This window comes from Trichosurus vulpecula, chromosome 6 (assembly GCF_011100635.1).
Source record: "Trichosurus vulpecula isolate mTriVul1 chromosome 6, mTriVul1.pri, whole genome shotgun sequence".
Taxonomy (NCBI): Eukaryota; Metazoa; Chordata; class Mammalia; order Diprotodontia; family Phalangeridae; genus Trichosurus; species Trichosurus vulpecula.
The window spans coordinates 261,448,289-261,520,377 of NC_050578.1; the positions used below are offsets into that span (position 1 = coordinate 261,448,289).

Below are 72,089 nucleotides of genomic sequence, written 5' to 3' on the forward strand. Positions count from 1 at the left end.
TAAATGTTTAGTATGAGAAGAGAAGACTTGAGGAGGGTATTATAGCTGACCATTGGCTGATAATGGCTGAAGGGCTGTCATATGGAAGAAATATATTTTTGTTTCCTTGTTTTACATCTGCTTTGTCCCAGTATGTAACTGTGAGGAATGGGTGTAGGTTACCAAGATTCAGGCTCAAAAGAAATGAAAACTTTTGGACATTGGAGCCATCTTTTTCATTGATATTTTTCACTTGTGAGCAGGATGAGACATTTGATTAGAGACATTGTAAAAGAGCTTCCTTTTTGATTATGGATGACTGTCTATGACAGTAGTGGGGAACCTGCAGGCCACATGTGGGTGCAGCTTTTTGACTGAGTCCAAATTTTACAGAACAAATCCTTTTATTAAGGGGATTTGTTCTGTGAAGTTTGGATTCAGTCAAAGGGCCCAATTTGAGGACCTAGAGGGCCATATGTGGCCTCAAGGCCGCATCTATGGCTATGAATTTCATTTAAGGTCTGAGATTCTCTAAAATGCATTTTAAGAATAATGTGATTCCTCATGCTCTATTTCCATATACAGGACACCAAAAGACAGATTGGATCTTTGGTAATTTATTCAATGATGTAAGCTTCACAGATTTTGGGAGAGAAATACTGAATTTGGACTAACAGAGCAACAAGAGTCTTAATCACAAAGCACAAGGAACACAGCTGATCTATTGCACTAGACTCTAAGAATAATGGTCTGTCGGGGTTTTGTCAATGAAATATTAAAGAGTTCAAGTATTGCAGGTGTAATCAAAAGTTGAGGCCAGAGAAATGGTCTTTCCTGCCAGATTACACATAATGTGTCTTCATCATGTTTCTCTTTATTCTTTGTACTTTATGTAAATCTCACCAGTTTCCAACCCACTTTCACTACATCATAGAAATGAAAAATAATGTGACTGAATTTCTTCTTGTTGGACTGACCCATTACCCAACAAAGGAAAAATAATATTTGTCATTATCTTGATTTTTTTTACATTGCCACTATTTTGGGGAACCTGCTTATCATTGTCACCATTAAGAACAGTCCCACACGAGTCCCCTATGTATTTCTTCCTGACCTATTTGTCTTTTTCTGATGTTTGTTTGTTCACCACCACAGCCACAAGACTCATAGTAGATGGTCTGCGTACACAGAAGCATATCTCCTTGGATGAGTGCATGATCCAGTTATTTACAGGGCATTTCTTTGGCTGCATGGAGATCTTGATTCTCATCTTGATAGCTTATGACCGCTATGTGGCCATCTGCAAACCTCTGCACTACTTGACTATCATGAGTAGGAAGGTATGTAGGATCTTGGTGGAATTAGCCTGGGTGGGGTCATTGGTGCATTCCATTGCCCAGCTCTTCATTGCCTTGAGTTTACCCTTATGTGGTCCCAACATAGTCAACCATTACTTATGTGATTTACAGCTCTTGATGAAATTGGCCTGTTCAGACACATATGTGTTAAACTTCTTGGTTGTTTTTAATAGAGGAGCCATCTGCATGGTGAGCTTTATATTACTGATGATCTCTTATGTTGTTATCTTGTATTCTGTGAGAAATCAGAGTAGAGAGGGAAGGTACAAATCTCTTTCCACCTGCAACTCTCACATCATTGTTGTCCTCATATCCTTCGGCCCCTGTGTATTCATATACAGTAGGCCACTGACCACTTTTCCTGTGGATAAATTGGTGGCTGTGTTTTATGCCATTGGAACTCCCTTCCTTAACCCTTGGATCTATGCACTGAGGAATAAAGAAGCTAAAACTGCTATGAGGAAACTGTGGAACAGCAGGAAATCTTTAAATAAAAAACAGTGTGCATAGAGACCAACACTTTTCAAAATGATTTGGTCTTACCAGGATGGATGCATTAGAAATGATTTTTTTATATTGGTGTATGCAAGGCATAACCTTATCTTACTGGGTGTTTGTCAGGACTTGTTCAGATACAGACAGAATAGATATGGGACAATTGAAATTTTGTCAAAGGTTGTGTATAAAAGGAGATATATAATCACAGGTATTTAAGTCCCTAAGCCAGATTCTCTTTGATGATGATCTGTCTTCAAGGTCCTGCCCTCTCTGAATCTGCATCCCAAGTCCTTGATTTTAGATGTCTCCACTGTCCTTTCTGCAAAAGGAAAAAATAATCATATCCCACTCTGTTTGTGGTCCAATTCATTTCACCTTATATTTATGTTTCAGTATTTAATTTCAACAACCTTTACCAAGGGCCACTTGCTTATTTTGACTGAACTCAGCCTAGAAGATTCTTGAAAGGGAAATCATCCTTCCTTTAACTCTGGTACATGAGTTTCTTTTCTCTGAAATCATTAACTAGATGCTGCCAATTGATCAACAACCACACATAGACTGGAGTAGTGGAGTCTTATTCACCCAAAATGAGACATTCTCTACCAGCAAGTGGTTGAAAATGTGTGTCTATTACAAGATGGATGGCCACATCACTTGTGGCAAAATAGTTGTCTACGTAAAATAAAAAGAGACATGTTTGTGATAGTGTATGGTATAAAGAGCATATATAGCACTAAATATATGAGATAAAGAGGAAGCCCAGAAAGTCATTCAATTGGTTATAGATGAAGGAATAAAAAGGCACAGGAAGCTAGCTGGATTAATCCTGTCCTGAGTTGTTTTTATTTTCCTTAGAGCAGTTAATATGTTCTGGGGTAAATAATAAATGGTGAACCAAAGCAAAAGAAAGTTGGTTATGCCAACTTTTAAAGTTAATTTCTAAGAAGACCTAGGAATTGTAGTGACATAGTCTTATTGGTTAAATAGAGAAGTGGATGGAGCCTGCAGAAGAAAAAAAAAGTAGCCTAAAAGACTATGTTTGTCCCTTGAAACCAAAGGAAATGTACCAACTCATGCATATGTTTAATGTTGCCTAACTTGCTCATGATTAACATATTCAAATATAGTTTGTTGTCTTTCTACTTTGGACTGGCGTATCTGTACTTAGAGGAAATCAAAACTAGCAACAGGTATAAATTTAGAAAAAAAACAGCTAGGAATTTAGAACAAAAGTGTGGCCTGTCTCCGCTAGTGTTAAAACATGCCTACCCATGGCTTATGGAAGCCTTAGTGTAATTGACACATCCTTGGCACTAGTTTTAAAGGATCACTGTGGAGTGAAAGCAGTTATCTCAGTCAGTTCCTGGTCCTGGAGCCATGCTTTCACTGGTGTGGTCCAATAAAAGGGAAACAATGGTGACTTTGAGGTAAAGGTACCCTTCCATTATTGATTGATTTCTCTCTAATTATTGATCCAATCAATAAGCAATAGGAAGAAGCTGTGCTCTGGGTATCAACAAAGATATATTCAGAAAAATATAAAATCTTCAGTAGGAACAAATCAAAATGAATCTTTTCTTAAATGTCTTAAGAATTATAGGTTATTTATCATTCTTTTAAAAACAACGCCAGTGTCCTTCATAGGCATACAATCTACAAAATACAACTGAAAGATATTTTTCAGTGCCCTTTCATTATTCGCTAAAAGGAACAGACTCCTTTCCAAAACAGAAAAAAAAAACAACTTTGAAAATATTTCTTCATAGGAGAGAGATAGTGATAATCCTTTAGTTATTTTTTTTCAGAAGGTATTAAATTCTGTTCCAGAATCTCTGATCTTGTTTTTGTTTTTTGTTTTTTTTTCTCTCCTGAAAAATCTAATGGTATGGTTTGCTTTTTTGCTTCTCTTGTTCTATCTTTCAAAAGAAATGGGAGGTTCATCTCATCCCCTGCAAAGTTTTTCACCCCTTGAAAAGTTTAAGCGTTTGGATCGTAGTTCCATACAACACCCCACAAACCCTCTCATACCCAAAGTTTGAATTCCTCACAAGTACTTTCTGCTCCTTTCGCTGTGTTAACTGGTTTTATTCAGAGCTTCCAAATCCTTTAAATGCTGTTTGTAGTGGTCTCTCAGATAGTATAGAGTCCAGTAAATGGGACCTTTCTAAAGTCTAAAAATGACTCCTGTCTGTTCTATTTCCATACTCCATCCACTCCTGAAATACCCAGAGATTATTGTAGCCTCTTAATTATGACTCTGAAGCTGAGATGGCCTGCTTCCTAAACCCTAATATCTTGTGGACTATATTAAGCATGCAGATTACATGGAGATCATATATATGTGTATATTTACTAAATGCATACTAAATAATACATGCTATATTGGGGCATGTATGTATGTATATAATTAACTTCAATGCAAAAAAAACAGCAAAGTGATTACTGCAACACAAAGTTGGATTTATATTAGGATTTCAAGGTTGATTCAATGTTAGGAAAAAATTATAAATATTCTTTACTGTATCAATAGCAAGAATGACAACAAATGAGGGAAAATACACTTACATTAATGGATGCAGAAAAATATTGACAAATTGCAACACTAATTTTAATTTTAAAATTCCAAAATTAAAATAAATGGTCCCTTCTTTAATATGATAGATAGGTAGCAGTTTCTAAAACCAAGACTCAGCATTATACACAACGGAGACAAATTGGAAGCTTTTCCAAGAGATCAATGGTAAATGATAACTGTCCATAATCTCTAATATTATTATTGATGTAGTAATAGAAAGGTAAGTATAGCAATAAAAGAAAAAAATGAAGGAATCATCATAGGTAAGGAAGAAAGAAACTATTCACTTTATTCAGATGATATAATGCTTTTTTGGAGAACTCTAGAGAGTCAACAGAAAATAAAAGAGCTAACAACTTGAAAAAATTTACAGGATATGAAATAAGTCCATGTCAATGATCAGCATTTTTGCATATTTCCAGATAAATAAAGAAGGAGAAAAAAGATGAATTCCATTTAAAATGACTTCATAAGATATAAAATACTTGTGAGTCTACATTTTCAAGACACACCAAAGAAATATAGGAAAACAACTACAAAATACCATTTACAGAAACAAATAGTTTGATAATTAGAGAAATACTAATTGCTTATTGGAAGGCCAAGCCAATATAATAAAAATTAAAATATGACCTAAATTAACTTACTGATTTTATGGAAGCAATTATGAAAATCATCTAGAGGAAAAGGTCAAGGATCTTAAGGAAAAAATGTCTAAGGAAGTATTGAATCTCCATTTATATTCCAAAGCAGTAACATTTCATAAAAGCAATTAGATGCTTAAGAAAGAGACAGGTTGATCAATGAAATAGACACATTAAAGAAGAAAATTAACATGGTAGCCCAATCTTTGTAAATGCAAAAATCCAGGCTATTGTGATAAAAATTCAATATCTGACAAAAGCTTCTAGGGAAACTGAAAAGTTGTCTGGCAGAAACTAAGTAGAGAACAGCATCTCACACCACATACCAAGACTAGCTTCCAATGGATTCATGACTTTGACGTAAAGGTTGCCAAAATAAAGAAATTAGAGAAACAAGGAGAAAACATTTCAGATCTTTACATGGAAGCATTTATGGCCAAACAAGGAAAAAAAATAATTTCACTGAGGGCAAAATGAACAATTTACTTTACACAATTTTAAAAAGTTTTACATAATGAAAACAAGTCCAGAACGCAAAATTAGGAAATATCCCCCCCCCATAACTATACAAATGTAGCCACTAGGTGCTTTAAATTTGGCCCCCGATACTTCCTAACTTAACCTCTATTTTCCTCAGTTTCCTTAGCAGAAAAAAGGGGATAATAATAGCTCTGATCTCCCAGGATTATTGTGAGGATCAAATGAGATAATAGTTGTAGAAAACATTTTATGCAATATATTAGTTACTCTATAAATGTTATCGTTATCATCATCAGTAGTAGTAGTAGTAGTAGTAGTATAGATATCTAAGGAACTTACTCAAATTTATATGAATGAGAATTATACCCTAATTAATAAATAATGAAAAGATTTAATGGCAGTTTTTGCAGGGAACTATCCAAACTATCAGTACTGATAAGAAAAAAAATGCCCCAAATCAGCAACACTTAATGACGCAAATTAAACAACTCTGTGGCTTCACCTCACCCCCTTCAAAATGACAAAATTTGAAAAAAAGATAGAAAATAACAAATTCAGGAAGGACAAGGGAAGAAAAGTTACATTAATTCTTTCTTGGTTGAAATGTGTACAGGTCTAGTCACTTTGGATATAAATTTGGAATTGTACCCCCAAAATTATTAAAATATGTCTACTTTTTGACCTAGAAAGAGCATTTCTCAATTTATACTCTAAATTGATAAAATAAATGAAAAAGGGGGCAGCTAGGTGGTGCAGTGAGTAGAGCACCGACCCTGGAATCAGGAGGACCTGAGTTCAAATCCAGCCTCAGACACTTAACACATGTACTAGCTGTGTGACCTTGAGCAAGTCACTTAATCCCAATTGTCCTGCCAGAAAGCAAAACAAAAATAAAAATAAATGAAAAAGGATGTACATATATATGTGTGTTTTTGTATACACAAAAGTATACGTAAGTGTACATGTGTATATATATATATATATGTATATGTATATATATATATATATATATATATATATATATATATATATAGTACATGATAGCTCTTTTATGGTGGCAAGGGACTGTAAATTATAAGGGTTTATATCCAACAATTGGGGAATGGATAAAAAATGTCATAGGATATAATTGAGATGCATTTGTATAGTGCATAGGAAATGAAGAGGACAGTTTCAGAGAAATCTGTGAAGGCTACTATGAACTGATACAGAGTGAAGTGATCAGAACCAAGAGGACAATTTATACAATTAGAACAACATTGTTATGAAAAATGACATTGCAATGACAAAGTGACTTAAAATCAAAATCTCTGATCAGCACAATGACAAACACCTTGAATCCAGAGGAGTAATGATGAAACATACTACCAACCTTTGGGCAAAAATGTGATAGACTCAGTGTGCAGAATGAGAAATACTTTTTTTTTTGGTAGATCAATGTAGTAATCTGTTTTGTTTGACCATCTATATTTTTTAAGGTTTTTCCAATAGTGTAAGGAAGGAAATAAAATAGATTCTTGTTAAATGAAACAAATAAAATTAATTTTAAAGACTAATGTCATGCTCAGATGTATGCATCTGTGAAAGTTTCTTGATTCCCTCATATTAAAGTGCTACAGAATGAAGGCATGAATCAACTAATTTATATTGAATGCCTAACATATTCCCACCCCTAGATATTCTTAAATCTTTTGAACACTACCTTATCCAATTTTTCATTGTCCTCATCAGTGGTAGTCAAATCTCTTCCACTTTTTCATAGCTTTGTTACCTTAGAATTATACTGAAGTCCCAAGTACCTCTAAAACAAGTTGAGGTGTTTCTCTATACCATCAGGGCCCTGAGTAACTAAAAGAGTGAAATACTGCAGAAAATCAAACCCGATTTACTATTCAAATCAGGTGTTGTATTTTCTTCTACACTTTAGCCAAGGTCAACAGCTGTGAAGACTTTAGAGAACACATTTAAAATTCAATTTTCCTATGGAATAAAAAAGTTATTAAAATGAAAGAACAAATGCTAATAAAAAAGCTTACCTAAGAGCAGCTTGTTAGAGAGGTGTGATTAAGAAGACCGAATTTTGCCTTATTAATTCATCGTACTACATAAATGATTCTGCATAATCTTGGTTTCTCCCAGCTATTGCCAATAAACCACATGCTCTGTCAGGTCCTACAAATTCAGATACGTTTTAATTACAGATCCAGGAGCAGACAATTTTATAACTACCCTGTTCTATGCCTGCCCTTGTCCTGTTCCTTCTGTGGCCACTCTTCCACTATGCCCAGGGGAATACTTTTCTTCTGTTAACAACCTCCATTTTATCCTTGATGCATTTTTCTCACATTCCTTCCGTCCTTTTGCTCACACTGAAGGATAAAAAACTTATTGGTATTTTATGAAAAAATGGACATTTCTTTTCTCATTTCTCTTAAAACACAATGCCTTGAACAAGAATTGACATATTTCTTTACTGACACTTTCAGACTTTCTGCCAACATCACTTTGAATTTTCTCCTTTAAGGTACATTCCATCATGTTTCCTTTTTATCAAACTTTTTTTTTCATTTTTTCCCTTTAAGATGCTTGACATTTTTATGCCTCCAGCCCCTCAATCATTTTTTTTTTAATTTTTACCAGATTTCACCAATCATTTGGTTTTGCAGTGGAGCCTAAGAGGTATTTTGTTTTGCTTTTAAATTATCATATCTCTTATTGTTGGTGACTTGTGCTTTTTTAATATGGCTATTTTTGGATTAAATTTCTTCCCTGAAAACATCCTGTTCAGGTAATAGAAAAATAATGGCAGAGTTTTTTTAGATAAATATCATAAAAATATATAATGAAATGACTCAAATGTGTATGAGTTAAGAGGTATGCCCCAATTGATAAGTGGCCAAAAAGACCCAAACAGAATGTTTCAGAGAAAGACATTCAATCTAAAATTAGCTACATTAAAAAGGCACAAAATACCAATAATAAGAGATGTGTAAATTCAAAAACAACTTTTAGGCTCCACTGCAAAACCAACAAATGAAAAATACTTGAGAGGCTTCGTGAAAACAAGTGTATTAATTGACCTGTTAGTGGAATAGGGAGTAAGTCTAGCAATTATGGAAACCAATTTGGAATTATTCCCTAAAAGTTCTTAAAACATGCTTATGTTTTTTTTTTACAAAGAATATTATAGTTGTAACCACAGAGCAATAACAAGAAAAATGGCACTGAAGAGGATAATGGGAATTTTTTTCACATTCATGCTAGGAGAGGCAGTGGTCTAGTCATTACCTCCACATGTATGAAGGGGTTAACCAGGGCCTAGAATCGTCTTTCCTAAAGTTTTTGTATTCCAGTTATGGTCTGGTGAAACCTACTGATGATATTGCCGAATAACACATAAATAAAGCACATAGAATTAAAGGGACACCAATTATATTGGAATAGTTTTAAGCTGAGAAATCAATGGCCTCAAGATCCAGAAGTCCTATCAAAAGTACTCTGGGTGCTATGGTGGCAAGTTCTTGGCATTGACAACTTTCCACCACGACCCACTTTATTTTCCTTTGATGTATGTAGCAATGATATGAAATGACTTTTCACTGTCAAGAAAGGAAGGGAAAAATGAATAAAAAGATTCCATTCTCCTATTTCCCAAATGAGTTATAGCCTTGTGCTGGGGCAGACTCACACTAATTGGCTAGAGATATTTGCTCTTATCCTGACCAACATCAGATGAACTTGTGATATCAACCCTTCCATAAAGGAGTTCTCTTATTTCTCTAGAGGCTCAGATGCAGTCATCTGGTGTCAAAAACTCTGACACCCTTGATATAAAGACAGTTTAGGGAGCAATATTGGTCATTTTTAGCAGAAAGCAGAGTTTATAATGGAGGATTGGAACCACTGAAAAAGTAGACGCTTCAACCCAAGTTTCTCCTTTGTCTTTGTAAAATTTTGAGAACTAGAAGGGAAGAAGTTCCTGATTCTCTTACTGTCAAAGGTAGGAAACTATTAAAATATTCCTATTGAGGATTCTAGAAAAAAAAGATTTTTCATAGTCAGCCTCATAATATACTATTTGCTGAAAGCAGGATACTTAAGCAACACAGAGTAAGGGAGAAGGAAATACTGGGCAAAAACATCTAAATTCTCTGAAGGGATTGTTCTCAGCTTAATGGAGAACATGAATTTTGCGTATGAACTCACATATTTTATTACCCCCATCTTTGTAGACCCTATCACTTGGTTAAGATTCTTCTATGAGTCAGTTTTTATTAACCTGGCATTTTAAAACTTTTTTCAATGTTTTAGTAACCAATATAATTGGTTTCCTTTCTAGTTTTCAGAATTCTATTTTATACAGTTAAAATCATGATACTGAAAAAAAAGATGCGAGTCCTTGAAAAGACTCTCATCTCTCTGTTTCTCTTTCTCACTACATCTGTCTCACTCTGTTTCTCTCTCCTAGCAAATTGAATAATAGAAACTAGACTCATAATCTAGGGGAATACAAAACTAATTATTAACTTATTTTATTTTCCATGGAGAAAGAGAAAATCCTAGTCCACATGTTTTAAAATGAATATCAAAATATATAACAATTAAGGACACATCACAACTAAGAATATTTTTAAAAAGCTTCATATTCTGATCATTGAAGCACAACACAGAGAAAGAGGAAATGAAGGGAGGAAGAAAAGGACTAAGGCACAGTGAGAAGAAAAATAGGTTGTCATTGCAACCAAGTATCCCATTCTCAACCCCTCTGTTCAATAATTCTCCTCCTCATTCTTCTTGTTGGTCTCCTTCTCCTCTCCTCCTTCTCCTTCTTCTCCTCTTTCCCTTCTCCTCCTCCTCCTCCTCCTCCTTCTTCTTCTCCTTCTTCTCCTCTTTCCCTTCTCCTCCTCCTCCTCCTCCTCCTCCTCCTCCTCCTCCTCCTCCTCCTCCTCCTCCTCCTCCTTCTTCTTCTTCTTCTTCTTCTTCTTCTTCTTCTTCTTCTTCTTCTTCTCCTTCTCCTTCTCCTCCTCTTCCTCCTCCTCCTTCTTTCTCTTTATTTTTATGATTACTGTTATTATCGACATTATTGTTGTTTTTGTTTTTGTTGTTTTGTCAAGATAGTGGTGTGTAATTCTCCCACAACACAACGTAATGTGATATGGTTCCATGCCAGTAAATCCTCAGTTGGCCTGAGTGAAATATAATCTGCATCATATCACAAAGCCTTAGGAAACAAGGGCACAAGTAAAGCAAAGAAACAGCCCAATTTTCTCCTGGTAGGAAGGTATAGGAAAGTGAAGTCAGGATTATGTAAGTATGAGAAAACCACTGCTCCCGTGCACTGGAACAGATGTCATGAGATTGAAGCCTGGTGATGAGATGCTAATCTCTGCAGATTAGTGGCAGTCCTGCAGTGCAAGGCATTGGTTACATGGGGAATTTGCACATTGCTACATTCACTTATCCTTTGAAAATCATAGTCTGATGCTCCTTTGTAAAGATAAGTGCCCATCGAAACCTTGGGATTTTTTCCTTGGATGTTATTCAAGGTCCTTCTATGCTAAATTGTTGGTATTCCTTGGGAAATATTTTACAAGAGATTTTTATATATCTCAAATATCTCCTGGCTGGGTCACTTTCAGTTTACCCTCAACCTGTATTTTAATGGTGGTCACCACAATTTTCCCCCTTTCTATTTAAACTTCCCTGGCTTTTTCATCCCACAGTAATTTACTGTTCTCTTCAATTGTATAACATTTATAGTTTGGAACTTATACAAAATCAAAGGAATGAAGAAAGGAAGGGGAAAAGGAAGTAAGGAAGGAAGAGAGTGAGAGATGGACAGAGAAAAAGGGAGGGAAGGGAGAAAAGAGGGAAGCAGAAGAAAGAGAGAAGGGAAGGAAAAGAGCAGATAACTACAAAAAAGGATTCCTAACAATCACAGATATTCCATGCTGGAATAGAAAAGAAAGTCTGCCTTTGCCCCAACCATCAACCCCATTCCAGACAATCTTAAAAAAATACAAAAAAAAAACCAAAATAAAAACAAAACTCGGGCAAACAGTTGTTGGATATTTGTTGAAGGGAATATTGGAAGGTTAAAGCTGGTGGATTAAAGTTCCTTTTAAATTTGAAATTTTGTAATTTTAATCCTTTGTCTTATTTGTTAATCAGTATCACAAACTAATTTGGAAAAGAGAGGAAAGGTTTTGCGTTTATTATTTGGTTTTATTGTTATTTTTTCCAGTCTGCTACTTCTTAGTGACCCTATTTAGCGTTTTCTTGGTAAAGATACTGAACTGGTTTGTCATTCTTTCTCCAGCTCATTTTACAGATGAGGATCTGAGGCAAACATTGTTTAGTGACTTGCCCACGGTCACACAATTAGTAAGTTTCTGAGGCCAGATTTGATCTCAGGAAGAGGAGTCTTTCTGACTTCAGGACTGGCACTTTATCAGTTGTATCACCTGGCTGCCCCTGTGATTTGTGTCAGAGGTTATTTGTATCTTCCCTTGTATCAGTCCCGTTAACATTCCTTTTACCCAGCATCTACAGTCTCAGTGATATCCAATATGTCTAATCAGTGTGAGTATAATCACGTGGACAGCTGATAGGCATTATGATCATTCTCAATGTTTTACATGGCATATTTTTAGAAATCTTTTATTTTTTTGATTTGCAGAATAAAACAAGCATTTTCATAACATAGTATAATATAATAGTGCAATTTTATTATGTGCAACTTATTATTCCCTTGAAATATATAATAAAGTTTTCATGTAAATTTCATTCTTTTTCTTATTTTCTTTCCCTCCCCCTGAAGTAGAGATAACTACAATTAGACAACACAGATACCGAAATATACACACATACACAAATGCGTTTATATAAATATGTATTGTGTATATGTATGCATATGTGGGTGTATATATGTATGCACACATACATGCGTATACACATATACATGCATACATGTACATTCATACATAGTATATGTATACATATATATGTATGTATATTTCTGGTTCTTTCTCTGGAGGCAGATACAACTTTCTTCATATGTCCTTCATAGTTAATTTTTGCATTTATAATAGTCAAAATTACTTATTTGCTCAAAAATATTCATAAACCACGTTGCTGTTACTGCATACAATGTTCTTTTGGTTCTGCTCATTTTACTCTTCATTATTTCATGCAGGTCTTTCCATGTTTTTTTTCCTAAGATCATCAAGCTCATCATTTCTTCTAGCACAGCAGTATTCCATCAAAATCACATACCACAAGTTGTTCAGCCACTCCCCAACTGACAGGCATTCCCCAATTTTCCACGTGTTTTTTTGTCACCACAAAGAGAACTTCTATAAGCATTTTAGAATGTATAGGTCCTTTTTTTTTCTTTTTCCTTGGTAATCTTTGGGAATAGACTTAGTAGGGGAATTACTGGGTCACAGGGCACAAACAATTTAATAATTCTTTGGGCTTAATTCCAGATTGCTCTCGAAGATGTTTGGATTAGTTCACAATTCCACCCACAATGAATTAATGTCCCAATTTTTATACATCCCCTCTCATATCCATCACTTTCCCACAATTACCTCAGCTAATCAAGTAGGTGTAAAATGATATCTTGAGGATGTTCTAATTTGCACTTCTCTATTCAATAATTATTTAGAGCAATTTTTCATAAAACTAAAATTTGTTTTCTTTTCTTCTTTGGAAAACTGCCTGTTTATATCCTTTGACCACTTATCAATTGTATTCACGAATGTTTTTACTTGTAAGATGATATAGTAAATTTGTAAGATAGCTCAATTTACAGTCAGAGGTCATAAATTTGAATCTTATTTTTTTCACTTAATTCATATGTGACCTTGGTAAAATCACTTAAAATTTTTTATACTCAGTCTCCTCACCTGTAAAATGAGGAATTTTAACCAGAAATTTATATGGTCAGTTCCAGATCTAGTCCTATGAGTTGTTGGTGTTTCCCCCCCTAATGAAAAGGAAACTCCTTTTAAACAGAAACTATTAATATTTTTCTCTTACTTTTTGGATGAAATAAAGAATGATTTTTCTGAAAAAGGAACTGATAGTAGTTTCTTGAAATGCAACCAATAAGGTTGACTTGAATTCTTGTAGAATATAAAAAATGTATTGTTAAAGGATGATTTGTGATCATTCTCAAAGCAAGTAATAATCCACAGGAGCCAATGAATTTGAGTACGAGTAATTCACATGTGACTAATCTTATTTCCTTTTTTGATGTTGTCACTACAGTGATAGATGAACACAATGACAATGATGACATATTACAAATTAATATATGTGTGATTAGATGTTATATGTATATATATTTGTGCATACACATGTGTATATGCCTATACACATGTGTATATATGTTCATAGTATTTGCTACACATGCGTATATACATACATACATAAATACACATACATACATACATAAATACATACCTACATTTACTGAAATGTTTGCTAAATTACAGGAGATGTACTTTCCAAAATGAGGATTTTTATAATCACACTGTGCTTTGACCTTGTCAGACCACATCTGGAGTATTCTGCTCAGTTCAATGTGCTACAGTTTAGAAAGGATATTTACAAGCAGTAAAACCTCCATAGAAAATGAGGAAGGTGAGTATATTGGATATCATGTGCCATTTAATGGTTTAAATGCCTGGAAATGCCTTTCATTAAAATAAAAGATTTAAGGAGGACATGATAGTATCTAGAAATATTTGAAGAATTATCATATGTTAAGAGAGACTTTCCTCTCTAATTTACACCAGAGATCAGAAGTAGAAATAACGAAAGGGAAAATTTCTTATCAATTAAACCTATGAGATATTGTAATAACAGAAAAAAATAAGATTGACTCTACCAGGACAATAAGAAACAAGCAAGGAGAATGTCAGTTTTCAGCAAGTATTAACTTCAATAATTTAGTTAGTAAGTCATACTCTGTACTTTCACTGACATAGAAAATTATTCCTTCATATGCAAGCTCAAGAAATGTGGAGGGTGGATAGCAATAGATTTTATTATATTTTCGTAACATTCCATGTAAGATTTTTAAGGGTACAAGTAACACTGAAATACTTGTGAACAATGATTCAGTGAGACAGGGTCCCTCAGTCTGTTTTTCAAATGCTACTTTCTTCTGTTTAGGCATTGATTATTTCTCCTTACAATTTTCATTGCATATTTAGAAATGAAAAACAATGTGACTGAATTCATTCTCCTTGGACTGACACAAGACCCAGTGAAACAGAAGATAGTATTTGCCATCTTCTTGATATTCTACACTGCAACTTTGTTAGGAAACCTGCTCATCATTTTGACCATCAAGACCAGTCTCACACTTGGGGCCCCCATGTATTTCTTTCTGACTCACTTGTCTTTTGCAGACTCCTGTTTCTCTAGTACTACAGCCCCCAAACTGATTGTAGACAACCTCTCCAAAAAGCATACTATCTCCTTTAATGGCTGCATGACCCAACTATTTGGAATGCATTTCTTTGGATGCATGGAAGTCTTGGTCCTTATCCTCATGGCCTATGACCGCTATGTGGCCATCTGTAAGCCACTGCACTATACAGTCATCATGAACCAGAGGATGTGTGGGATTTTAGTAATATTGGCCTGGGTAGGGTCTTTTCTGCATTCTATCACCCAGATCTTCCTTGCCTTGAGTTCACCCTTCTGTGGTCCCAATGTGATTGATCACTATTTGTGTGACTTGCAGCCTTTGCTGAGATTGGCCTGCACTGACACACACATGATAAACCTATTGGTTGTTTCCAATAGTGGGGTCGTATGCATGACAAGCTTTGCAATTCTAATGACCTCCTATGTTTTTATCCTTTACTCCCTAAGAAATCATAGTGCAGAAGGGAAACGTAAAGCCTTGTCCACCTGTACCTCCCACATAATCGTGGTCATTATATTCTTTGTCCCTTGTATTTTTATATATACTCGGCCCCCAATTGTCTTCCCTGTGGATAAATTGGTGTCTGTATTTTATACCATTGGAACTCCTTTGCTCAACCCCTTAATCTATACCCTGAGGAATGCAGAAGTAAAGCATGCTATGGGGAAGCTATGGAGCAACAGAGTAAGCTTACATGGTAAATAGCATACTTAGCATTCCCGCCCCCCACCTCAAGTTACTGGCACGTCACTTTACAGCCGTCTACTTCAGTTTCCTCAAATGTAAAGTGAGAATAATAATAACATCTACCTCACAGGGTTCTTGTGAGGATCAATTCAGGTAATACTGCAAAGTGCTTAGCACGGTGCCTGAAATATGATAGGTATTCAATAAATGATTGTGACATTCTTCTTTATCAAAGAAGATTTGGACCAAAATGCAGAGATATTGTCTGCTTGCACTTGTCCCTGACCCCCGACATTATGAGAATAATATGTAGGCAGTTAAATACAGAATGACTAATGATTGTATTATGTTCAGCCCCAAATACCAAAAGAATGGCAGCACTATGAATGGTTACAATTTTTAATTATAGCTGGTGTCTGTATACCCCATATTGGTGCCACTATTATGTATATGGGTTCTATTGATTGGGAAAGAAATTTAATGAATTCATAGTTTTCAAGTGAGAAAGGAGGTTAGAGGTCATGTAATGTAACCCTTTCACTTGATATGTGGAGAAACTGAGGACCATAAAGGTTAAGCATTTCACCTAGGTTGATATAAATATTAAATGACAGAAATCTTGGATTTTAGTCCAACCTTAGTGCTATTTTCAAGGTACTATGCTTCTGCCTATTCCACTTTTCCCCTTTCTATTCTTGTCTTGAATCTTTTTCACTCTTGAAGTATGTAGGAAAATCTTCATGACATGAAAGAAGAATGTTTTCATTTCTACTAGAGAAATGTTCTTTAGCTATTTCTTAATATGTTAATTTATAATTTGTCTTTCTTTGAAACATCAGTTTCCTTTGGTTGAAACGGATTAAAAGTCAATCATTAAATGATTGATCAAAAAATCACATATTAATAGGATCTCAGGAGCTATAGTTTCTGGAGTAGCCACATGTGAGAGAGGGCACCAAGTCCTATAATTGGGTGCAAGAAGTCTTTGGGAAGGATACATTGTTACAATATTTTAAACATTTATTTTAAAAAAATGCTTTGTGTAAAGAAAACGAAACTATAATCAGGGGCAGATACTAGGTTTTAGAAAGATGCCGTCTTAATTCACGTATGATTTACAGAATAGTAAAAATATTACCCAAAAAAGCCAGAAAAGCATCATACGAAATCTTACCTAGTCCTTGCAATAAATTTCTGGTATCTTATGGGAATACTTGTTAATAAATCACATATTAATTGTCCTTCATGCAAAAATGCAAATGATGTTACTTAAAATGGATTAGAGATGCTTGGGCTAAGCTGAAACACTCAGTTTACTCCTGAATATTTCTACATTAAAAATTATAGTGTTAAGAAAGATGTTCACTAAACTTCTCTGGACCTGAGTCCACCATTTCTACATTGAGTATGTTACACAAAATGATCCTTTTATCTGTAATATTTGATGATTTTAAGAAAATACTTTTTCTGGGGTAAGATGATGCGGTATTCAAAAGGGCACAGTGAACCCTATACAAATGCTTCTTTTGGTTTCAGAGGTAATGACATTTATGAAGAGATAAATACTAGCTAAATACTAGCAGGACAAGAAACTTGCAGGGGAGATCCAGTTCACGGGTTTTCTGCTTTAGCCAAGACTTGACTCCAGATCAGGTTAGACCAAATTGGACTGGGAAATTTCTTTGTTCACTGATGGAGCCAATTTCCCCATAAAGAACACCCATCATTTCCCTGGAGGCTGTCAATTCTCTAAGTTTCTAAAGTTTGATGCAAGCACTATAAATAATTGTTTAAGAAAAACATTAGGCTCTAAGAAAACCAGGCAGAGAGACCTGAACCATGCAGATTTAGGCCAACTTTCTATTGTAATAGACTCGGTGTCTGTCTTTCTTCTGGTCTTTAAAAGGCATGTGGGATAAGGAAATAGAGTTATGAGTTCCCAAAATATTAGGTGGCCAAGACCCAACATCCTCTAAGAAAACCTCATACCTGGAGTGAGTAAAGTGATGGTAAGATGATGAACTCATGAAAAAAATCTTCTTTGTGTAATTACTTTCCCCCTTTTGCTCCCTCCAACCCCAATGCAATCTCTATTCACTCTCCCTTTTACCATTCCTCACTCTGCCCCTACTCTTCCCGTTCCCCAGGCTTTTTATCCAAGACCTTTGACTTTACCTAATGATCAAAATCTCATCACTTTGTGTCTTTATTTTTCTATTCAACACACATTCTATAACTTTTTTTTCCTTTTTTTTAACTTAGTGGAAATGGAAGTCTAGTCAAAGTGGACAAAAGTAGGAAAACAATTGGAAAAAATATTGAGGGCTAAATTCTTTGGGGCTTTTGATGTTTTACCAAGGACTTTGGCTTTTATTGTCTAGGAGATGAAGAACCAGGGAAGCTAATTAATTAGGGCAGAAAATGAAAGATGCATTACTTAAGGCATATTAATCAGGAACAGTAGAAATAACTCATCCCAGCTTTTGGAATGCATACAGTTGGTACTTCTTGGAATTAAATATATGTCTATGTGAATAGTTATTTCTATTCTCATATTTAATTGGTCTCACTGTACATGACACTTGTGATATTGGTGAGATGCCTCATTCCTATTTATGTGCAGATGCAGAAACACAGACATAGAAAAATTAAGCAAGCCTTCACAGGTCATAGAACATCTCAGCAACAGGACCTGACAAATGTACTGATGGTCTGTTCACCATCTCACTGCTGTCTAGAATACTAAGGTCTTGCCTTATACAGGTCTTAGATGACTAACATTGACTACTTATATGGAATGAAGCTTGACAGCTTTTTTTCTGTTTTATTAAAATCTCACCAATAGGTAATACTTTTACTCCCAGGATACATTTAAGGATTGACATATTTATCAAGACAGAGAATATATGTTTTTTTTTAATTTTTTCTAAGAATATTAACATATGGGGAAGGGGAATAAATCAAGGGCTGGACAGAAATAAAATCATTGTATTTATTTTTTTTTCTGGAAGGTGTAAATAGGAAATAATAAAAACAAACTAACAAAACAAAACAAAACAAACCTCAACAAGAAACCAACCTGAAGCATTATATTCTATCTGGTAAATATAGTTAATGGACAAATCAGCTGTGATTTTGCGTTGTGCCATATAAGGTGAGAAGGGAAAAGATGATATATGGAGAAAGCGGGGGAGAGAGGGAGAGAAAGAATGGAGTTGGAAAGAGAGAGAGAAGGAGAGCAATACAAAGGGAGAAGGAAAGAGAGGGTAGAGAGAGAGGCAAAGAGTGGGAGAGAGTGGGAAGTAAGGGGAAGAAAGGGGGGAGAGAAGGGGAGGGAAAGAGAAGGAGGAAAGAGAGAGACAGAGAGAGGCAGAGACAAAGAGACCATCATTTGGCTCCAGGTCTATATCCTCTGTTACTACTCCCATTTATTTTTCTCCTAACATCATTGTCCAAACTTTCTTAAAAACCTGTCTTCGATTGCACTAATACACATACATATACAATTTCTTGATCTTCTTTAGACTTAAACCATGTTATACACATTTCCTTTTAAGAAATTCTTATCAGGCCAAATGCATTTCAAAATGCAACCTTCAGATGTTTTGATTTGCACAGTACTTTCACTGCCCATTTCCCCTTCCTCTTTGGGGGCATGCAGGTGAACTTGATTTCTGGCCAGAACATCAGAAATTCTGGCAGGTCCTAGGTCCTATCAAATTTAAGAAGCTTGGAGCTGAGCTGAGGAGTTTTGATTGCCACAAAATATACACTAATGACTTGGGGGCGCTTCCTCATAAGAAAAATGTTCACAAGTTATAAATTGTTTTCAGTAGCTCAGGAAAACAATGCACACCAGGAGTATGTACATCAATCAACCAATCTATAAAAAAGCGTTAATCAGGTTGCTGCTACATGCCAGCTAGAAGCTGAGAATGCAAGTTCAAAGAATTAAAGGCAAAATCGTTTAACTTGCCTTCAAATCTTGAGCATGTCAGATTTTTCTGTATCAGTCAACTCCTAGGAAGGAATGGTTCGGGGAGAGAAAAATAGAAACTCTTATATAGATACAGTAGTAAAAGTAGAGGAGGAGGAGGAGGGGGAAAAGCAGCAGTAGCAGCAGTAGGAGGAAACAGTAGCAGTAGTAGCAGCAGCAGCAACAGTAGTAGTAGTAGTAACAGCCGCAGCAGTAGCAGTAGAAGGAAATACCAGCAGTAGCAACAGCAGTAGTAATAGTAGCAGCGTCAGTAGCAGTAATAGCAGTAGTAGGGACAGCAGCAGCAGCAGTTCTCGGCCAACCTGGAAACGTCAAGAAAGGGAGTTTGTCCGTAAATGGGCAGATCTGAGAAGAAAGGCCGTGTGGTTTCATGTTCTGGAAGAACCGAAATACTACTTTTGATATATACAATCTGGGAGATCTTTCCAGTGCCTCTGCGCAATTTTAAAACTTCAAAATATTTGTTGATCTTACTGACAGAGAGAGTTTACTGATTAGGTAATTCTTTATATCAACAAGAAATTCATGTGTAGGTGGGGGATGGTTCAGGGCGGATCTGTACGAGATATTTCAGAGGCAATTGGTCTCACTGATGGCATAGATTAGGCTATTTATTGATAAGAAGTTTCACTATGCATGGATGTGTGAAGCAAAAAGTGAGGAGAGGGAATTTTGGAATAGAATAACTTTTATGAGGTGGCAAAAGAAGATGGGGAACAATACATAGGTAGTCATCTCCTGTCCTCATTGCAATCCATGGGATTAAACCTTTTATTTGTTTATTTATCTATCTATTTTTTTTTGTGAGTGGAGGAGAGGAGGTTCTAGTTTCTTATTATTATGAGATAGGTGTTAAATAATTATGTACATCTAACCTCATATTTTTTTGGTAAACCTAGCTGCAATTTGCTCTCTCGGGAGGGGTCCTGTGGGTGTGAAACAGACATAAATCAGAAGACCCAGAAGTCAGTGGCAGAAGTAGGAATAACCCTGGAATTGACAGGCCCCTCTTTACTAGAGGTTTTCAAGAAAATGATATGGGAGATATTGTAGTTAAGAAGTTTCAGGGATTTCTACTTTGAAATTTTTAATAGATAATTGGTTATGTGGGATTGAAACTGATGTTAGCTAAACCCATAGTAACTGAGGGAGGGAGAGAAGGAGAAAGGGAAGAAGACACAGAGAGAGACAGAGACAGAGACAGAGAGGCAGATAGAGAACAGAGAGAGGAGACAGAGACAGAGATAGAGACACAAGGAGAGAGACAGAGAAACAGAGAAAGACAGACAGACAGAGACAGAGAAGGAAGAAGAGGGAGGGAGCAGGGAGGTTATTAATGGTTCAAAATCATCTTCAAAATAAGTTTGCTGTAGAATATCCCAGAATTTTTTGTGCTTTTGTACGTATGATACACATGTATATATGCATATGTATGCATATGCACCTGCGTGTATATTTGTATAAGTGCATCTGTGTATATGTAGATGTCTATTTATATAATCATAAATATATATTTCTTGAAAGAAGGCATAAATGAGATATTTTATTAACTATACAGTGTCAGAAATCCCGGAAGGATTGCTAAACCATTGGATACTAGCTAGTATTCAGGGGGAAAAAATCCTTGTCATCTGGAACATTCATCCAAATTCAATAAAGATAAATGTAAAACCATAAATGAATTTTTTTAAAAAAATCACCTTACAAGTAGAAAATAAGGGAGATAAGATAAGAGCAATGGTAATGGGGAAAAAGAAACTGATGGTACAGAATAACTACAGGGTCAATGTGAGAGCAAACTATAACATATTTCAAAAGATTCATATGATGTTAGGCTACATTGCAAGACATATTGAACAATGAATTGATTGACTGACTGTACATTGTTGAGAATGTTATTAGAATATCATTTTCATTTCTGCAAATATTGTTTTAAACGGGCACTGGGAAATTGGTGAGGGTAACAGAGAGGGAAATCTGGATCATAAAGGCCTCCTGTTATTCATATAGTCTGAAGATGTATTCAAAAACCTCTCATAATCAATAAAGCCACATTGTTTGCAAATGTCATTAAAGTTGACATATTTAAATATGCTTTTGAACATGTGCTTTAATATTGATGATTAAAGGTTCTTCTTTGTCTTTTCTGCAGATACTCAGTGATTAAGAGGGCTCTTATGTCCTTTAAAAATGGAAAATCAAAGTCATGTGACTGAGTTCATTCTTCTGGGACTTTCACAGAATCCAAATATTCAGAAAATTGCGTTTGTTATTTTCTTAGTTTTCTACATTGCAACTGTTGGGGGGAATTTGTTTATTGTTGTGACCATCATCTGCACCCCTTCTCTTTTGGGTTCCCCTATGTACTTCTTCTTAGCCTTTCTGTCTTTCCTAGATGCCTGCTTCTCCTCTGTCATTGCCCCCAAAGCTATCATAGACTCTCTCTATGAAAGGAAAATCATATCCTTCCAAGACTGCATAGGTCAGATTTTTGCAGAACATTTCTTGGCCGGTGTGGAGGTGATTGTCCTCACATCCATGGCCTTTGACAGGTATGTGGCTATCTGCAAGCCTTTGCACTACATGACCATCATGAATCGGCACCTGTGTTTGTTGCTGGTTGGAGTAGCCTGGTCTGGAGGCTTCTTGCATTCCATGATTCAGATTTTCTTTATGCTTCCACTACCCTTTTGTGGCCCCAATGTAATTGATCACTTTATGTGTGACTTGTACCCTTTGCTAGAACTTGCCTGTACTGACACCCACGTGCTTGGTCTGATGGTTGTGGCCAACAGTGGCTTTATCTGTATCATCAACTTCTCATTGTTGCTTGTCTCTTACGGAGTTATCCTGCACTCTCTAAGGACACACAGCACAGCAGCACGTCGCAAAGCCCTTTCTACTTGTGGCTCCCACATCACAGTTGTAGTCTTATTTTTTGTACCATGTATATTTGTATATACACGACCTCCTACTACGTTCTCTTTTGACAAAATGGTGGCAATATTTTATAGTTTTCTAACTCCTTTATTAAATCCATTGATCTATACATTCAGGAATACAGAAATGAAAAATGCCATGAAGAAACTGTGGAGCAAAACAGTGATTAATGTTGAAAAATAAATATTTTAAGGAATCTTCTAAAAGATAAATTAGATGTCTCATCTTGACTTGACTATTCTGCACACCTTTAAAACATAGTCAAAAAAGATAGTATAAGGTTTAAGTGTCTAGCTGAGGAAAATTATTTTAAGGCTATTTTTTTTCATAATTTACACTGGAGATATGTTTAGCAGTACAGGCAGCAAAAGGCACAACCACATTTTATTAGCACATAGAACGCTGATACAGATAAATCATAATTTTAAGTTACCGAGAAGCATTTGATTCACACTTCACTGATGTAACTTAACAAACAAATTTCACAGTGATAGAAGAGAATAAACTTCACGAAACAGAGGAACTAATTTAGTGAAGAAAAAGGGCTACTATTCATTTATAGGTAATTAAATAATTACAATATAGTATTCCAAAATTTTTGAAGGTGGCTTTAGACATACATATAACATCCTGCAATGTTGAATTTAACTATTAGGGAAAAATGAATTTCAAAAATGGGAAATATATTTGTTGTTCTTTTAAATGACTCCATATGTGAGCAGGACATGCTAAAAGATTATTTAAACACATAAATAAAAAAACCCAAACACATTAGAAAATCAAATTCATTCAGTTACCATAAAAATGAAATTAATGTTTTCCTCTATCTTTATTTAAAGGGTTTTTAAAGTTTTGGTTGCCCTCTCTTAAAAAGCCCCAATTTGTCTAAACAGCATTATAACAAGGAACATAAATCAACTCTGCTTTAAGTATCTAAGGACAAATGATGCAGTGCAGTAAAAAAGTACAAAAAGTAAAAAAAAAATAATATTTTGAGGGATGAGATAATGTAATAAGATGGGATAGAAATAGAAAAAAAAAACATCAGATCAGAGGATTTTATATAGTGTCACTGGGAAATACTACCACTTTCTAATACTTGAAGAAAGAGATGAACTTTGTTTTTAACTTTGTTGCTGTTAATCTTTCATGATTTCTTAGTTGCTCTGAGAGATTAAGAAGAGAGCATAGTCATTCAGAATGGGATATCAGGTGAATTTCTGTTCTGTACGAAAGCCACAACAAGAATGAAGAAAAGATTCATTCATTCAAAATAATTTCAATTCATTTAAAATGAATTAGATTTCAGATTAGATGGGGAATGGAGTATGGAATGGGTGAATTAAATCAACTTGTTTCAATGGGGCACTGAAAGCAAATGCCATTCAAATTAAGGCAACTGATTGGTGTGAGAGAGAGAGAGAGAGAGAGAGAGACAGAGAGAGAGAGACAGAGAGAGAGACAGAGAGACAGAGAGAGACAGAGACAGAGACAGACAGAGAAAAAGTTAAGAAGAGGAAATTAAATTAAATTCAAGAAATTGAGATTGGGTAGGTCACTAGGAGGGGGAATAGGAATAATGAGATTAGAGAACGCAGAACAAAGAAACAAAAAAATCCCAACAAATTAATTGTAGCAGAATGGAATAGTGCATGGAGTCTGTATATGAAGATTCAAGATCTAGGCTGATATGTATTCTGCCTCTGTCATTTAATACTCACATGCCCTTGTCTACTCCAGCACTCTATCAGACAATGCCCAAATGCTGGCTTGCAAGGAAGTGGAGAAGGCTACTTCTTAGTGATAAATGACAGAAGAGGCTCCCTCAAAAAGTCTCCTGGCTGGTTCTTGCCACATTATTAAAGAGAAAATTCTATGTTTGGACCTTTTGCCCTGATAAAGGAAGCAAAACTTGGGGTGAGAAAACTAAAAGGAGTATATAAAAATAAAGGCAGACAAGTGCTAATGGACTGGTCATGAGGGACCAGACTTCTGTTTAGCTTTTAAAGTCTTTCACAACCTCTCTTTCCAACTTTGCTAAATAAATGATTGATACATAGATTATACAAAAATATACGGATGGATGGATGGATAGAAAAAGCAATTATTTTGAACTCACTAAACACAAACATTGTGCAAAGTGCTAGGGACATTAATACAAATTACCAAGGTAACTTTTGCCCTCATGGCAATTGTACTTTATTGATGATAAATAATATATAATAGAGAAGTGGAAAGGGGGTGGAGTATGCCGAAGAAATCATGAGGAGATCTTTGATTGTGACTTGGGAGCTTGATTCTTGGGAAGATAAGTGAAAAGGTCACCAATAAGAGAGTGGCCTACTGAGGGCCAAGTCCATGGTTGTAGAAGACAGATGACTCCTGATCATTATACATTACTCTCTATTTCACACCCGAATGTCAATTCAATATGACCTTCTGATTGTACTTCAACATGCTACTCCACCATGACAATGAGCTAAGAAAATTCCATAGAATTCATGATGAAAATTGTTATCTAATTCTATATAGAGAAATCTGACGAACTATGAATGAAGGTTGAAACATACTTTCTTCACTTTTGATATTTTTTTTTGCTTTTTTTCTACAAGAATAAAATGTAAGTATGGCTGGCAGGACTTTACACTTTGACAAGTGATATCTCATGGCTTGCCTTCTCAACATGTTGGAGAAAGATGGGAAGGAGAAAAAGAATGTAGAACTCAAAATTTAAAAATTGAATGTTAAAATTAATAAACAAGTTAATTATTTTTTAAATGAATGAAAATGCAGCCAACACACGAAGGACAATGTACAGACATATGAGACATGTGAACATGGGGTAACCCATTATTACACAAAATCTACTTTATTATGCAAGAATAATGGATATTACCACAGAAATATATTATCAAAAGAAGGTATGCTTTAAATAAAGTAGTAACAAACTGGCTAAGCAGAGGGCTATGTCTGTGTATTCTACATGTTAGGAGAAAATTAGGAGGTACCACAGAAAACTGGGTGGATCCATTGTGGTGGCTTAATGAAAGGATCTAGATAAGAGTAGCACAGGATGGGCAGTTGTTAATTGGTCGTAAGAATGATTAAAAAGGAACATAAAAAAGATCCCAGATCCATTATTGTAACTGATACTTGAGATTTTCCTCAAAGATTCAAAACATACATGTATAAATATATGTGTAAATAGATATTTACCTATCTATATGTAGACATGTATACACAGAAATGCATGTGTGAATAGATATATACATATATCTGACATGGGTTTGTGTCAAAAAGATGATAGTCACACTGTAACTTAACATATTGTAACCAGAGACAGCTGAGGTTCATACTCACCATGTTTGTGTATGTATGAGAGAGACAGAGACACAGAGAGAGATAGTGAAACAGAGACAGAGAGAGAGAGAGAAAGAGACAGAGACCAAGAGACAGAAACACAGAGATATAGAGGGATAGACAAAGAGATAGAAAATGAGAAAGAGACAGAGAGAGAGCCGGGCATATGATGGATCCCTTTGGTCAACTGGTAAAACATACGGAAACACTTTTCAAGTACCTGAGATAAAACTTTTCATTGAATAACATTTCATATGCACAACATATATAAAAGCATAGATTTACAAAGGATAATAATTATATTGAAACACAATTATAAAAACTACATTTAAAGGAAGTTCAAAGATCCAAGGTTATGGAAAACGGAAACATCATTTCTTATTCTGGGAATCAAAATAGACACCCTGAGCTCCTCAAGGAGTTCACAGTCTAATGAAGGAGATCCCACACAAATAATTATGCACAAACTGTATATATACTGCATAAAGAGGAGATAATCAATACATGCAAGATACTAGCATTTCAGGGGAACAGGAAAGGCTCCTTGGAGAGAAAGGAATTTAGTTGCAACATGAAGACAGCCAAATATGGCTGAAGGCAGAGAAGCCTTGGCCTTTTCATGTACCAGCCATCTCTTAAGAGTATCCATTATCCCCCTTTAGACTGGTAGCTTCTTGAAGGCAGGGACTATAGTATTGTATCATCATTGTTTGTTACAAAGCTTAGAACATAGTAGGCACTTAGAAATGTTTATTTACTAGTTATTATTTACTAAAGATAAACCAATGTTCAGATCAGTCGATCTATCTACTGACTTTTTACTACATATTCAGTTATCTACCATCTACTATTTATATCTATCTAGCTCTCTGTCTGTCTCCCAGCTCTTAACTTCATCTATCTTTCTGCCTCTCTATCAAAAATTTATGTCTGTCTGTATACCTATAATCAACCAACTATCATTATCTGTCTATCCACCATTTATTTTCATCTCCCCACTCTCCATCCATCCATCTATCCATTTATCCATCTATCTGTCTATCTATCTATCTACCAACCATCTCTATCCATCTATCTATATTTCTACCATCTATCTATCTATTTACTTATTTTTTTTGTCTAACCGTTATCTATGCTCAGAAGAGACATATGACAGTACCACTATCCTGCTTCCTTATTCAGACTATACCTGGGTCATTATATTCCACATTGACACCCACATTCTAGGAAGTATATGAAAGTATGGAGAAGGTAAAAGGTAAGAGGATTGAAAACAAGGCAATATTAGTAATTGTTGAGGGAATAAGAGGTACTTAAACTGAAAAAGATATAGAGGGATATGGAGAATTAGTCTGCCAAATATTTGAAAAGCTGCAGTATAAGAGATTGCCATTAATTTAATAGTCTTGCTTCTAAAAGGCAGGCCTGGACTAATGGACTTTATTTGGAAAGTAGTATAGGCGCAGATATGTACATGTTGCTCTCCCAAAAGACAATAAGGAGGCATATACTGTAACATTTTTGTCTTTGTATTACCTGTGTCCAATGCAGTGCCTAAAAAAAGAGGTGCTGAATAAATGCTTATAGTTCTGTTGGTGGTTTGGAAATCTTAGGCCTGTTCAAGAGTTAGCTCATGTGACACTCTATTTATAAGAAATTCCTTATAACTCCTCTCTAATCATTAGTTTCTCCTCCTCTCTCATTTGCTATGTATTCACTCTATCTATGTCTCTATTTATATCTTTATTTCTATCTCTATCTCTCTGTGTGTATATGAATACACACAGACATATATGTATATGTACTATATATATGTGTGTATATATAGTTTGCATTTACTTATCTCTATGTATGCTTTATACCTCATGTAGAAAGGGAGAGAGGGGATGGTTTCTTTCATGTTTGTTTTTGTTTTTCTTTCCCCGCATGTAATACATTGCCTGGCATACTATGTTTTTAATAAATCTTTTTAAACTTTGAATTGCATAAAATACTGTAAAATATACTTGTGAACATCATTGGGTTATTCAAAAGGCACCTTCCAGGACATTTGTAAATGAGATACTTATCTTAGAAATGATATAAATGAAGTTACTTATAACTTTCATGGATGGCAGAAAAAATACATTGACTATGAAATTCACTTGCTTGCTAATGGAAGCAAAGCCTGCCAATGGGCAGACTGGTGCTAATTGGTTTGGGAAGTTTGCCTCTTCACTGACCAAACTCAAATGAGCTAAAAGTGACAACCATCCCATGGAGGGCAGCCTCTCATTTCCCCAGGGGCTGAGTCAGTTCTCTAAGTTTCTGAAATTTATTACAATTTCTATAAGTATTTCTGTGACTAAGAAAGGCTTTGTCTTTTAAGTGTTCACTGTGGATCAGAGTATAGGTCAGAGAGAGTATAGCTCTGTCCTTTATTACAACAGAAAAGGAAAAATTCTTTATGCAATTTTATGAATGTCCCATTTCTTCTGTCAAAGGTAAGTAACCCATGTAGTATTACTTCTGTGTCTTAAGGAAGGAAGTCCAGTGGGTTGGTAATCCAAGGAACATCATACATTTCCCATTTTAAAAAAAAATGGTCAGTGATTTTGTTTAAACTTTTTTTGAGAGTACAGGTGAGCTGGGGCTGGGATTTTATTGGAATAGTGAATATTTTTGAAGAGATTGTCTGCTGCAGTACAGACCACCAAATTTTCTGTAATTTATAATCTTAAAATATTTCCTCTGGACCTATGGCACTAAGTGATTTGGGTTTCTAGGATCACGCTCATATGTAACAGAACTGAATCCACAGGCAGATCTCTTACCACTATACCACAGTAGAGTTTTAACTGATGTTACAAAAAGCTCATTCAGATGTGATCATGCTTGGCATGGTCCCTAGAACAGGATGGACTTTAATATGTGCTTATTAAACTGATTATATCTTCCAAAGACAGAAGATGAAAGGTGAAGTTTGTAAGTTAATTCCCAACTAAGGAGGCCAGAATTAGAAAGGTGAAAATAGAAAGTGAATAACATTCATAAGGTAATATCTAGAAAGGTCAATTTAAGGTTTGTGGCCTTTGTGGTACAATTTTCCACCTGAAGCTCTGAACAACCTGTTTCTAGGCTCACTGTTTCCATTGACCTTCATGGTGTACTGGATCTTCCACAAGGAACAAGTAAAATTGAACCCAGGTGGTAAATGTTGCATTTGTAGAAGTCTCCCCATAACTGCAGAATACTCAGTTATAAAATCACTAAGAGGTCCTCAGGTTCCAGTTAAGAAAGATGAAGAAAGGTGAGTGATTCTCCAACGATTTTGGTTAATTTGGAGCTTTTATTCTTGTGTTGCCTTCTTTGTTTTAGTACTTAAGCAAATGAGATCCATAAAAGGGATACAATTATGAACTAAAGGTGATCTGATAGCTAAGGTATAGTATTGTTCAAAGAATAATGTCCTAAGATAGGGAATCATAGGAAATGGTATCAAGGTACCATCTTACCCTCTGACACCTGTATGGCTTTGGGGGATTCACTTGGTTTCTCTATGCCTAAATTTCCTCATACTTAAAATGAGGAATTTGGATAAGATGGCCTAGTGCTCAGGTGAGAATTGCTGATCAGGTAATTCTATCAGTACTCCTATCTTGATTGGTGGGCAAAAGACACAGGATGAGATGATGAAGCAATGAATATTGCCCTATCTATTTCTCCTTGGGTTCTTATTCTGACTCTCTTCTTTATTCCCTAATCCATTCAAATTGTCCCTAAATTCATTTCCCTAGGTCCTCTACCAATATCCAGTTACCACATACTAATCATTATTGTTTTTTCCAATAATAATAAGTAAAATTCATAATGTGCTTTAAAGATTGTAGAGCACTTTGCATGTTACTCTATTTGATCTCCAAAACAACTCAGAGATCTAGTTGATATCATTATCTCCATTATACTGCTAAACAAGCTAAGACTGACTTAATCACGGTCATACAGCTAAAAATCATCTGAAGTGCACTTTGCACCCATGTCTTCTTGACTCCAAGCCAAACACTCTATCCACAGAGCAATCACTGTAATCTACTGTATGTGCTAGCCACCAACACTCTATGGTTAGTTTACCATTCTAAAAACTCTCTGGATGAAATGATGATTTGAAGACAAGATATTTGATACCAGCTGCAAAGACTGGCTAGCATTGCATTCTGGAGGGATTTTTAATACCAGCCTAAGGGATTTAGGAATCTTAGGGCACCAAATAAAGGCAAGTGACGCAGAGGCTATTTGATTAGGGAACAGAGAAGGGCAAAACCGTTACTAGGAAAGACTTATCAAGGTTCTGAGACATTTATGAGCTGTTTGACTAGATGTAATAATTATTTATTTCTGTATTCACTTAATTTCCATGGCTTTCATAGATATGACAACATTCTCTACTCTCACACACATCATTGGCTGCCCACGATTCTTGCAAAGTAAGTGGGTCACATCTAAATTATTTCCATTTTATACAAAGATAGGAAAAAAAAAACTTTTTAAAATTTTGTTAAAGATATTTCTGGGAAAAACACACCTTATCTGTATTAGGCACTGAGCCACAGAAGTAGGGATGCCCCTGCTTCCTCACTCTTCCTGTGACCTTTCAGCCATAAAACATGGCTATTAGAGAGATACCTCACTAACATCCTTAGAATTAATTCTGCGGAGATGATACAGAGACAAAAGCGAGTTGTCAAGCTTCAGTCTTTGCCTTTTTTTTTTTAAAAAGTAAACGTAATACATTGTCAATTCTCAAAAGAACGTAATGTGCTTAATGGATTGATCAGAGATGAAAATCATTCTTTTAATAAGACCATTGAGCCAAAAGGGAAAAAAAAACTCAATCAAATGTCACAGGGAAATAAACAAAAAAAAAATATTAAGTTTATTTGGTTTTCTTGAAAGCGCAAGGAAATATTCTCAAGTCATGTCCTTTTAAAAATAACATGAAACCTCAAATTTGATTGAGTAAATACAAACATATACATAACATGATAAAAATAAGTCTCATCTTTGTGATTTTACTCAAAAAGGAATAAAAGAAAGAAATGGAAGAAGGAATGAAGGAAAAAAAAACCTAAAGTGGGTCAAAGAAGGTCTGAGAGAAAGGTAGGGATTATTTGTCTTGGTGGTCTAATTGTGATTATCACCATTGCTAGTTATTGTCTAATCAGCATTCCCCAAGCTACTTCCAGGTGTTCAGTTGGATTTTTATTTATTTTTATATACATATTATAATTAAATATATTAAAACATGTTGCATTAAGACCATCAAAATTTATAAGAAGAGTACTTCATTTTAGAAAAATACAGTATCAAATAAGTTAAGATTGAAATCTGGGGATCAAAAGATGATTTATTTTTCAGATACCAAGTAATAAATCTCGTGAATTATTTTTCCCTCATGTATGAATGATGTGGATTTCACATATCTTACTTCCCCAACTAAAATCTAAGAACATAAAGGCAAAGCTAAAGTTTGTAGTACTTTTCATGTATTACTTGTAGGAATTTCATGGCACTTCATAGGTAGAAAGAAAATTTGATGTACTCTAATCTGAATCATTTGTTTCATAGGTAAAAAAGGTTCTGAGAGGTTGTATCATTCATAAGGTCACTTATACGTGTGGTTATGGTCACACAAAAGATGTCCACTGGTCTAGGACTCTTCTCTAGTATTAGTTAACTTTCACTTGTTATACTCCGGTCATTATAAAAAACATATTGATGTATTTCAAGCACTTGTTTTCCCATCAGGGGCCAATTAGCTTTAGAAATTGAGAAGTTAGGTGGGAATGAATCCGTGACTAAAGGCAAGCAAAAATCACTTTGTAGTAACATTAATTTTAGTTTTATTTTAAATAATTATTGTGAAATGCCACAACTCATAGATTGCCGCCAGCAGCTATCGTGCCAAAATGGCTGGAGATGGCCGAATGCTGTGGAGAGTGAAAAGAAAACACGGGCCAGGTGGAGGAGTAAAGAACAGCTCCGTTTATTATGCAGAGGGAAATGGCTTATATACCTTTTAGGCAAGTGGAATCAACAAGTCCAAAGATAAGGTATTTCTTATAATGCATGACTTCCTCATGCTTTTGTTCCCCTTTTGCCGTAAACAATATTGTGTTAATAGCCCACTGATGGTGTTTAGCGTGTGTGCCATGGGGGTATTGGAGAGAGCACATGTATATTGAGGAGGAGTGGAGAGCCTTCATCCTAAACAGCACGTGTATGCAGGGGGTGAGTATGAAGAGCCCATGTGCCGAGTTATCAGCCCAAGGGCAAGAACAGGCCTCTGGCTGTATCTTATCCCAGAATGGACTTTCTCAGACCTGGCCCTCTACAATAGATTGTTGCTTTTGTCTGGGACAGAATTTTGATTGAGTAGAACATGGTCGGAGCCTGATTGACAAATCTGTAGTTAGAATACAGGTGCCAATAAATCAATGGGACTGACCTGATTCTCTTTTAACAGCAGGAAATGACAGACTGTAGAGCATGGAAGTCTGGGTATGATAGGTGGGATGCACTCACTGCTCCAACCTCAAGTTAATTCAAAGATATACTTGGGGTCCCCTGATGAGATGGTATTTTGGATAGGTTGTAACAGCTACCATGCCCTTCATATATCCCTCTACTGGAATAACTTCCCGCTGCTTTCTGCCTTTCCTTTTTTCCTTAAAATATTTTTTATTGAATTAAAAAATTCCAACATCTTCATTTAAAAATATTCCTAACCACCTCCTACTTAGATAGCCATTCTTTATATGAAATGACAGGGGTAAGAGTGACAGAGAGAGACAAAGAGAGAGACACAGACATGCACACACACACACACACACACAGAGAGAGAGAGAGACAGAGAGACAGAGAGAGACAGAGAGAGAGACAGAGACAGAGAGACAGAGAGACAGAGATAGAGACAGAGAGACACAGAGAGAAAAAGAGAGACAGAGAGAGACAAACAAAATATAGAATAAAATGCTAATATTATGAGTAAGATTGTGCTGAAATGGGCTAATGTCAGTGGCTCCAGGAAGGTCTTACAGTATTTGTTCCTCTTTTCCCACATTTCCATGTACACCATGGAGGCAGCTCTCTAAGAGTTTAACAAACTACAATTGATTGCATCATTCCTTTTTCTTCTTTTAAGAGCTGAGGGAATCACACTGTACCTGTTACCAGTTATTTATTGTTAACATGGATGCATTTATCTACAGTTTTCTTTAAAAATAACAATTTGTTCTTCATTTAAGAGAATATGAGTGGATGCATCAAGAGGTAGAAATCCCTCAATAAAAAAGGATGACAGAGAAAAAGAGGGAAAGGAAGGAAAATTTTTAAAAATGAAAAGAAAAAAAATAAAGGAAAAGGGAAGGGTTTTCCCAGGAATGCAACTGTGCAGACACAATAGTTATAGATTTTTTTATAGTTGGGTAATTAGGTGTTGAAGTAGTGAGAGGGCTGGATATGGAATCAAGAATACCTGAGTTCAAATCGAAACTCAGACACTAATTGGATATGTGACCCTGAGAAACTCAATTATCTTCTCTCAACATCAGTTTCATTACTGTAAAATGATGATAACACTAGTACCTATCTCACAGGATAGTTCTGTGGATAAAATGAATAACATGTAAAATATTCTGAAAGCCTTAAAGCACTACATAATGGTTATTATTATTACTGTTCTTAGTTTTTGAACATATAATAAGCTATTAAAATACTTCTCTGCATCATCAACCATAAATGTAAATAATTATACTTGTGGATGTATTAACCTCTTCACATTCCCTACAATTTTAAGACCAATAACATTGGCTCCCATTTAGCATACTCATTAATGGTTATAAAGTAATGACTAAAATATTTCCATCCTCAGAGCATCCTATTATTAAGCAAATGCAATGTAGTGGTTCACGGTCTGGACATTTTTATATCTCAGAAATTCTGAGTTCAAATCTAATATTGTATACTTCTTATTTATGATATTTTGCAAAATGAAATATCTACCATGTTCTTCAGTTTTCTTGTTTGCAAACTAAGGATAACACCACTGTAGTCCTTAAAACCTGGAACTTATGTATTTTTGATTCTATATAATTACAAAACTGGGCTTTCCTTAAAGTGCTATTTTAAAGGCAAATGTGATTATTTGCTTAGTACCTATCTAGCTAGGTGGTACAGCAGAGAGAGGTATGAGCCTGAAGTCAGGAAGAGTCAAGTTCCAATGAAGTCTGTGGTGCTTAATAACTGTGTGTCCCTGTGAAAACCACCTAAACTCTGTTTGCCTTAGTTTGTGTAATTTTAAAATGAAGATAATAATAGCACCTACCTTCTAGGGTTGTTGTGGGTATCAAATGAGCTACTAATTTAGAGTTCCTGGTGCTTAATAAAGGTTTTTTTTTTAATTTTCTCTTTAATACAGGACAGGAAACTGAATCATTTAAAGGATTACTGGCATGCTGGAATTTCCAGTGTTTATAAAGGGATGATCTTGGTGTTATACAATGTAAGTTTGAACCCCTGCTTAGCTACTAGAGTAAACTTGGGCCAATAACTTTTCTTGTACTATATTTTTTTGCATTTATAAAATGACAGGTTTGGATTAGTTGATGTCTAAGTTACTGTCTGATTTTTAATTTATGATCATTTGACACAAACTCAAGTTTTGTAATCTTGTATTAAATCAAAGGGCAATATTTTCTAGACTGAAATCGTCTCCTCACACTTTTTCAGTTCCCAATTTTCTAAACTTACTTGCAAGTTGCTGTGATCCCTGCCTCCAGAAATAGTTTGGACTGGAAAGGATGTAAATTAATAATAACATAATTTTCAAAGTTATTTAGATGCATTATTTTATTTGAGTCTCATGACAGTGCTATAAATTAGAGACTATATATATTTATGTTTGTAGGTATGTTATGTTTCCATGTATGTGTCTATAGGTGTGTTTGTGTCTATATTCTATCTTTATCTCCTCTTCTCTCTTCTCTTCTGCTCTACTCTCTTCTTCTTTCCTGCCCTCTCCTTTTCTCTCCTTATCTTTCCCTTTTTCCTTCAAAATGGTATTGATATTGCTAGTGTTGTTTAAGAACTTTTTAGGACTTCAAGGATTGATTAAATAAAATATTAAATATATCTTTGACATTGTACTTTGGGAAATAAAAATGAGATTTTCAAAGATAAGTGGGAACATGGTAAAAGTAACACAAATATTCTGTGCTTGTTTTTAAATTTCAAGAAGGGGAAAAAGTGGACTACTAGAAGCAAGTTACAATAATTAATGAATGCATTGATTGTAGTAATTAGGATCTCTCCTATTATCTAGAGGCATTGTGGTGGGGTAGATTGAGTAATAGACATGGAGTGAGGAGGAAGCAGCAGTCTTCTTTCTTTCCTGTGATATTTTTTTCTATTTGTGACCTTCAATGTGTCATGTAACTTCTTTGAACTTTCCAGGCCTCAACAATAAAATGGGAAATTGAAACTAAAAAGGCCATACTACATCATTTTGTGGGGATCATATAACAGTGTCATATGCTTATTGTTATATCACTATTTGGAATCATTAGTTGTATGTCAAGTATTGTATTTTTTACCACATTCAACATTTTTATGAATGACTTAGATAAAGCTGTGGGAAACAGCATTGGTCCTCACAACATATCATATAATAGGGGTGAACGTAAAGACCTATATTCTGTTTGAACCATTAAGCAGCACCAATATAAGATAAAGGAACCATAGCCAGGTAATAAGAAATGTGAAACTGATCTAGTGGCCAAATCCCAAGTCTGGTCTGGATTATTTTGGACAAGCAAAATTGTCTCCTTGGATTCCAACTTTCTTCTCTGAAAAATTAGCTAATTAGTCTTGATAACCTTTAATGTTTCCACCAGACCTTAATAATGGTGTGTAAAAACTATGTGCTTAATAGAGGTCAATGATCTGATATGACAACAAATATTTTAATGGGACCTTGGGCTGTGTTTCAGTCCTCGTGTTCAGAATAAGAGAAGTGATAATTCCAGTGAATTCTTGCCTTGGTGACACACACAGGAATTATTGTCCTAAGTTTGGGTAAGATATTTAGAGAGTAGAATTGATGATCTCTAGCATATATAAGAAGATGAACTAGGAAGGTAAGCTTTTGAAAATCATGCCATGGGAAATAGAAAGTTTATAGGGAATATGAGAATCATTGTCAATTGTTGGCAGGGCTGCCAATCGAGAGAGTGAAAGAGAGAGAGAGAGAGAGAGAGAGAGAGAGAGAGAGACAGAGAGAGACAGAGAGAGAGACAGAGAGAGAGAGAGAGACAGAGAGACAGAGAGACAGAGAGAGACAGTGAGACAGAGAGAGACAAAGAGAGACAAGAGACAGAGAGACAGAGAGAGACAGTGAGACAGAGAGAGACAAAGAGAGACAAGAGACAGAGAGATTAAAACTTTTAATATTTCATCTCTCAGGACAGAACTAGTAACAATTTTTGTAGGTTGCTGAGAGGTAAATATTAACTAATATAAGGAAAAACATCTAAATACTCTGAACTACTCCAAAATATAACAGATAAGGGAAGAAGTTTTCTTCTTTATTGGTTATATTCAACTGGAGGCTGGATGACTATTTATCAGGGAAGGTGTAAAAGGTATTCCTTTTTAGGTAAGAGTAGGCAAAAACATGAGTTCCCTTCAAATTTTGAAATTATATGAAAGGAATTACTCCATCAGAAAAATCTAGGTCCGTGTTGTTTCTAGATGATGTATGTTGGGGGATGATAGTTATTATCCCCCAAAATGTTAAGGCTGGAAAGTTAGGGAAACATAGTGAGAGACTGAGTTTTTAAATCACACACATGTGTGTGAACACACACACACACACACACACACCGGAATGGTAAAATAGGATAAAATTATCAAATGGATCTGTGAACTCTTAGTTCTTTCCAACAGCAATGATTTCAACCCATGCACATTTACAATTCATAAGTTTTTCATTACATGTGGTGATATATATGTGTCACTGAACAGAGGACAGTGCACTTACTTCTCTCTTTCTCATACACATAGACATACACACACACACATCACACAAGCAAGAAATGTGTTGGATGAATTGGAGCAGATTATGGGAGTACTTTCTATTTAAATTTCTACTATGTAGGACTTTGAAAATAGGAATAACAGAATCCTAACTACAGAGAGTCAAGCAGTGTTTCTTTTATGTAGACCTCTCAAATTCTGCTCTATTAATTCTTCTTTATTCTTTTGTTATATCAACCAGTTCTCACCTGTGTCCTTCCCACCTGAGTCCTACAGATGAGAAACAATGTGACTGAATTCATTCTCCTTGGACTGACTCAGGACCCAGAGAAGCAGAAAATGGTATTTGCCATTTTCTTGGTGTTCTATACTGCAACTGTGTTGGGGAACCTATTAATCATTGTGACAATCAAGACCAGTCCCACACTTGGCTCCCCTATGTACTTTTTCTTAACCTACTTATCCATCGCAGACTCTTGTTTCTGTACAACCACGGCACCCAAACTGATTGTGGACAACCTCTCTCACAAGAATACCATTTCCTTTGATGAATGCATGACCCAGCTATTTGCCCTACATTTCTTTGGCTGCATGGAGATACTGGTCCTCATTTTAATGGCCTGTGACCGCTTTGTGGCCATCTGTAAACCTCTACACTACTCAGTCATTATGAACCGGAGGGTGTGTGGGACTCTGATTCTGTTGGCATGGGTCGGGTCATTGCTGCATTCTGTTGCCCAGATCATTCTTATCTTAAATGTGCCCTTCTGTGGTCCCAATGTGATTGACCACTATTTCTGCGACTTGCAACCTTTGTTGAAGCTGGGATGCATGGACACATATGTACTAAACCTCTTAGTAGTCTCCAACAGCGGAGCCATATGCTCTGTAAGCTTTGTTTTGCTGATGATGTCCTACGCAATTATACTGCACTCCCTGAGAAATCATAGTGCGGAGGGGAAGCGCAAAGCCCTCTCCACCTGCAGCTCCCACATCATAGTTGTCATCATATTCTTTGGTCCCTGCATATTCATGTACACTCGGCCTGCAACCACCTTCCCTCTTGATAAGTTGGTGTCTGTATTTTATACCATTATGACTCCCTTCCTCAATCCTTTGATCTATACCCTAAGGAATGCAGAAGTAAAAAATGCTATGAAGAAGCGGTGGAGCACCCGAGTGACTTCAGGTGACAAATAATATGTGCGTGCGTATTACTTTTTTCAAGAATGTTTGGATCAAACTGGAAGATTTAAAACTGATATATGATAATAATAATGACAATTTCCAGAGTTCTTAATCTGTGGTTCATGGACTTTTAACAATATTTTGATAGTTATATTTCAATAGAATTTTCATTTCCCTCACAGTTCAATGTATTTTATTTTATGCCTTTGAAAATGTTATTCATTTTAACATGAACAAATTGGAAATATCATTTACTTCAGTTTTTCATTATTTCAAATAGTAAAAAAAATACATTAATACAAGGACTTTATTTTGTCTATTAAAATGAACAAAAGGTAATAAAGTCATGAAAGTGAAGAATTTTTAGGGCACAATGGAGAAAATGTTGGGTATCAAGTCCTATCTTCCCTTTTAAATTCTTGTGTCACTTGGGAAAATAATTTGAATTTTCCCTATGTTTGTTTTGTCAACAAAGAAATTAATGATTTGGACTATAGAACCTCTAGGGCAAGAGAGAGGAACATGGGGCCTTAAGGCTACATGTGGCCCTCAGTGTCCTTGGGTGTGGCTTTTTGACTGAGTCCAAGTTTTAGAGAACAAACCCCTTTATTAAGGGGATTTCTTTTGTGAAGTTTGGATTCAGTTATAGGGCCATACTTGAGGACCTAGAGGCCCACATGTGGCCCTAAGGCAGCAAGTATCCCACTCCTGCTGAGGGCCTTTTAGACTTCTAAATTTGTGGCCTTGTGAATATAAGATAGAGGGAAAGTGTCCCTGGATAATAAAGTGTGGTTTGAGAAAGAGGTACAGTACCAAATTTAGAGAAATTAAATCCAAGAATCAGAATCTGCCTTGCTAATTTCTACACTCAGCATTTTGTCTCTCATAACTCCCCTATCAAAATTCACTTTTCCTGTTCATTTTGCATTTTTCCACATCTGAGTATACTGATCTTCCTTCAAGCCTGATTGGCAGAAAATTTTGGAAGACTCATGACAGGCTACACGAATTTCTTCTAAAATGTAGCCATTTGGAAATTCTCCAACTCATCTTCCCAATAACATACTTCCATAAACTTATCTTTCATTACACACACACACACACACACACACACACACAGACTCACACACAAATCGTTGGATTAAACTGTGGATGAAGCCTTTAACCTTGAGTGTTAATTGTCTGGTTTTGTTTCAATCGTTGATACATTTTAGCTGTGGAGACATAGTGATTTGCTTAATCTCACTTGCCTCAAATATTGTAATACCTTTTTGTCAAGTCTTCCTACTTTAAGTATCTCTTTATTACTAAACATTTTCCATTTATCCTATTTCAAATCCTCTGCTTCTTTAAGGTGAAAGCTGTTAAATATTGCATGACACTTCTTGCTTCTGCATAATATAAAAATTGTTTCTTTCTGGCTTCTTGAAATATTTCCTTTGTGACCTTGACATTCTGAAATTTGGCTACTATTTTTCAGTGAGATTTTATTTTGGGATATCTTTTCTGGTAGAGATCAATGGAATCTTTAAATTTCAATTTTATCTGCTGGATCTAAGAAAAAGGGCAGTTTTACTTTATAATGTATTGAAATATTATGTCCAGGCTCTTTTTTTTCTTGGATTTCAGGTGGTCCAGTAATTCTTAATTTATCCCTCCTTTATCTGATTTCTGGCTCGGTTGTTTTGCCAAAGACAGGTTTCACACTTTCTTTTTTTTTCATTCCTTTGACTTTGTTTTATTGTTTCTTGATGTCTCATGGAATCATCATTTTCCACTTCCTGATTATAATTTTTAAAGAACTGTTTTCTTTAGTGACCTATAGTAACTCTGTTTTCATTTGGCTTATTCTGCTGTTTAAGAAGTTCTTTTTTTGCAGTGATTTTTGTCCTACCTATTTTACCATTTAGCCAATTCTGCTTTTAAGGGATTATTTTCTTCAGTATTTTTGAGCATTTTTACCTAGCTGTTGATTCTTTTTCATGATTTTTATTACTCTTTCCCCCACTAATGTTTCCTCTACCTCTCTTATGTTTTTCTTTGATTCTTGTTGGACTTGTGTCCAATTTGCAGTTTTCAGGCTTTGTTGTAGCTGTTTTCACATTTAAATAAAAGAGATTAAAAAAAGTTAAGGAGATGAATAAAATCTTAGAAAATTTAGATAAACTAGAGCTCTGGAAAAAGTTGAATGGGAAAAGGAATTATAAATTCTCCTCAGGTGTTTATGCTATACTAAAAAAAATGTGACCAGGCATTATTATATAAAACCATCACTAAAAATGCAGAAAAGCAGAAATATTAAATACATACTTTTTGAACCATAATGTATTAAAAATTTTATCCAATAAAATATTATGAAAGTATACATTAAAAGTTAATTGGAAACTAAATAAACTATTCCTAAAGAGTGAGTGAGTAAAAGAACAAATGATCAAAACTATCAAAATTTTATTTCATATAATGACAGCATCCCAAAATTTTTTGAGATTCAGCCAAAGCAGTATTTGGAGAAAAATTTATATCCATAAATCTGTACATTAATGAAAGAGAAAAAGAACCAATCAATGAATTGTGCATGCAACTAAAAACAGAAAAAAAACAATAATTTGTGAATTTGATATTAAAAAGAAGAAAATCAAACTACCTGAATCAAAAATCTAAAGGGGAATGCACCACAAATGAAATGAAAGTAAACAATTGGTAGAAACTACATAGTCCACTTGGATGCTTGTAAAACTGCCATTTTAAATGAAATGAATGTTCACAAAAAATTCCCAACTTAATAGAAGAGGAAATAAAATACTTAAAAATTCTCTTACTAGAAAAATAAATTGAAAAATACATGAATGCACTCCGTAAGGGGAAAATAATTCTCAGAAGCAGATTCATTTACAAATGAGTTTGACTAAACATTTAAGGAACACTTAATGCCAATAACATACATATTACTGGAAGAAATAGGTAAAAAGGAATTCTACCAAATTCCTTTCATGACACAAATATGTTTTTGATACCTAAACTAAGGAGAGCAAAAACAGAGCAATAAAAATTTAGCCTAATTTCTCTTCATAATATTGATGAAAAATCATAAGAATTTCTACATATTACCAACAAAACTCAAAGGGAAAGAGTAGAGCTAGAGCTTCAAATAAAATATTGAGTAATAGGGATGATAATGGACATCTGTGCTTCACCTCTGATCTTTTTAGAAGGATTCTAGTTCACTCCTGTTTTAGAGAACACTTGCTCTTGAATATTGATAGTTGCTACTTATCTTAAGAAAGACTCTATATTTCTATGTTTTCTAGGATGGGTATTGTGTTTTATCAAAGTTTTTTCCAAATTTATTGATACGATCATACATTTTTTGGTGTTTTCTTTTTGATATGGTTAATTGTGCTCAGTTGAACTAGCCCTACATTCCGGGAACAAAACCCACATGGTCATTGTATATGAGTTTTATAATATATCTCTGTAATCCCCTTGTTTGTAGATTATCTGTAAGGTTTACATTACTATTCATATGTAGGTAGACCTATTTTATATACGGTAACTTTGCTAAACTTGTTAATTCTTTCCACCACTTCTTTAGCTGATTTTCTAGGATAGTCTAACTATATCATCATAACATCTGCAAAGAGTGATAGTTTTGTTTCCTTCTTGCCTATTTTTATTCCTTCAATTTATCTTTCCTGTCATTGCTATAGTTAGCATCCCTACAGAGAGTAGGGCAACGGTTAGAGAAGTCAACTCAATAGGTCAAGAAATGGCCAGCTGAGACATAGTCTTTATAAATCACATTTCATTTATCTGTGTAAATGACACATTGTTCCATGGAATGAAAATTCTGTGAGGATAAGATTTTATTTTTAAACTTTATATGTTCTTCTGTAATAATGCTTCTGGCAGCGGCTGCAGGGGCATAAGACAAATAACACCAGGACACAGGAAGGCTGCTAGCATAGGTTCTTTGATCTGCTTTTCTAAGGAAAGCAACTTTAAGGGGTTAACAATCTTGTTTTAATCAATCATACATATATCATTCATCCAGTTCAGCAGGAAAAGCCAGTGCCCTGAACTTCAGAGCAAACACAAACAGAAATTATAAACATACATAACATAAACAGAGCAAATAACAGAAACCACTGTATCCATAGCAATACATAGTTAACTGAGAAGCACTAACATCTGGTTATTCAACCTGGGGGGCTCTTAACAATAGATACCTAGAGTGTCCCCTATACAAATCTGAAGACAGTCTTCCAGTGACTGATAGCCCCAAACAAAATGCTAACCTCTGAGGTTATATACCCCATGCAGGGTCAAAAGGCATCACAATCATGGGACTCAAACCTTTGTGAACTAGGCTTTCCCTTGATGTAAGCAGGTCACCAAAGACTCCAGATTTAATCAAAGAAAGAAAGGCCAGACTCACCAAAGGCACTTGATTGCCTAAGTGCTCCAAAAGATAAAACAGTAAAAAAGTCCCACCTTAAAAGCCAATACACCATCTCCTAATATAAATCCTAGCAGTAAGTAGCTTTTAAATAAATAATTACTGAACATAATGAATTTTCATGTTTGTTTATACAGATTTACATACATACATGCATATGTTACATATATACGTTTCCTCGTATCTCTTCTTCTAACCATCCTATGAAAGCTTGCCCCATGTGAGTTCTCATAAAATAATCTTTTTGGCAAGTGTATGTTTTGCATTCAAATAACTTGGCCAACACATAAGAGTTGCATTTTCTGAAGCAGAGTTTGAATACTTGGCAGTTTAGTTTGAGTAAGGATCTCAGTGTCTAGTACCTGATCCCCCAGGTGACCTTCAGAATCTTCCTAAGGCAATTCCAGTGGAAGCGATTCAGTTTCCTGGCATGGCACCAGTAGACTGTCCATGTTTCACAGGCATACAACGAGGTCAGCAAAACAGCCCTGTAAACTCAGTTTGGTGGCCTAATACCTCTTCTCTCCCATGCTTTCCCTTGGAGCCTCCCAAACACTGAGCCAGCTCTGGCAATGTGTGCCAACCTCATTATCAATGTATGCATCCCTGGAAAGGTAAATGACCTTTTTCATAGCATCCAAAACTTCTCCTTTGCTGTAACTGATGGTTCCACGAATGGATGGTGTGGTGGTGGCTGGTAGAGCACCTTTGTTTTCTTGATGTTAATTGTAAGGGCAAAATTAACACAAGCAGCAGAGAATTGATCTGTATTTCATTGATTGTACTTCAGAGACTGCACCTACAAACAGAAAATAATGCACCAACACTCCCTCTACTTTGGTCTTGGCTTGTAGCCTTTTCAATCGAAGAATTTACCATCAGTGTGGTAGCTGAACTTTATGCCATGTGAATCCTCATTGAAAGCATGAGGCAACATGGCTGAAAACATCATGCTCAAATGCATGGGAGCAAGCACCCAGCCTTGTTTCACTCCATTGGTGACTGGAAAGCCATGAGAGCATTTTCCATATTCTAGGACACTCACAAACATGCTGTCATGAAATTGACATAAAATGCTGATGATCTTCTCTGGCCAATGAAGTTTTGACATAATTTTCCATAATCCCTCACAACTAACAGTATCAAAAGTTTTGGTCAGATCTACAAATCTTGTTTACAAACCTTTTTTCTGCTCCTGGCATTTTTCCTGTAGTTCTCATGCAGTAAACACCATATTGACTGTTCCTCGACCCTTTGTGAAGCCACACTGGCTCTCAGGTAGATGACCACCTTCCAAGTCAAGGAGCAGCCTATTAAGGAGGACTCTGGCAAGAATCTTGCAAGCAATGGCTAACAGATGATCACCCACCCCACCCCCAACTCCCCTTGCCCCACGGTTGTCTCAGGAGAATCTATTTCCTTTACCTTTATAGAAATGGACAATGGAGACATCTTGGAACTTGGGAACAGAACTGCTCAGCATGTCATTCCCACATCAGAGAATATTCTGTGCTCTATGAGCAAAGCAGAATTGAAACATCTCAAAGGACATGCAGGATGGGCAAGTTTGGTGTATCCACCCCAAATGTTCATATGGACCACTTGTGCCCGACATAGGCCTGATCAGCCACAGTTGGACACATATACTCAAGTATAGTGGTGTCATTTTGGTCCTCTTCAAGAATGAAGGACAACAAAAAACCAATGTGTGTGTGTGTGTGTGTGTGTGTGTGTGTGTGTGTGTTTGTATATATGTGCACATGTGTGTGTATACACAGATATATATATATACACACAAACACACACATATACATACATATATATGTATATATACACATATATTCATACATAAACATACACACACACACACACATTTTCTTAGTTGGCCCAGTGCATTGAATCCTAGACTTAGAATCATGAAGACTTGAATTCTAATTCTGCCATGTTTGTTTCCTGTTTTATGACAATAGGAAAGTTACTAAAATTCTCAGAATCACTTCCCCTACTTATAAAGTATGAACAATTATAGCACCTATCTCATAGAGTAGGTAGAGTGAAAGAAGATTGTAAATGTTAAGTGCTTTGGAAACCTATAAGCAATATATGGCCACTGATAATAAGCTGCTACTGCTGCTTCTGCCAATGTCATCAGGGAGGATATTATCTCTTTAAAACCTAAGTTAATCACTTCAGCTGAAGACGAAACAGGCAAAAGAGGGGCTTCATGGGAAAGATTGGCTCCAGTTGGTCAAATAACAAAAAAAAAAACCAGGTGAATAAATACATAATCTCTGAATCCTTGCTGGTTGGTCTATTTTATGAAAGCCTTGCCAATAATAAATGGTTAATAAATATTTGGTTGATACATTGATCAAGGGGCAGAAACTTTTTCCAATCTGTAGTGTTAATGTGATTAAAGATCTTCCCAGTCCATTAAACAAGGCCTTTACTTCCTGGGTGCACTCTCTTTGGCCAATTATGTCAGGAGAGGTGTGAAACCCTCAGGGCCCTAAGGAGAAGTGGTAAGACTAGAGCCAATAAGATGTGTGCTGAGTTCTAGCCAATCAGATGTGCATGAATTTAGCCAATCAGAGAAGTATGTTCCAGCCAATCAGATGCCAGCTAAGACTGTACATAAAGAGAGCCCAGAGGGTGAGAGCCACAGAACTGAGTACAGCAGAACTGCTTTTACTCATGGGAAGAGTGTGGTGTAATTTTACCAGATGAGACTCTGGGTAGCTATTAAGGAGCCCCCCAGCTTTGAAAAACCTAGATGTAGGTGCTTCTCTCTATTGTAGCTTTGTGTGTAATGTCTTGTTCAGATGGCTAGAAGCCTGTTTGTTGTTTTGGGTACTTTTGCTCTGTTTATATAATTTCTGCTTGTAATTTCTGTTTGTGTTTTCTCTGCAGTTTAGGGTGCTGACCTTTTCCCCTGAAGTAAGTGAAATACACACACATGCACACACACACACACACATGCATATATATGTGTATATGTGTGTGTGTGTTTAATTAAACTAAGATTATTAACCCTTTAAAGTGGCTTTCCTTAGAAAAGCAGATCAAAGATCCTGTGCTAGCAGCCCTCCTGTGTGCTGGTGTTATTGGTCTTACAAAGCGACACTAGCTGCAAGTAACATGGTTCTTACACAGTCTGATATGAATGAATCATTCGGCAAATTCAAATGTGCAAATCATATTGCAAAACAAATTTTATTTTTGTTAAATCACTTCTACTTAATATGAACATCATAAAAGACTGGATTTTCTTCTTTTAAAATTTCACACATAAAGAAAAACCTTAAATTGAGATTTTTATTGTCAGTCAGAAAATGAAAAATTGTAGCACCAACACAATACCCACAGTGCCTGTGGCTGCTATGAGTATAGTGGCATAGTTTTGAATCACAAAATATAATAGACTTGCTACACTGAAGGCAAACCCAAAGCATTTATTCAAATACCAGAAAGCCAAATCCCCAAACCAGAAAGCCAAATGCATCATACCGAGACAGAAATTTATATACGTTTTCAATGCAGGGGCACAACCATCCCCAAACCTTCCCTCTTTTAAGTCCTTCCCACAAATTAACACCCTCAGCAAAATCACTCTCTCTCATTTATGCTAGCTTCTGCTCTGTGTCTCTCTTCCAGTTCTGACTGCTCTATCTCACTTCCTCTCAGTTCTGTTCCACCTTTCCTGCTTTACCTGTTCAGGAAACTCCTCCCACCACACGCTTCATGTGACTCAGACTCATGTGACTCAGGCAGGTCACATGGGCATATTAATGGATGAGTAAGATATTCACATTTTTATTAACATAACAAACAGGCACCTGTGAGGAAAGAAATTCTCTAGGTTCAGTGGAACTGGTATGGGAATACTCAAACCAATGGGAAGGATTTTGATGTCTGTATTTCTTGCCTTTGTATTTCTTGTGTGGCATTGCCACATCAATTCCCAACTATTGGTCTTTTTAAAATGGAAAACAGGAGCCTAGATGACCTTTCCTTTCAGATTACTTCTAACTCTAATTCTGTGATGAAAAGAAAAGAGGAAAAAAATGAGACTAGGGAAAAGTTATTACAAAAAAAACATAGATTTTTTTAATCAAAAGAAATTTAGCCTACAACTTTGAGTTCCCATTGTTGTTTTCCCCACTGTCCAATTCCTCTAGTTAAGCTTACTCCATGAGCTTGCTTAGAATACTTCACTTTAGAATTTGTGGATTTTATTTCAGCATGGATTGGCATATAATTTTAAAAGAAGAGTGACATGTTAAATATTACTTTATTGGATTTGTAATAGATATTATTAGATATAGATTATATTTGCCTGAAAGTTTTCTAAGAAACAAGGTGTAATATGGTCCATGTAAAGAACTTTACAGGAACACCAAAGGTTTGTGTGTGTGTGTGTGTGTGTGTGTGTGTGTGTGTGTGACACAGAGAGAGAGAGAGAGAGAGAGAGAGAGAGAGAGAGAGAGAGAGAGAGAGAGAGAGAGAAATTAAGTAATACCAAGTAACATTTATTATCATTATTAATAATAATAGCTAACTTTTATATGGCATTTCAGATTTACATACCATTTTACATTTACAAATATCACCTCGTTTTCTCCTTATGATTGATGACCTTAGAAGGAAGTGCTACCCTTAACAGAGTTTATGGACAAGGAAATTTAAGTAGATAGAAGTCAAGTAACTTGCCCACAGTCACAGACCTATTAAATTTTTGAGGTTGAATTTGAACTCAGGTGGCTTGATAATGGGTGCAATGTTCTATCCACTGCACAATTTGCCTGCTTACTTCTTGAGACACTAAAAGATAAGACAAATAACTTTCAATTGGAAATAGGTTTTGAGGAACATAGGGTTGTTTCCTAGATGTTTGAACCAGCCAGAATTTGATTCTACTGATCTAAAAATTAGAGAGGCTAAACATCGTGGACTAAACAAAACAGAATAAAATGGAAGGATACTGAAGGATCCTTTTACTTTGTATTGGCTAAAACATCAAAGATGTTACTATGTCCCTGTGGATTTGAACACTTTACCCATTCCTCTTTATTTCTTAATCATATTCCCTTCCTTGAAAATAGTATTTACTAATAATATCTATCACTTACTTAGTCGATATGTCATGTACCATTTTAGGTGCTTTACAATTATAATTTTGTTTGATCCTCACAACTACCTCTAGGAGATAGAAGCTATTATTTTCCTCATTCTACAGATAAGGAATTGAGGCCGACAGTGGTTAAATAACTTTTCCAGGGCTATACAGTTAGTAAGTAAATGTCTGAGGCCTGATTTGAATTTGACTCCTCCTGACTCCATGCCTAGAGCTCTATCCACTGTACCACCTAAGTTGACAAAGTTAATCTTATAATTGTCCTCTTTCATCAATTCTTTACTGATAAATCTATCACATGATGTTTCTCTTCTCTGAATTCCTATTGTACCAAATTTCATACAATCTTTCATTTGATTTCAAATTCTCTTGAATTTGAATATGATCATTTCAATATGAATTAGTTTTCAGATTAGATGGGGAATGGAGTAGGGAATGGGTGAATTAAATCCATTTATTGCAATGGGGCCCTGAAAGTGAATACCATTCAAATTAAGGCAATAAATTGGTTAGGAGGAGAGAGAAAGAGAGAGAAAGAGGGAGACAGAGAGAGAGACAGAGAGAGACAAAGAGAGGTACAGAGACGGAGAGATACAGAGAGACAGAGAGAAAGTTAAGAAGAATAAATTACATTCAAGAAGTCCAGACTGGGTAGGTCAATAGGAGGGGGCAACTGTCAATGTGAAGAATGAGATTAGAGAAAGCAAAACAAACAAACAAACAAACAACAATGAAATTTAAATTTAGGCAAAGTCAAGATGGCAGCTTGAAAATAGGGACTCCCTTGAGTTCTCTGCCAAATCCCTCCAAGCACCTGTAAAAAATCACTCTAAAGAAATTAGAGAGCTACAGAACCCATAAAATAATGGAGTGAAACAAGTCTCCAGCCCAAGGTAGCCTGCATGGTCACTGGGAAGGGCCTGGTGCACCATGCTAAGAGCAGAGCACAGCCCAGCATAGGCCACACCAGGACAGACCAGGGGTGAGTAGACCAAAGAGAGCTGTCCTCAAGGCCCTGAATCACTGACCTGTGCCAGTTTCCTGACTTCTTAACACACAGATGCCAAAGACAATGGAGCAAGTAAGGGGGAAAATTGTTGGATCTGGGTAGAGAAATGCATGGTCAGGCTGCATCTCCAGGGCTATGACAGCAGTGGCAGCGGTGGTAGCAGTGGCAGCAGCTGCTTCTGGAGCCCCAGGCCAATACCGTAGGGAAAATCGAGTGGCCAATCAGAGTAAGAGTACAGGGATCACTTTGCTGGCACTGAAACAAGTTTCCCTTGCTTTTCCCTGCTTGTATCTGGGTGACAGTCCTGGTATGTGGTCCTTGGCATTAAAGGTGGGATGATAAAAGGGAAGGCAGATTGGGGGAGGAGGTAGTCAAAAGCAAATACTTCTGAAAAGGGACAGAAAGGGAGGAAATTAAATAAAGGGGGCAGGGTAGGAAGGAGGGAAATATAGTTAGTCTTTCACAACATGACTATTATGGGAGTGTTTTGCATAATGACATATGTATAACCGACATTGAATTGCTTGCCTTCTCAAGGAAAGTGGGTGGGGAGAGAGGAAGGGAGAGAATTTGGAACTCAAGTTCTAAAAACAAATGTTTAAAAAAAGTTTTTACATGCCACTGGGAAATCATATATGTATGTATATAGTCAATGGGGTATAGTAATCTATCTTGCCCTACAAAAATGTAAGGAGAAAAAGGATAGATGGTGGAGTGGGGTGATAGAAAGGAGGGCAGACTGGGGAAAGGGCAATCATCATATACGCAATCTTGGGGTGGGGAGATGGTAGAAATAGGAAAACATTGTAACTCCAAATCTTGTGGAAAGCATTGCTGAAATGTAAAAATAAATTTTAAAAATTTAAATTTAAAAATTACATGTGAAAATAGTATATGGTAATTTATTGTAGCAAAATGGAATAGTGCATAGAGTATGTGTATGAGGATTCAAGTACTTGGCTGATATGTATTCTTCCTCTGTCACTTAGTACCCATATGCCCTTGTCTACTCCAGCACTCTATCAGACAATGCCTAAATGCTGGCTTGCAAAGAAGTGGAGAAGGCCAATTCTTAGTGATAAACGACAGAGGGAGCACCCTCAAAAAGTCTCCTGGCTGGTTCTTGCCAGATTGTTAAAGAGAAAATTCTATGCTTGGACCTTTTGCCCTGATAAAAGAAGCAATACTCAAGATAAGAAAAATAAAAGAAATGTATAAAAGAATCATGGCAGGCAAGTGCTGATGGACTGGTCATGAGGGACCAGCATTCTGTTTGGCTTTTAAAGCCTTTCACAACCTCTCTTTCCAAGTTTGCTTGATAGATGATTGACATATAGATTATAGATAGATATATGGATAGATGGATGGATAGTTAAATCAATCATTTTGAACTCACTAAATGCAAACATTATACAAGGTGCTAGGGACATTAATACAAATTGCCAAGGTAACTTTTGCCTTCATGGCAAATGTGCTTTATTGATGATACTCAATATATAATGGAGAAATGGAAAGGGGGTAGAGTATGCTGAAGGAATCATGAGGAGATGTTTGATTGTGACTTGGGAGCCTGGTTCTTGGGAAGATAAATGAATAGGTCACCAAAAAGAGTGTAGAAGACAGATGACCCTTAATTATTATATATTATTCTCTATTTCACACCAGAATTTCAACTCAACGTGGCCTTCTGATTGTACTTCAACATATAACTCCACAATGACAATGAACCAAAAAAATTTCATAGAATCCATGATGAAAAATGTTATCCACTTCCATAGAGATCTGATGAACTGTGAGTGAAGCCTGAATCATAATTTTTTCACTTGCTTTATTTTTCTTGCTTTTTTTTTCTACAAGACTAAAATGGAAGTATGGCTGGCATGACTTCACACTTTTGCAAGTGATGTCCTATGGCTTGCCTTCTCAACAGATTGGAGAAAGGTGGGAAAGAGGGAAAGAATATAGAACTCAAAATTTAAACATTGGGTGTGAAAATAAATAAATAATTTTTTTTGAATGAATGAAAATACAGCCAACACATGAAGGACAATGTACAGTCATATGAGACATGTGAATATGGTGTAACACATTACACAAATTGCACTTTGTAAAACAATAATAAAGAATATTATCACTGAAATACATTATATAAAAGAAGGTATGCTGGAAATCAAGTAATAACAAGGTAGCTAACCAGAGGGCTGTGTCTCTGTTTTCCACATTAGGAGAAAACTAGGAGGAATCACAGGTTGTTGGGTGAATCCATTATGGTGAACTAACGAAATGACCTAGATAAGAGTAGCACAGGATAGGCAGTTGTTAATTGGTTACAAGAATCATTAAAAAGGAACATAAAAAAGATCCCAGATCCATTTTTGTATTTGAGATTTGAGATTTTCTTCAAAGATTCAAAATATATGTGCATAAATACATGTATAAATAGATACTTACCCATCTATATGTAGACATGTATACACAGGAATGCATATGTGAATAGATATATGTATATATCTGATATGTGTGTGTGCCAAAATGATAATAGTCACACTACAACTTAACATACTATAACCAGAGAGCTGAGTTTCATACTCACTGTGTTTCTGTGTGCGTGTGTATGAGGTGGACAAAGACACAGTGAGAGATAGTGAAACAGAGGCAGAGGCAGAGACCAAGGGATAGAATCACAGAGAGATAGAGGAATAGACAGACACAGAAAAAGAGGCAAAGATAGAGCCAGGCATATGATGGATCTTTTTGGTCATGTGGTAAAACAAATGGAAAAACTTTTCAAGTATCTCAGATAAAACTTTTCATTGAAAAATGTTTCATAGGCCTAAAATATATAAAAGCATAGATTTACAAAGGAAACTAATTATATTGAAACACAATTATGAAAATAATATTTAAAGGAATTTCACAGATCCTAGGTTGTGGAGAACTGAAAGAGCATTATTTCCTATTCTGTAAATCAAAAAAGAGGTTCTGAGCTCTTTAAGCAGTTCATAGTCTAATGAAGGGGATCCTGCACAAACATTTATGCACAAATAGGATATATACTGCATATGTTGGAGATAATCAATATATGCAAGATACTAGCGTTGCAGAGGAAGAGGAAAGGCTCCTTGGGGAGAAAGGAGTTTAGTTGGAACATGAAGGCAGCCAAGTGTGGCATAAGGCAGAGAAGCCTTGGCCTTTTGGTGATCCAGGCATCTCATTTTAAGAGTATCCATTCTCTCCCTTAAGGTTGGTAGCTTCTTGAAGGCAGGAACTATGCTTTTGTATCCTCATTGTTTGTTAGAAAGCCTAGAACATAGTAGCTACTTAGAAATGTTTATTGACTAATTATTTACTAAAGAGAAGCCAATGTTCAGATCTGTCAGTCTATCTACTGACTGTTTACCACACATTCATTTATCTACCATCGACTATTTATTTCTATTTAGCTTTGTCTCTCCCAGCTCTTATCTTCATTTATCTTTCTGCCTGTCTATCAAAAATTTATGTCTGTCTGTATGCCAATCAGCTATCATTTGTCTATCTTTCCACCATTTATTTTATTTATCTCCCCCCTCCATCAATCCATCTATCCATTTATGTATCTGTACGTATGTATCTATCTATCTGTCTACTTATTTTTTTAACCTTTATTTACATATGCTCAGAAGAGAGGTATGATGGTACCACTATCCTGCTTCCCTATTCAGACTTCAGCTGAGTCATAATGTTCCATATTGACACCCACACTCTAGGAAATATATGAAAGTAGAGAGAAGGTAAAAGGCAAGGGGATTGAAAACAAGGCAGCATTAGTAAATGTTGAGTGAATAAGAGGTATTTAAACTGAAAAAAAGATGTAGGTGGATATGGTACATTATTCTGCCAAATATTCAAAAAGCTGCAGTATAAGAGATTGCCATTAATTTAATAGTCTTGCTTCTAGAGGGAAGGACTGGGCTAATGGACCTTATTGGGAAAGTAACGTAGGCACAGATATGTACATGTTGCTCTCCCAAAAGACCATATGAAGGCATATAGTGTTACATTTTTGTCTTTGTATTCCCTGAGTCCAATGCAATGCCTAACAAATAGTAGGTGCAGAATAAATGGTTATAGTTTGATTTTTGTTTTTGAAACCTTAGGCTTGTTCAAGAGTTAGCTCATGTGATACTCTACTCATAAGAAATTCCTGATCACTTCTCTCTAGTCGTTAGAGTTTTCTCTCCCTCTCTCATTTGTTGTGTATTCACTCTTTCTATCTATCTATCTATCTATCTATCTATCTATCTATCTATGCTTTTATCTCTATCTCTGTGTATATGTACACACAGACATATATGTATATATATGCCTGTATATACATATATATACATATATGTATGTATTGCATTTACTTACCTCTATATATGCTTTATACCTCATGTAGAAAGGGAGAGAGGGGTTGGCTTCTTTTTATGTGTGTTTTTGTTTTTCTTTCCTGGCATGTAATACATTGCCTGGCACATTATGTTTTTAATATATCTTTTTAAACTTTGAATTGCATCAAATCCTGTGAAATGTACTTCTGAGCATCTTTGGGTTGTTCAAAACAGACCTTCCAGGACATTCATAAATGAGACACTTATCTCAGAAATGGTGTCATAAATGAAGTTATTTAACCTGCATAGACAGCAGAAAAAGTACATTGATTATGCAGTTCCCTTACACAAACATTCCCACACAAACATTTATGCACAAATAGGATATATACTGCATAAATTGGAGATGATCAATGTATGCAAGATACTAGCATTGCAGAGGAAGAGGAAAGGCTCCTTGGAGAGAAAGGAGTTTAGTTGGAACATGAAGGCAGCCAAGTATGTCGGAAGGCAGAGAAGCCTTGGCATTTTGGTGATCCAGACATCTTATTTTAAGAGTGTCCATTCTCTCTCTTTAGGTTAGCAGCTTCTTGAAGGCAGGAATTATAGTTTTGTATCTTCATTGTTTGTTAAAAAGCCTAGAACATAGTAGCCACTTAGAAATGTTTATTGACTAGTTACTATTTACTAGAGAGAAGCTAATGTTCAGATCTGTCAATCTATCTACTGTCTATTTACTACATATTCATTTATCTACCATCGACTATTTATATCTATTTAGCTTTGTCTCTCCAACTCTTATCTTCATCTATCTTTCTAAATGTCTATCAAAAATTTATGTCTGTCTGTATACCTATAATCAATCAGTTATCATTTATCTATCTTTCCACCACTTATTTTCTTTATCTCACCCCTCCATCAATCCATCTATCCATTTATCCATCTGTATTTATGTATGTATGTATGTATCTATCTATTTATCTACCTATTTTTTGTAACCTTTATTTACGTATGCTCAGAAGAGAGGTATGATGGTACCAGTATCCTGCTTCCCTATTCAGACTTCAGCTGAGTCATAATGTTCCATATCGACACCTACATTCTAGGAAATATATGAAAGTAGAGAGAAGGTAAAAGGGAACGGGACTGAAAACAAGACAACGTTACTAAATGTTCAGGGAATAAGAGGTATTTAAACTGAAAAAAAGATATAGACGGATATGGTACATGATTCTGCCAAATATTCAAAAAGCTGCAGTATAAGAGATTGGCATTGATTTAATAGTCTTGCTTCTAGAGGGGAGGACTGGGCTAATGGACCTTATTTGGAAAGTAATGTAGGCACAGATATGTACATGTTGCTCTCCCAAAAGACCATATGAAGGCATATAGTGTTAAATTTTTGTCTTTGTATTCCCTGTGTCCAATGCAGTGCCTAACAAACAGTAGGTGCAGAATAAATGCTTATAATTTAATTTGTGTTTTGGAAACCTTAGGCTTGTTCTGGAGTTAGCTCATGTGATACTCTATTCATAAGAAATTCCTGATCACTCCTCTCTAGTCATTAGAGTTTTTCCCCCTTCTCTTATTTGTTATGTATTCACTTTACCTATCTATCTATCTATCTATCTATCTATCTATCTATCTATCTCTCTATCTATCTATCTATCTATCTATCTATCTATCTATGCTTTTATCTCTATCTCTGTGTATATGTACACATGGACATATATGTATGTATATGTATATATATATGCCTGCATATACATATATATATATATATGTATGTATTGCATTTACTTATCTCTATATATGCTTTATACCTCATGTAGAAAGTGAGGGAGGGGTTGGCTTCTTTTTATGTGTGTTTTTGTTTTTCTTTCCTGGCATGTAATACATTGCCTGGCACACTTGCTTTTAATGAATCTTCTTAAACTGTGAATTGCATCAAATCCTGTGAAATGTACTTCTGAGCATCTTTGGGTTATTGAAAAGAGACCTTCCAGGACATTCATAAATGAGACATTTATCTCAGAAATGATGTCATAAATGAAGTTATTTAACCTGCACAGACGGCAGAAAAAGTACATTGATTATACAGTTCCCTTCCCTGATAATTGTGGCCAAGCCTGGCAATGGGCAGACTGGTGCTAATTGGCTAGGGAAGTTCACTTCTTCACTGACCAAAGTCAAATGAGCTAAAGGTGCCAACCATCCCATGGAGGGCAGCCTCTTATTTCCCTGGGGCCTGAGTCAGGTCTTTAAGTTTCTGAAATTTAATTCAATATCTATAAGAATTTGTATGACTAAGAAAGGCTTTGTCCTTTAAGTGTTAACTGTGGATCAGAGTATAGGTCAGAGAGAGTATAGCTCTGTCCTTTATTATAACAGAAAAGGGAAAAATGTTATTTTCTTTACAAAATTTAATGTGTCCCTTTTCTTCTGTCAAAGGTAAGTAACTTATCTAGTATGACTTCTGAGTCTCAGGAAGGAAGTGCGATGGGTTTGTAATCCCAGGAACATTGTATATTGCTTATTTTTAAAAAAATGTTCACTGATCTTGGTTATTTTGTTGGATTTTCTTGGAATAGTGAGTATTTTTGAAGGGATTGTCTGTTTCAGTACAGACCACCAACTTTTCTGTAATTTATAATCTTAAAATATTTCATCTGGAACTATGGCACTAAGTAATTTGGCTTTCCAGGATCATCATAGCATGTAACAGAACCGAATCCACAGGCAGATCTCTTATCACTACACAACAGTATAATTTTAACTGATGTTACAACAAGCTCATTCGGATGTGATAATGCTTAGCATGGTTCTTAAAAAAGGATGAGATTTTAATAATTTCTACTTTAATTGATTGTATGTTCTGAGGATAGAAGATGAAAGGCTAAGTTTGTAAGTGAATTTCCATCTAAGGAGGCAAGAATTGGAAAGGTGAAAATAGAAAGCCAATAACATTCATAAGGTAATAGCTAGGAAGGCCAATTTAAGGTTGATGGCCTTTGTGATACAATTTTCCACCTGAAGTTCTGAACAACCTGTTTCTAGGCTCACTGTTCCCATTGACCTTCATGATGTGCTGGATCTTCTACAAGGAACAAGTAAAATTAAACCCAAGCAGTAAATTTTGCATTTGTAGAAGCCTCTCCATAACTTCAGAATAATCAGTTATAAAATCACTAAGAGGTCTTCAGGTTCCAGTTAAGAAAGATGAAGAAAGGCGAGTGATTCTCCAATGATTCTGATAAATTTGGAGCTTTTATTCTTGTGTTGCCTTCTTTGTTTTAGTACTTAAGTGAATGGGATCTATAAAAGGGATACAATTATGAACTAAAGACTATGTGATAGCCAAGAAATAGTATTGTTTAAAGAATAATGTCCAAAGATAGGGAATCACAGGAAACAGGATCAAGTTAACCTCTTAACCTCAGACACCTGTATGGTTTGAGGGATTCACTTGCCTTTTCTATGCCTAAATTTCCTCATACTAAAAATGACAAATTTGGATAAGGTGGCCTTGTGTTCAGCTGAGAATTCCTGATCAGGTAATTCTATTAGCACTCATATCTTGGTCAGTGGGTAAAAGACACAGGATGAGATGATGAAGCAATGGATATTGCCCAATCATCTATTTCTCCTTGTTTTCTCATTCTTATTCTCTTCTTTATTCCCTAATTGACTCAAATTGTCTCTAAATTCATTTACCTCTACCAATATCTAGTTACCACATTCCAATCACTGTTATTTTTTCTAATAATAATACATAACATTTATAACATGCTATAAAGATCATAGAGCACTTTGCATGTTACCTTATTTGATCTTCAAAACCACTCAGGGAGCTAGTTGTGATCATTACCTCCTTTATATTGCTAAACAAGCTAAGACTGACTTTATCACAGTCATATAGCTAAAAATTGTCTGAGGTGGTCTTTAAACTCCTGTCTTCTTGACTCCAAGCCAAACACTCTACCCACAGAGCAATCATCATAATCTACTCTATGTCTTGGCTGCCAATACTCTATGGTTAGTTTACCATTCTAAAAATAATCTGAATGAAATGATGATTTGCAGACAAGATATTTTATATCAGTTGCAAGGATAGACTCACTTTACATTATGGAGGAACACTGAGGCTGTTTGATCAGGGAACAGAAAAGGCCGAAGCAATGACTAGAGAAGACCAATCAGGTTCTAAGACATTTCTGAATTCTTTGACTATATGTAATAATTATTTCTTTCTGTATTCATTTAGTTTTACTGCATGTGTAGTTATGACAACATTCTTTACTCACACACACATCATTGGATGCCCATGATTCTTGCAAAGTAAGTGGGTCATATCTAAATTATTGCCAATTAATACATCAATAGGAAGAAAAGAACTTCTAAAATTTTTTGAAAAATATTTCAGGTAAAAATAAACCTAGCTGTATTAGGCTTCGAGCCACAGATCTAGGGATACCCATGGTTCCTCATTGTTCAAGTGCCCTTTCAACCATAGAACATGGCTATTACACAGATAGCTCACTAACATCCTTAGAATTAATACTGCAGAGATGATACAGAGACAAAACCAGATTGTCAAGCTTCAGTCTTTGCCTTTCTTTAAAGTAAATGTAATACATTGTCAATTGTTAAAAGAACATAATAATGTGGGTAATGGTTTGATCAGAGATCAAAATCTTTTATTTTTCCAAAGCCTATTGAGCCCAAAGGGAAAGAAAATCAATCAAAGACAACAGGGAAATAAAAAATGAAAACTATTAATTTTATTTTGTTTTCTTGAAAGCACAAGAAAATATTCTCAAGTCATGTGCTTTTAAAAATAATATGAAACCTCACATTTTATTAAGTAAACACAAACATATATGTAAGATGATAAAAACCAGTCTGAGCTTTGCGATTTTACTGGAGAAGGGAGAAAGCAAAGAGATGGGAGAAGGAATGAGGAAACAAATCCTAAAGTGGGTCAAAAAGGTCTGAGAGAAATGTAGAGATTATGTGTCTCAGTGGTCTAATTGTGATTATTGCCATTGCTAGTTATTATCTAATCAGCATTCTCCAAGCTACTTCCAGGTTTTCAGTTCAACTTTTACTTACCTGTGTATGCATTTTATATGGAATTATATTAAATCATACTGCATTAAGATCATCTGAAATTGATAAAAATAGATACTTCATTTTAGAAAAAAATAGTATCAAATAGCTTAAGACTATACTCTAAGGATCAAAAGATTATTTATTCTTTAGATACGAAGTAATAAATCTCTTCAATTATTTTTCTCTCGTGTATGATGTGGTCTTCATATGTCTAACTTCCACAAGTAAAATCAAAGAACATAAAGTCAAAACTAAAGTTTGTAGTACTTTTCGTCCATTGCTTATAGGAAATTCATGGCATTTCATAGGTAGAAAGAAAATTCGATGTACTCTAGTCTGAATCATTCATTTCATAGATAAGAAAGTTTCTGAGAGGTTGTATCATGCATAAGGTCACTTATATGTTTGCACTTAAGGTCACACAAAAGGTGACGACTAGTCTAGGACTCTTCCCTAATATTAGTTAACTAATACTTGTTAGTACTCCAATCATTATTGAAAAAAAAAAGTTGATGTATTTCAAGCACTTGTTTTTACCATCAGGGGCCAATTATCTTTGGAAATTGAATAGGAAGTTGGGGATGAATCAGTGACTAAAGACAAGCAGTAACAGTTTATGATAACCTTAATTTTAATGGTATTTTAAATAACTATTGTGATATGCCATAACCCATAGATTGTTGATTTTGTCTGGGACTGAATTTTGATTGAGTAGAACTTGGTATGTTCCTGACTAACAAGGATGTGGTTAGAATACAGGTGCCAATGAATCAATGAGACTGACTTGATTCTCTTTTAACAACAAGGATTGACAGACTGTAGAGTATAGAAGTCCAGGTATGATAGATTGGGATGCACTCAACACTCCAACTTGCAGTTAATTCAGGTATATGCTTGGGGTCCCCTGATGAAATGGTATCTAAGATAGGTTGTAGCAGCTACCGTGCCCTTCATATATCTCCGTGCTGGAATGAGAGAGAGAGACAGAGAGAGAGACAGAGAGACAAAGAGAGACAGAGACAGACAAAATACGACATTAAAGGCTAATATTTTGAGTAGGAGTTTGCTGAAATGGTATAATTTCAGTGGCTCCAGGAAGGTCTTGCAGTATCTGGTCCTCTTTTCCCATATTGCCAGGTGCACCACTGAGGCAGCTCTCTAATTGTTTAACAAACTACAGCTGACTGCATCATTCATTTTTCTTCTTTTAAGACCTGAGAGGGAATCACAATGTACTTGTTATCTGTCAGTGTTTGTTAATATGGATGTATTTATCTATAATTTTCTTGAAAAAAACAATTTGGTCTACATGGAAGAGAATATAAGAGGATGCATCCAGAGGCAGAAAATGCTCAATAAAAAAGACAGACAGAAAAAAGAAGGAAATGAAGGAAAATTTTAACAAATGAAAAAAAAATCTAATGGAAAATGGAAGGGTTGTCCCAGAAGTTGAACTGTGCAGACATAGTGGTTTTAGATTGACTTATATCTGGGTAATTTGGTGTTGAAGTAGCCAGAGGGCTGGATGTGGAATCAAGAATACCTGAATTCAAATGGAAATTCACATACAAATAAGACATGTGACTGAGAAACTCACTTAACTTTCCTCAACATCAGTTTCATTACTATAAAATGGTGATAATACTAGTACCTATCTTTCAGGATTGTTGTGTGAATGAAATTAATATCATGTAAGATATTCTGAATGCCCTAAAGCAGTACAAAATTGTTATTTTTATTACTGTTATTAGTTTGTGAACACATAATAAGCTCTTGAAATACCTCTCTGGGTCATCAACCATAAATGTAAATAAGTATACTTTTGGATGTATTTACCTCTTCACTTTCCTTTCTATTTTTAGACCAATTACATTGGTGCTTATTTAGTATACTCATTAATGGTTATAAAGTAATGACTAAAATATTTTCATTCTCAGAGTATCCTATTATTAAGCAAATGCAATGTAGTGGTTCAAAGTCTGGACTTTTTTGTATCTCAGAAATTCTGAGTTCAAATCTTACATTGTATACTTCTGATTTGTGATATTTTGCAAAATGACATATCTAGCATGTTCTTCAGTTTTCTTGTTTGCAAACTAAGGATAACAACACTGTAGTCCTTAAATCCTGGAACTTATATGTTGTTGATTCTATATAAAATTTTGTAATTCCAAAACTGGGCCTTCCTTAAAGTGCTATTTTAAAGGCAAATGTGATTATTTGCTTAGTACCTAGCTGGCTAGGTGGTACAGAAGAGACAGTTATGAGCCTGAAGTCAGGAAGAGTCAAGTTCCAATGAAGCCTGTGGTGCTTAATAACTCTGTGTCCCTGTGAAAACCACCTGTCTTCTATTTGCCTTAGTTCGCACAACACTAAAATGAGGATAATAATAGCACCTACCTTCTAGAGTTGTTGTGGATATCAAATGAGCAACCAATTTAAAGTTCCTAGTGCTTCATAAAGGTTTATTTTTTGTCTTTGACTTACAGGACAAGAAACTAAATCATTTCAAGGGTAGCTGTCACGCTGGAATTTCCAGTGCTGATAAAGGCCTGATATTAGCGTTATACAATGTGAATTTGAACCCCAGCTTAGCACTTACAGTAACCTTGGGCCAATAACTTTTCTTGTACTATATATTTTTTTTCATTTACAAAATGACCAGTTTGGATTAGGTGGCCTCTAAGTTAGTGTCTGATTTTTAATTTAAGATTGTTTGACTCAAACTCAAGTTTTGTCATCTTGTAATAAAGCAAAGGGGAATGTTTTCTAGACTAAAATCTTCTTCTCACACTTCTTTCAGTTCCCAGTTTGGTAAATTGTGTTGGTAAACAAAATGGCCTTTAGCACTCAGTTTAACCAAGTGCCCTTGAAGAGTTTGGACTTTGTTTCCTTGATTAGATTTGGCAGTCCTTGGTGACCTCCTTGCCTCAGGGGAGGTCCTAGTTTACACATGAGTTTGAGTGACATGTTTGGAACATCAGAGGCTTTTAGACCACGTGGGTTTAAGTCGCCTCTTTGTGACCATTCTAGGTCACGTGGGTGAGTCTCACGTGTGACTCACCCTTGACCCTGAAAAAGATATAAAACCAGGGGCTGGCATTCTCTTTTTTGGAGCACTTACCCACAGTGGCTGACTCTGGGCCAGCCCTTGTTATGAGCGCCCTGGCTGAAACTAGGTGTTGGTAACTATGAACAGTATTTGGTCTGTCTGTCGATGTTTGTAATTTGTTTGTATTTGTTCCAAAGTTCAGGGTGCTTGCTTTTTCCCCTGAACTAAGTGAATGGTATTTGTATGCTGAATTAAAGTAAGCTTGTCAACCCCTTAACTTTGCTTTCCTTAGTAAAGCAGATCAAAAGAACCTGGGCTTTTGCAGGGTGCTGGTAGCGTTCTTCTTGTTCGGCTTGTGTTGGTCTTTCACCCCCGCAACAGCTGCTAGCTGGATTGTTGCAACATAAACTTACCTGCAAGTTACTGTGATCCCTGCCTCCAGAAATAGTTTGGACTAGAAAGGGTCTAAATCAATAATAATATAATTTTCAAAGTGATTTAAATGTGTTATTTAATTTGAGTATTACTCATGACAATGCTATAAATTAGAAGCTTGAGATATATTTATGTTGTAACTATATTATGTTTGTATGTATGTATGTATCTATAGGTGTGTTTGTGTCTATGTTCTCTCTTTATCTCCTCTTCTCTCTTCTCTTTTGCTCTACTCTTTTCTACTCTCCCACCCTCTCCTTTCTTCTCCATATCTTTCCCATTTTCCTTCAAAATTGTATTGATATTGCTAGTGTTCTTTAATAACCTTTCAAGACTTCAAGGATTGATTGAATTAAATATTGAATATATATTTGGCATTGTCCTTTGGGAAGTAAAAATGAGGTTTTCAAAGATAAGTGAGAGCACTGGAAGAGTAACACACATATTTTCTCCTTGTTTTAAAATTTTAAAAAAGGAAAAAAGTGGAATATTGGATGCAAGTAGCAATAATTAATGAATATATTGTTTGTAGTAATTAAGATCTCTCTTAGTCTCTGGAGGCATTGTGGTGGGGTAGATTGAGTAATAGACATGGAGTGAGGAGGAAACAGCAGCCTTCATTCTTTCCTGATATTTATTCTATTTGTGACCTTCAATGAGTCATGTAACTTATTTCGGCTTTCCGGGCCTCAACAATAGAATGGGAGTAATCCAACCTTAAAAGAGTACACTACATAATTTTATGGAGATCATATAACAGTGTCATATGTTTATTGTTATATTGTTTTTGGAATCATTAGTTACATGTCAAGTATGATATTTTTTCCATGTTCAACATTTTTATGAATGACTTAGATAAAGCTAGATGATAGACATCATATTTGTAAATGGATGGGACACCTAACATATTGAAATACAATCAGGATACAAATCAACTTTGACAGGCTACTACTATTGTTCCTGACAACATATCATTTAATAGGGATGAATGTAAAGTTCTATATTTTGTTTGAACCATTTAGCAGCACCAATATAAGATAATGGGGCCATAGCCAGCTAAGGAAAACATGAAACTGATATAGTGGCCAAATCCGAAGTCCAGTCTAGATTCTTTTTGGCAAGCAAAATTACCTCCCTGGATTTCAACATCCGTCTCTGAAAAATTAGGTGATTAGTCTAGATAACCTTTCATGTCTCCACTAGAACTTAATTCATGGTGTATTAAACTATGTGCTTAATAGCAGTCAATGATCTGACATGGCAATAAATATTTTAATAGGACCTTTGGCTGTGTTTGAGTCCTACTGTTCAGAATAAGAGAGGTGATAATTCCAATGAATTCTTCTCTTGGTGACTCACATAAGGATTATTGTGATAAGTTTGGGTAAGATATTTACAGAGTGGCATTGATAATCTCCAGCATATTTAAAAAGAGGAACCATAAAGGTAAGATTTTGAAAATCATGCCCTGGAAAATACAAACTTAATAGGGAGTATGTTAATCATTAACAAATATTGGTAGGGCTGGCAGTTAAGGGAGAGGAGGAGAAGGGGACAGAGAGAGAGACAGGGAGAGAGAAAGAGACAGGGAGAGATCAGAACTTTTAATGTTTGATCTCACAGGACAAGAACTAGTAACAATTTTTGTGGGTTATTGAGAAGCAAATATGAATATCATAATAAGAAAAAAAATCTTCTAAATACCTTGAACTGCTTCAAACTATAATAGAAATACAAAGAAATTTTCTTCTTTAGTGGTCATAGCCAATTGGAGGCTGGATGATTATCAGGGAAAATGTAAATGATATTCCTTTTTAGATAAGTGTAGGCAAAAAACATGTGTTCCCTTCAAATTTTGAGATTCTATGAAAGGAATTACCTTATCAGAACAATCTAGGTCTGTGTTGTTTCTAAAAGATTTATATTGGGAGACTATAGTAATTATCTCCCCAGATGTCAAGACTGGAAAGTTAGGGAGACATAGAGAGTGAATTTTTATTTTACACAGACACACACACACACACACACACACACACACACACACACGCACGTGCGCGCACACACACATACACACTATGAATAAGAAATATGTTAGATGAATTGGAGCAGATTATGGGTGTACTTTCTACTTAAAGTTCTCCTATCTAATACTTTGAAAATTGGCATAACAGAAGGTTAACTACAGAGAGGGAAGCTGTGTTCATTTTATGCAGACCTCTCAAATTCTGCTCTATTAATTCTTCTTTATTCTTTTGTTATATCAACCAGTTCTCACCTGTGTCCTTCCCACCTGAGTCCTAGAGATGAGAAACAATGTGACTGAATTCATTCTGCTTGGACTGACCCAGGACCCAGAGAAGCAGAAAATAGTATTTGCCATTTTCTTGGTGTTCTATACTGCAACTGTGTTGGGGAACCTATTAATCATTGTGACAATCAAGACCAGTCCCACACTTTGTTCCCCTATGTACTTTTTCTTAACCTGCTTATCCATCGCAGATTCTTGTTTCTCTACGACCACAGCACCCAAACTCATTGTAGACAACCTCTCTCACAAGAATACCATTTCCTTTAATGAATGCATGATCCAGCTATTTACCATGCATTTCTTTGGCTGCATGGAGATATTGGTCCTCGTTTTAATGGCCTATGACCGCTTTGTGGCCATCTGTAAACCTCTACACTACTCAGTCATTATGAACCGGAGGGTGTGTGGGATTCTGATTTTATTGGCATGGGTAGGTTCATTTCTGCATTCTATTACCCAGATAATTCCAGTCTTGAATACACCCTTCTGTGGTCCCAATGTGATTGACCACTATTTCTGCGACTTGCAACCTCTGTTGAGGCTGGGATGCATGGACACATATGTATACAACCTCTTAGTAGTTTCCAACAGTGGAGCCATATGCTCAGTAAGCTTTGTTTTGCTGATGATATCCTACACATTTATACTTCACTCCCTGAGAAATCATAGTACAGAGGGGAAGCGCAAAGCCCTCTCCACCTGCAGCTCCCACATCATTGTTGTCATCATGTTCTTTGGTCCCTGCATATTCATATACACTCGGCCCCCAACCACCTTCCCTCTTGATAAGTTGGTGTCTGTATTTTATACCATCATGACTCCCTTCCTCAATCCTTTGATCTATACCCTAAGGAATGCAGAAGTAAAAAATGCCATGAAGAAGCTATGGAACACTCAGGTGACAAATAATATGCCCAAGCATATTATTTTTTCAAGGATGTTTGGTTCAAACTGGAAGAATTGAAATTGTTATGTGATAATAATAATGAGAAAATCCAAGAGTTCTTAACCTTGGGTCCATGGACTTTTAAGCATATTTTGTTAGTTATATCTTTATAAAAGTTTCATTTACCTCACAGTTCAATGAGTTTTATTTCATGTCTTCAAAAATGTTATTCATTTTAACACAAAATATGAAAATATCATTTTCTTTGCTTTCATCATTATTTCAAATGATAAAAGACATTAATATGAGGACTTTATTTTGTTTCTTAAAGTGAACAAAAGGCAATAAAGTTATGATAAAGCTTTGGAGAAAATGCTGGGTATCAAGTCCCATCTTTACTTTTAAATTCTTGTGTGACTTGGGAAAATAATTTGAGATTTCTCTATGTTTGTTTTGTGAACAATGATATTAATGTTTTGGACTACAGAATCTCTAGGGCAGGGAAGGGGATTGTGGGGCCTAGAGGTCATATGTGGCCCTCTAGGTTCTTGGGTGTGGCCTTTTGACTGAGTCCAAGTTTACAGAACAAATCTTCTTATTATGGGGATTTATTGTGTGAAGTTAGGATTCAGTTAGAGGGCCATACTTGAGGACCTAGAGGGCCAGATGTGGCCCCAAGGCAGCAAATATCCTACTCCTGCCATGGGCCTTTTAGACTTCTAAATTCGTGGTCTTGTGAATATAAGATAGAGGGAAAGTATCCCTGGATAGTAAAATGTGGTTTGAGAAAGAGGTACAATATCAATTTAGAGAAATCAAATCCAAGAATCAGAATCTAGCTTGTTAATTTCTACACTCAGCATTTTGTCTCTCATAACGCCACTATCAAAATTTACTTTTCCAGTTCATTTTGCATTTTTCCACATTTAAATATAATGATCTTCATTCAAGCCTGATGGACAGAAAATTTTGGAAGCCTTATGATAGGCTGTATGAATTTCTTCTAAAACGTAACCATTTAGAAGTTTTCCCTCTCATCTTCCCAATGATGTACTTCTATAAACTTATCTTTCATTAAACAAACACGCACACGTGCGCGCACACACACATACACACATACACAAACACAGACCCACACACAAATCATTGGATTAAATTGTGGATGAAGTCTTGAACTTTGAGGCTTGATGCATTTTAGCTGTGGAGACATGTAAATTTAGTTAATCTCACTTGCCTCAAATACTATAATACCTTTTTGTCAATCTTCCTACTTTAAGTACCTGTTAATTACAAACCATTTTCCATTTATCCTATTTCAAATCCTCTGCTTCTTTAAGGTGAAAGCTGTTAAATATTGCATGACTCTTCTTGCTTCTGCATAATATAAGAATTGTTTCTTTCTGGCTTCTTCAAGTATTTCCTTTGTGACCTTGACATTCTGAAATTAGGCTATTATTTTTCGATGAGATTTTATTTTGGGATATCTTTCAGGTAGAGATCAGTGGAATCTTTAAATTTCAATTTTACCTGCTGGACCTAATTAAAAGGGCAGTTTTCCATTATAATGTATTATGTTTAGGCTCTTTTTTCTCTTGGATTTCAGGTAGTCTAGTACTTCTTAATTTATCCCTCCTTTATCTGTTTTCTGGCTCAGTTGCTTATCCAATGATAGATTTCACACTTTTTTTTTCATTCCTTTGATTTTATTTTATTGTTTCTTGATGTCTCATGGAATAATCAATTTCCACTTCTTGATTATAATTTTTAAAGAACTGTTTTCTTTAGTGAGCTATAGTAACTCAGTTTTCATTTGGTCTATTCTACTTTATAAGAAGTTCTTTTTTTCCAGTAATTTTTTCTACCTCTTTTATCATTTGGCTAATTCTGCTTTTAAGAGATTATTTTCTTCAGTATTTTTGAGCATTTTCTACCTAGCTGTTGATTGTATTTCATAATTTGTATTACTTTTTTTCCCCTAATGTTCCCTCTATCACCCTTATCCCTTTCTTTAATTCTTGTTGGGTTCATGTCCAATTGGCATTTTTTGAAGCTTTGTTTTAGCTGTTTCCACATTAAAATAAGTAAGATAAAAAAGTTAAGGAGATGAATAAAATCTTAGAAAATTTAAATAAACTAGAGCTCTGGAGAAAATTGAATAGGAAAAGGAATTATAACTTTTCCTCAGTAGTTCATGATATATTAAAAAAGTTACCATGCATTATGATATAAGACCATCAGTGAAATGGAGAAAAGCAGACATATTAAATACACACTTTTTGGACCATAGCATAATGAAAATTATATCCAATAAAATATTACAACAGCATACATTAAAAGTTAATTGGAAACTAAACAAACTATTCCTAAGGAGTAAGTCAAAGAAAAAATGCTCAAAACTATCAAAATTTCATTTCATATAATGACAACATTTGAAAATTTGTGAGATTCAGCAAAAGTAGCACTTGAAGAAAAATTTATATCTATCAATCTGTACATTGATTAAAGAGAAAAAGAACCAATCAATGAATTGTGCATGCAACTAAAACAATTAGAAAAAAAACAAATAATTGGTGAATGTGATTTTAAAAAGAAGAAAATCAAACTACTTGAATCAAAAATGAAAAGGGGAATGTACCACAAATGAAAATGAAATTAAACAATTAGTAGAGAGTATTTTGCCCACTTGGATGCTTGTAAATTGCCATTTTAAATTAAATAAATGAATGTTCACAAAAATATGAATTTCCCAACTTAATAGAAGGGGCAATAGAATACTTAAATATTATATTAGTAGAAAAAGAAATTGAACAATCCATAAATGCACTCCACAAGGGGAAAAATTCTCAGAAGCAGATGCATTTACAAATGAGTTCTACTAAACATTTAAGGAAAAGTTAATGCAAATATTATACATACTATTTGAAGAAATAGGTAAAAAGGAATTCAACCAAATTCCTTTCATGACACAAATATGTTTTTGATAACTAAACTAAGATGAGCAAAAGCAGAGCAATAAACCTATAGCCTAATTTCTCTTAAAAAGATTGACACAAATTCATCAGCATTTCTATATATTACCAACAAGACTCAAAGGGAAACAAGAGAGCTAGTTTCAAATAAAATATTGAGTAATGGGGAAGATTATGGACATCTGTGCTTCACCTCTGATCTTTTAGAAATGATTCTAGTTCACTCCTGTTTTAGAGAATACTTGCAATTGGATTTTGATAGTTGCTACTTATCATCTTGAAAAAAGAAAAACTCTATATTTCCATGTTTTCCAGGATGAGTATTGTGTTTTATGAAAAACCTTTTTCTGAATTTTTTGATTTTATCATAGATTTCTTTGGTATTTTCTTATTGATATGGTTAATTTTGATCACTTGAACTAGCCCTAACTTCCAGGCACAAATCCCTTATGGTCATGGTACATAATTTTTATGATAAATTTCTGTAATCTCCTTGTTAGTAGTTTATGTATAAGGTTTACATTACTCTTCATATGTAGGTAGATTTATTTTATAGACTGTAACTTTGCTAAACCTGTTTATTGTCTCACCTACTTCTTTAGCTGATTTTCTAGAATATTCTCACTATATCATTATATTATCTGCAAAGAGTGATAGTTTTGTTTCCTCTTTGCCTATTTTTATTCCTTCAAATTATCTCTCCTGTCATTGCTATAGTTAGCATCCCCACAGAGAGTAGCACAATGGTTAGAGAAGTCAACTCGATAGGTCAAGAAATGACCAGATGAAACATAGTCTTTACAAATTACATGTCACTTACTGTGTAAATGACACATTGCTCCATAGAATGCAAATTCTGGGAGTGTAAGATGTGTTTTTAAAACTTTATATGTTCATCTGTAACAACAATGTTCCTAACAGCTGCTGCTAGGGCATAAGACTAATAACACCGGGACACAGGAAGGCTACTAACACATGTTCTTTGATCTGCTTTTCTAAGGAAAACAGCTTTAAGGGGTTAACAATCTCATTTTAACAACCATACATGTATCATCCATCCACTTCAGTAGGAAAAGCCAGTACCCTGAACTTTAGAGCAAACACAAATAGAAATTACAAACATACAAAATATAAACAGAGCAAATAACAGAAACCAGTCTGTCCATCATAATACATAGTTAACCAAGAAGCACTAATATCTGGGTTTTTAAGCTGGAGGGCTCTTAACAATAGATACACACAATGTCCTCTAGACAGATCTTAAGACACTCTTCAAGTTACAGATAGCCCCAAACAAAACGCTAACCTCTGAGTTTATATATCATATTCAGGGTCAAAAGGCATCACAACCGTGGGACTCAAACCTATGTGAACTAGGCTTTCCCTTGATGTAAACAGGTCACCAAAGACTCCAGATTTAATCAAAGAAACAAAGGCTAGACTCATCAAAAGAACTTGATTGCCTAAGTGCTCCAAAAGGGAAAACAGTAAAAATACAACCCACCTTAATAGCCAATACACCATCTCCTAATATAAATCCTAGCAGTAAGTAGCTTTTAAATAAATAATTACTGAATGTAATGAATTTTCTTTTTAAACTTTATATGTTCTTCTGTAACAACAATGCTTCTAGCAGCAGCTGCAGGGCCGTAAGACAAATAACACAAATAACAGGACACAGGAAGGCTGCTAGCACAGGTTCTTTGATCTGCTTTTCTAAGGAAAGCAACTTTAAGGGGTTAACAATCTTGTTTTAATCAACTATACATATATCATAACTCAGTTCAGCAGGAAAAGCCAGCACCCTAAATTTCTGATGAAATAGAAACAGAAATTAAAAACATGCATTACATAAACAGAGCAAATATCACAAACCAGTCTCTCCATAGCAATACATAGTTAACCGAGAAGTAATAACATCTGGGTTTTCAACCCTGGGGGCTCTTAACAACGGCTGTCCAGAGTGTCCTCTAGATTGAGAAAAAGACACTCTTCTAGTGAGTGAGAGGCCCGAACAAAAAGCCAACCTCCGAGTTTATATACCCTGTTCAGGGTCAAAGAGCATCACAAGCATGGGACTCAAACCTATGCGAACGAAGCTTTCCCTTGATGTAAGCAGGTCATCAAAGACTACAGATTTAATAAAAGAAACAAAGACCAGACTCATCAAAGGCACTTGATTGCCTAAGTGCTCCAAAAGAGAAAACAGTAAAAAAGTCCCACCACAATTACCAATACATCATCTCCTAATATAAATTCTTGCAGTTAGTAGCTTTTAAATAAATAATTACTGAAAGTAATGAATTTTCATGTTTGTATAGATTTGCATACATATATACATACATATGTTTCCTTGTATATCTTCTTCTGAGCACCATATGAAAGCTTACCCTATGTGAGTTCTCCATAAAATTTTTTTGGCAAGTGTATGTTTTGCATTCGAACAACTTGACCAGCATATCAGAGTTGCATTCTCTGAAGCACAGTTTGAATGCGTGGCAGTTTAGTTTGAGCAAGGTTCTCAGTGACTTGTAACTTAAACTGCCAGGTGATCTTCAGACTCTTCCTAAGATAATTCGAATGGAAGAGATTCCATTTCCTGGCAGGGCACTGGTAGACTGTCCATCTTTCACAGACATAAAACAATGAGGTCAGCACCACAGCTCTGTAAACTTTCAGTTTGGTAATCAGTCTAATACATCTTCTCTCCAATACTTTACTTTGGAGCCTCCCAAACATCAAGCTAGCTCTGGCAGTGTGTGTGCCAACCTCATTATCAATGTATGCATCCCTAGAAAGTACACTGGGGAGGTAAGGGACCTTTTTCACAGAATTCAAAACCTCTCCATTTGCAGTAACTGATGGTTCTGCAAATGGATGGTGTGGAGGTGGCTGATGGAGCTCCTTTGTTTTCTTGGTGTTAATTGTTAGGGCAAAATTAACACAAGCAGCAGAGAATTGATCAATACTTCATTGTGTCATGGCTTCAGAGACTTCATTGAGTGCACAATCACCTGCAAAAAGAAAATAATGCACCAACACTCCCTCTACTTTGTTCTTGGCTTGTAGCCTTTCAACTGAACAATTTTCCATCAGTATGGTAGCTGACCTTTATGCTGTATGCTTCCTCATTGAAAGCATGTGACAACATGGCTGAAAACATCATGCTAAAAAGCATGGGAGCAAGCAAACAGCCTTGTTTCATCCCTTTGGTGACTTGGAAGGCATGAGAGCATTGTCAATTATCTAGAACTAGGGCAATATGCTGTCATAAAATTGACCTAAAATGCTGATGACCTTCTCTGGACAATGAAATTTTGATATAATTTTCCATACGCCCTCAAGACTAACAGTATCAAAGGCCTTGGTCAGATCTACAAATGTTATATACAGACCTGTGTTCTGCTTGTGGCATTTCTTCTGGAGTTGTTGGCAGCAAAGACCATATTGACTGTTCCTTGGCCCTTTGTGAAGCCACATTGGATCTCAGATAGATGGTCATCTTCCAAGTGAAGGATCAGACTATTAAGGAGGACTCTGGCAAGAATCTTGTCAGAAATGACTAACAGAGAGAACCCACCCTGGTCATTGTCACAGGACAATAAATTTCCTTTTCCTTTATATAGATGGACAAAGGAGACATCTTTGAACTTTGTAATTGATTGTGTGACACTGGCACAGAAGCACTCAGAATGTCATTCCCACATCAGAGAAGGTGCTGTGCTCTATGACCAAAGCAGAATTGAAACAGCTCAAAGGAAGTGCAGGATATGCAAATTTGGAGTATACATTCCAAATGTTCATAATTTGTGCCTGACCTGTGGCATGGCATCTTTGGCTTGTACAAGGCTGATCAGCCACAGTTGGACATATTGAATCTTGACTCAAGCATAGTGATGTCATTTTGGTCCTCTTCAAGAATGAAGAACAACAACAAACCAGTGTGTGTGTGTGTGTGTGTGTGTGTGTGTGTGTGTGTGTGTGTGTGTATACACAGGTATATATATGTATGTATATATAGACATGCATACATATATACATATTTTCATACATAAATACATACAAACACATCTTCTTCGTTGGCCCAGTGCATTGAATCCTATACTTAGAATCATGAAGACTCGAATTCTAATTCTGCCATGTTTGTTT

The 72,089-nt window shown here is 35.5% G+C and overlaps 4 protein-coding genes and 1 pseudogene across 5 annotated transcripts; all 5 read left to right on the plus strand.

Moving 5' to 3' along the window:
• Nucleotides 1-843: 843 nt before the first annotated feature.
• LOC118855004 lies at nucleotides 844-1,847 on the plus strand (annotated as a pseudogene).
• A 12,907-nt stretch (nucleotides 1,848-14,754) lies between these two features.
• On the plus strand, nucleotides 14,755-15,687 carry LOC118853914 (olfactory receptor 4C11-like). The gene has a single exon (XM_036764153.1). It carries the CDS (start codon nucleotides 14,764-14,766, stop codon nucleotides 15,685-15,687), a length of 924 nt encoding a protein of 307 aa, XP_036620048.1. The 5' UTR covers nucleotides 14,755-14,763.
• Nucleotides 15,688-21,856: 6,169 nt separating this feature from the next.
• Nucleotides 21,857-25,798, plus strand: LOC118853303 (olfactory receptor 4C15-like). 2 transcript variants are annotated; one of them, XM_036763323.1, is made up of 2 exons: nucleotides 21,857-22,755; nucleotides 25,765-25,798. In XM_036763323.1, exons 1-2 carry the CDS (start codon nucleotides 21,857-21,859, stop codon nucleotides 25,796-25,798), a joined length of 933 nt encoding a protein of 310 aa, XP_036619218.1. The 2 variants fall into 2 exon arrangements, with proteins under 2 accessions (XP_036619218.1, XP_036619217.1); XM_036763322.1 differs by lacking the exon at nucleotides 25,765-25,798 and having other exon boundaries at nucleotides 21,857-22,789.
• Nucleotides 25,799-37,312: 11,514 nt separating this feature from the next.
• Nucleotides 37,313-38,236, plus strand: LOC118853924 (olfactory receptor 4C11-like). The gene has a single exon (XM_036764172.1). It carries the CDS (start codon nucleotides 37,313-37,315, stop codon nucleotides 38,234-38,236), a length of 924 nt encoding a protein of 307 aa, XP_036620067.1.
• Nucleotides 38,237-64,080: 25,844 nt separating this feature from the next.
• On the plus strand, nucleotides 64,081-65,049 carry LOC118855005 (olfactory receptor 4C11-like). Its single transcript, XM_036765150.1, has one exon. It carries the CDS (start codon nucleotides 64,081-64,083, stop codon nucleotides 65,047-65,049), a length of 969 nt encoding a protein of 322 aa, XP_036621045.1.
• The last annotated feature ends 7,040 nt before the right edge of the window (nucleotides 65,050-72,089 follow it).

Excerpts from the sequence above, each read along its gene's own strand:
- LOC118853914 (XM_036764153.1), top strand. The coding sequence starts at position 14,764 with ATGAAAAACAATGTGACTGAATTCATTCTCCTTGGACTGACACAAGAC.
- LOC118853924 (XM_036764172.1), top strand. The coding sequence starts at position 37,313 with ATGAGAAACAATGTGACTGAATTCATTCTCCTTGGACTGACTCAGGAC.
- LOC118855005 (XM_036765150.1), top strand. The coding sequence starts at position 64,081 with ATGAGAAACAATGTGACTGAATTCATTCTGCTTGGACTGACCCAGGAC.
- LOC118853303 (XM_036763323.1), top strand. The coding sequence starts at position 21,857 with ATGGAAAATCAAAGTCATGTGACTGAGTTCATTCTTCTGGGACTTTCA. Across the intron at positions 22,756-25,764 it reads AAAAATGCCATGAAGAAACT|ATTTTCCTCAAAGATTCAAA; the intron begins GTGGAGCAAAAC and ends CTGATACTTGAG.